At 36.9% G+C, this 71,413-nt stretch overlaps 5 protein-coding genes across 6 annotated transcripts in view; 4 read left to right on the top strand and 1 right to left on the bottom strand.

Annotated features, from left to right (window-relative positions):
* The window catches only part of pprc1 (PPARG related coactivator 1), a 14,270-nt gene extending 6,339 nt beyond the window's left edge, over positions 1-7,931 (top strand). The window contains exons 5-14 of the mRNA XM_073835095.1: positions 1-124; positions 199-252; positions 1,886-1,946; positions 2,232-2,296; positions 4,885-5,536; positions 5,643-5,846; positions 6,573-6,648; positions 6,732-6,853; positions 6,934-7,085; positions 7,443-7,931. The exon at positions 1-124 is cut by the window's left edge and continues 1,581 nt beyond it. Of these exons, the coding sequence (XP_073691196.1) occupies positions 1-124; positions 199-252; positions 1,886-1,946; positions 2,232-2,296; positions 4,885-5,536; positions 5,643-5,846; positions 6,573-6,648; positions 6,732-6,853; positions 6,934-7,085; positions 7,443-7,543 (1,611 nt within the window). The 3' untranslated portion in view covers positions 7,544-7,931. The remainder of the gene's footprint in view (positions 125-198; positions 253-1,885; positions 1,947-2,231; positions 2,297-4,884; positions 5,537-5,642; positions 5,847-6,572; positions 6,649-6,731; positions 6,854-6,933; positions 7,086-7,442) is intronic.
* Positions 7,932-18,092: 10,161 nt separating this feature from the next.
* On the top strand, positions 18,093-38,931 carry oga (O-GlcNAcase). Of its 2 annotated transcripts, none has more exons than XM_073834104.1 (16): positions 18,093-18,768; positions 18,958-19,009; positions 22,527-22,624; positions 22,745-22,875; positions 22,969-23,140; positions 23,660-23,758; positions 23,845-24,129; positions 26,613-26,768; positions 26,861-27,492; positions 28,998-29,172; positions 32,011-32,096; positions 33,096-33,200; positions 34,367-34,458; positions 34,545-34,737; positions 35,733-35,892; positions 37,176-38,931. In XM_073834104.1, exons 1-16 carry the CDS (start codon positions 18,609-18,611, stop codon positions 37,310-37,312), a joined length of 2,733 nt encoding a protein of 910 aa, XP_073690205.1. In that variant the 5' UTR covers positions 18,093-18,608; the 3' UTR covers positions 37,313-38,931. The 2 variants fall into 2 exon arrangements, with proteins under 2 accessions (XP_073690205.1, XP_073690204.1); XM_073834103.1 differs by having other exon boundaries at positions 26,610-26,768.
* Positions 38,932-39,210: 279 nt separating this feature from the next.
* Positions 39,211-44,135, top strand: npm3 (nucleophosmin/nucleoplasmin, 3). The gene is made up of 5 exons (XM_073834105.1): positions 39,211-39,399; positions 39,645-39,733; positions 42,976-43,095; positions 43,186-43,279; positions 43,394-44,135. Exons 1-5 carry the CDS (start codon positions 39,327-39,329, stop codon positions 43,498-43,500), a joined length of 483 nt encoding a protein of 160 aa, XP_073690206.1. The 5' UTR covers positions 39,211-39,326; the 3' UTR covers positions 43,501-44,135.
* A 1,880-nt stretch (positions 44,136-46,015) lies between these two features.
* arl3a (ADP ribosylation factor like GTPase 3a) lies at positions 46,016-50,647 on the top strand. Its single transcript, XM_073835094.1, has 6 exons — positions 46,016-46,051; positions 46,702-46,845; positions 47,008-47,124; positions 48,609-48,659; positions 49,637-49,822; positions 49,896-50,647. Exons 1-6 carry the CDS (start codon positions 46,049-46,051, stop codon positions 49,944-49,946), a joined length of 552 nt encoding a protein of 183 aa, XP_073691195.1. The 5' UTR covers positions 46,016-46,048; the 3' UTR covers positions 49,947-50,647.
* A 16,316-nt stretch (positions 50,648-66,963) lies between these two features.
* trim8a (tripartite motif containing 8a) overlaps positions 66,964-71,413 on the bottom strand; it is a 31,885-nt gene continuing 27,435 nt past the window's right edge. Inside the window, exons 3-6 of the mRNA XM_073835093.1 lie at positions 71,409-71,413; positions 70,745-70,776; positions 70,540-70,655; positions 66,964-68,869 (exon numbers count right to left, since the gene is read on the bottom strand). The exon at positions 71,409-71,413 is cut by the window's right edge and continues 229 nt beyond it. Of these exons, the coding sequence (XP_073691194.1) occupies positions 68,241-68,869; positions 70,540-70,655; positions 70,745-70,776; positions 71,409-71,413 (782 nt within the window). The 3' untranslated portion in view covers positions 66,964-68,240. The remainder of the gene's footprint in view (positions 68,870-70,539; positions 70,656-70,744; positions 70,777-71,408) is intronic.

The following is a 71,413-nucleotide window of genomic DNA, read 5'->3' as shown; positions in this document are numbered from 1 at the left end:
TTCTCGGCTCAAGTTCAGGCCAGAGTTGTTGAACTGGCAGAGCAGATGAGGATGGCTTCCTCTGAGATCCCCAAACCGAAGAACACCACCGTTGAGCTGATTGAGTCCTTCACAAGTGAAATTGGTGAGCAGTTGTTCATATGTTGTTAGGTAATACTTTCTCTGGGTTGGTTTATAACGAACTTGTTTTTTTAATAGGTATTGAAGCTGCTGATCTTACTAGCCTTCTGGAGCAGTTTGAGGAGTCTCAGTGTAAGTGATATTATCTCTGAGCTCTTACTCTGAAAGTATTTGTTTACCAATGTGAGTTGTTAAAATCACGCTACAAGTCAAGCTGACTATTTGAAGGATGTTAATGCTGAGCACAGCAGAGCTTTCTTTGGAAACCAGTGCCCTCTTAGTCAACACGTACACCCATACTGCCATCTTTAGAATGCAGACCATTCGTTTGTAAGCAACTAGGCCACGTTAACATTTTGAGCTTGGAAAAAGCTGCCATTCCTGGAATGAAAGAATTTGTATCCATGTTGCCAGGTCAAGCACAGATTGTAAGTACATAGTTCACAATTAGACATGACTCAGTAGTTAGATTACCTTATCATAAAATGTTCTTTTTATCTTGACATAACAAGTGTTTGGTTTAAATGAGGTGAAGGTTTGTTTCCTTTTCCTGCAGTTCTTGTTGAACCTGAATGGTTATTGTTTTATCGTTTTACAACAACTGCACAAGTCACATAGAACTATATTAGTAGAAAAGTTATGTAGATTGAATATATTTTAAGTCTTTCCAGTGGAAATCTGTGTGATCATTAGTGTCGCTTGAGAAATTTACCTCACAGAATTTGCTCATTTTCAAGTTGGTCATGTGAACGTATGTCTTTATGAGCTGTGATTTATTCACCTTATTTTTCAATGCGGAAGTAGTAAGCCTATAGGCGAGTCTTGGGTTCATTAGCCACTATAGGAAAATAATAACATGATGAATAACAATGTGCAGTAAATGGCAAAACTGTTTGCACTACAAACCAGTGTGCTCGTAATTAAGATAATACATTAAAATAACATGGTAAGACAGACCAATTTGCAATATCGAGCAGCTAATCTAGCTGTTTTGTACAGCTAAAAATAGCTGGATGCGGATGAGACCGGAAGCTAGACCTATAAAATTTTAAAATGGCCGCGTCCACTCTTGCATGATATTAACGTTTATTAATAGCGTAGTTGTGTATCCACCTTATTTTTCCTGTATCTAAAGAATTGGTTCTGTTCCTTTAAGAGAGGGTGTGGCTTCAATGAAAACAGCTGCTATGTGCTCATGCTCATTGAACTGCTGGAATTCTGCCCTGTTAACAAAATCATTTTAAAACCAGTTGGCTGTCTTTGTCTGTGGACATGCAGGGGCTAAAACGATGTGTACCCATTAAACAAGCATTTATCTTTAGTCTGCTGTTTCTCAGCTGTTGAGGGGGCAAATCCAGTGCATTTTATTCACTTTATTTCCTTCCTGTAAGAGTGGGCGTGGCAATTTGTACATTTTATGGGTGTGGCTTCTGGTCTCATTGGCATCCAGGTATTTTTAGCTGTACAAAACAGCTTGTTTAGCTGCTTGATATTGCAAATTGGTGTGTCTAACAATATTTTTTCAATGTATTATCTTAATTTTGAGCTCACTGGTTTGTAGAAAAGTTTTACCGTTTGCTGCACATTGTGATTTTTCTCGTTATTTCACTATAGAAGGAAAAATGTGGATGAAGTATCACAATACATTTTATCTGCTTGTGACTGGCTAGATGCTGGACAGTCTGATTGTTTCGGTTATTTTAAGGGTCTGCCCCATCTTTGCCTCTTGTATTTGGTCATTCACAACCTTACTTTTTCTTTCCAGCCAAAGAAGAGCAGAGTGTACCGGAGGTCTGTGGTAGAGCAGCTGCTGTAGGAAACTCCAGGTGAGTATCATGAGGCGAAGTTATGGAGTTACCCTACAGCCCTTGCGCTGCTCTCGCACCAAACTCCGTGTTTGTGTGCGCGTGGCCCTAGGCTACTTTTCACCAAGACCTACCGAAACAAATGAAGCCCCTTATCATGGCTTCAGAATGTGAAGGTGGATGGAGACAAACATAAGCATAGCTTGTGTTAGTCTGAACAGTGTTTTAACAGCATCAGTAATTCAGTGTTTTTGACATTGTTGTCACTGCTGATTTTATTTTTATATATTTTTGTTTTGAATTCAGTTATGAGCAGGTGGAGACTAAGGCCATGGAGAAAACACGCAACCATGACCTGGGAAGCACAGCAGGTAAGGTGTTTTTTTTTTTTTTTTTTTTTTTTTTTTTTAATAATTATTGGGTGTTTTGTGCAAAACTAGATGTTGTTGTAAGTACAACTAAGTAATATAACTAAACGCATACACTGCTACTCAAAAGTTTAGGATGAGTAAGATTTAAAAAAAAAAAATGTTTTTAAAGAAATCTATTCTGCTCATTAAGGCTGCGCTTATTTGATTAAAAATACAGAAAAAAACATTAATATTGTAAAATATTGTTGCAATTAAAAATAGTGGTATTCTATTTGAATGTACTTAAATAGAATTTGTTTCTGTGATGCAAACCTGAATTTTCAGCATAATTACTCCAGTATTCAGTGTCACATGATCCTTCAGAAATATGCTGATTTATCAATGTTGGAAACAGTTGTGGTGATTTTAATATTTTTTTTGGAACCTGTGATGCCTTTTTTTCAGGATTATTTGATCAATAAAATGTTTAAAAGAACAGCATTTATTTAAAATAGAAATCTTTTGTAACAATATAAACTACCATTTAAAGTTTGGGATCGGTAAAAAAAAAAAAAAAAACTTCTTTCCTTCTTTGAAAAATAAATACTTTTATTCATTAAGGATGTGTTAAATTGATAAAAAGTGATGGTAAAGACTTGTATTGTTAGAAAAGATTTCTATTTTGAATAGAAATGCTGTTCTTTTAGAATCCTGAAAGTATTACAGGTTCCAAAAATTAAGCAGCACAACTGTTTCCAACATTGAATATAAATCAGCATACTGAATAATTTCTGAAGTAATGGCTGATGAAAATTCAGCTTTGCATCACAGAAATGAATTACATTTGAAAGTATAATAAAACAGAAAACTTATTTTAAATTGCAATATTTCATAATATTCCTTTTTTCTGTATTCATTATCAAATAAATTGAACGTTGAGCACAAGAGACTTCTTTAACCCTCATACCGTAAGCTGGACAAATGTGGGCAAAATAATTTTAATTAATTTTTTAAAAATACTTCCCTTGATCTGAGTGGTACAAGACTTGGTGACTTTTCCTAAGTTTGCCACCTGAACACGCAAAAAAAAAAAAGACTCGATTCTACAATGTTAAGTGGGTGAAAAAAAAAAACTCCTTAATCCCGTATTCGTGGACAAAAATGGGCACCCATAGGAATGAATGGGAAAAACTGCAATTCAGAGAATTTTTTTTTATTTTTGTCAAATAAAAATCAGTAGATCCAATACAACGCATATATTACATACACAAAAATGAAGGGGTGATCCTGTACAACCTTCTCAACATGGCAACAACTCACACTCACACACACACACACACACACACACACACACACACACACACGCACACACACACACAAACACAAACAAACAATGCATTCAATGAGCCTATAACAGAGCTGGAATTTTTTTTTTTTTTTTTTTTTTTTTTTTATAAAAACTCACTCACTCATACAAACATAAAGACCCAGGAATTGGCACCAATTAGTTTGAGTTATTGAAATTTGATGTTCTTTGTTTCAAATAAATAAATAATGATTTACTACTTTGTCTTTTCCTTATAGCATGGTCATATATATCTAAGCATATTTTGGCATCTTTGTATAGTCTCACCTAACACAGATATATATTTATTAAAATTACAATTTTAAGTTGTGATAAAGTAAAAAAAAATTAAGAGGTCAAATTCATCATAACAGTGGTTCATAGAGTTCAACCTATATGCAGCAATTCAGTACTGCAGCCATCTAGTGGTTATTGATATTATTGTTTTTTTGTTAATTTTATACTAACATAAGACACCAGATGTCACCAAAGTCACTTCATCTTTAGGTTTTAACTCTCTGAACTTACTGGAATGATTTTTTAAATTAAGATAATTAAATATTAAATATAACATAAAAATAAGCATTATTTACATAAAAAATATGGTACTTTTAGAGGTAAATAAATTCAAAAATACCCCCAAAATAAAAAAAAACACCATAAATTGATAGATTTTATTTTATCGAAGATAGTGATATAACATTTATTGAACACAAATTTTTTGATCACACCTGAGACCTCTGTGCCCACATTTGTCCACAAACACGGGATTAAGGGCTGTAAAGTGAATACGGTATTAGGGTTAATAACATTAAAAGACTTACTGATCCCCAAACTATTGAATGGCAGTATATATTGTTAGCAAAATGTTACAATTTAAAATAACCTTTCTTTTCATATTTTATCAGATGTAATATTCCTGTGATGGCAAAGCTGGATTTTCAGTAGCCATTACTTTTAGTCTTTAGTGTCACATGTTCCTTCAGATATCGTTCTAATATTCTGATTTGGTGCTCCAGTAATTTTAAAAACAACTGCTTAATATTTTTGTGGAAGCTATGATACATTTTACTTTTGAGGATTACCTGATGAATAGAAAGCTTGTTTATTTAAAATAAATGGCACATTGTTTGTACTTCTTATATAATGTAAACAAATTAATTTAAATGCAAATCAGTTTTGGGGCCACTCTATATCAAAACTGGTGTTTCGAGCCTTTATCATTTCTTTAAATAAAAGTCCATTCACCTGACTCTTCCCATAGGTCTTACACCTCCTGCTACACCTCCACACCAGATGTGGAAGCCTATTGCACCAGTTTCACTACTGGGGAAAACCAAGAAGTCAGAGGTGCTTAAACCATCTCCTAACAAGGCCATTCAGATAGAGGCAAGACCACTACCTTCAAATAAGCTGCGCGGCAAACCTCAGACCCCTACTACCACTGGACAGGTTCAGCCTTTCTCCCTTGACCATGACTACTGCCTCCCTCCAAAAGATCCCAGTCAAAATGAAGTTGGCAGTCGGTGGAATGTCAAACAACAGCCTAGCATTGTTATCAAGACAGTTGAGCTGGTGCCCAACAAGCCAGTCCAGAACACCATCTCCAAAGCTTCATCAACTCCTTTAGTTACAGAAGAAACTCCTTCTGAACAACCTTCTGCAGATAGGAGGTGTGCATTAAATAGCTCTGCATTGGAAACTCCAGACGCCTCTCCAAACAGGCCTGACTCTGAAAGCTCTTTACTGAGTGAAGCAAAATGCAACCAGCAGAAATCTGTGAACTACTCTGAGCATTCCTTTAGACCGCACCAAGAGGACAGAGGCCGCTCGAAACGAAGATACAGAGCCCGATCCTCTAGCAGCTCAGAATCCAGCTCCTCCTCCTCCAGATCACGTTCACCACCTACAAAAAGGTCAGCTTTGATATGGTTGTACACGTTTATAATAATTAGAAAAGGAATTTTAAAAAGCACATTATTCTAGAGGATGTTGGCAAATATGTATTTTTACATTTTACAGATACAGGTCTCGTGACTCGAGCAGCAGATCCAGTTCATCATCTAGGTCTCGTTCCCGATCCAGCTCCAGGTCGTTTTCCCCACCCCGCAGGCGGCGGTACTCGTATTCAAGCTCACGCTCTGGATCCTGGAGCCGCAGCCGCTCACGATCCAGATCCCGCTCTTCTGATTCAAATGGACATCAGCGTTGGAAGAGTAATAGAAGGTGAGAATTTGTCACTTTTCAGTGTTACTTTAGTAGAAAATTATTATTATTATTTTTTTTTAGGATTTTTTTGAATAGAAAGATCCAAACATCAGCATTTATCTTAAATATGAAGCTGATTAAGAAGCTATACACTATACCATTCAAAACCTTGGAGTCAGTATATTTTTGGGAAAAAAAATTATAGATATTAATACTTTTATTTAGCAAAGATGCTTTAAATTGATCAAAAGTGATTAATAATGTTACAAAATATTTTCATTTCAGATAAATTCTGTTTTTCTGGACTTTTTATTTAAAGAAACCTGATAAAATTCTTCTCAGTTGTTCTCAACATAAAGAAGAAATTTTAGCAGCAAATCAGAATATTTAAAGGATCATGTGACACTGAAGACTGGAGTAATGATACAAAAAAATTTGCTTTAAAATCACAGGAATACATAGCATTTTAAAAATTTTCGAATAGAAAAGTTATTTTAAATAGTAAAAATTGTACTGTTTTTGCTGTACTTTGGATCAAATAAATGCAGGCTTGGTGAGCAAAAGATACTAATTTAAAAACAATCTTTGTTCAAAAACTTTTTACTGGTAGTGTACCTTGCCAACTAGCTGAAATAGTTTACTTTTTTATATTTTATTTCAGTTGTTGTATTTTATTTCAAGTAACATGTTTTTATAGTTGTTTTAGTTAACTGTAATGCTTATATGTTTTGACTTTATTGCCAGCCCTGATCAGAGATCTGCTTACCGATATTCACAAACTTCCAGTGAGGAGACAAAAAGACGCAAGGAGAAAGCAATTGTGAGTATTTTAATTAAACGTGAGTCTTTTTCTCAAAGGCACGTTGGTGATTTCTAACATAGTCATTGAAATGTGATATTCAGGAGGAGCGGAGAGTTGTTTATGTTGGACGAATTCGTGGAAGCATGACTCGTAAAGAGCTGAAGGAACGCTTCTCATTCTTCGGAGAGATTGAGGAGTGTACTGTGCACTTTAGAGAAAATGGGTATGGTTGCCTTAAATTGTATTTATTTGATATATTGTCTACACTGAAAAAGAATATTGCTAACATGCTTGTTATTTCAGGGACAACTATGGCTTTGTTACATACTACAGTAAGAAAGATGCGTTTGATGCTATTGAGAATGGAAGCAAGCTGAGAGAGCAGAATGAGCTTCCATTTGACCTGTGCTTTGGAGGCAGGAGGCAGTTCTGCAAGACCGGTTATGCTGATCTTGGTGAGCTTAGCTTCATGTTTTCAATCCATTTAAAGCACCACTAAACATTTTTTACAGAAACACACTCATATTAAAGTTCAACAGTTGGATCATTACATTTATGTAACTGAACTCTTCATGCTGTTCAGGGTGTCATGTTCACTGTTGATAAATTAAAACAGTCAATGTATAGACTCTCCATTTCAAATTAAACTTGCATATGGCTATTCTTGCATTATTTTTGGTCACGAGTGAAGTGCAACATGTTTCAGCTTTATATTTCTGGTTGGTGAAATTTCAGTGCATCACTTAATTAGTCTTTGAAAATGTTCCTGTTAAAGCCTCCAGATGCTACAGTCTCTTTTTATTTGCTTTCAGATTCAAACCGGGAGTATGAGCCTCAGCCTACAAAAGGCAAATTTGATGCACTAGACTTCGACACTTTACTCAAGCAGGCTCAGAGGAACCTGAGAAGGTAACGATAAGTCAAGCTGCAGGAGAGAAGACCGATTACCTCGGAGCAAAATGCTGCCCCACACTTCCAGTGTTGCCTCTCAATTACTGTTTTTGTTTGTTTTTGTTTGTTTTGTTTTTCTCTTTTTTTTTTTTGTTCGTTTCTGCAAGTTTACACCTTCTATTGAAGTGAAGATTTGTAAGAAAAATTTGAAAGTGCAAAAAAAAAATATCATGAAATATAATAACTGAGGAATGAAATAATAGAATTTTTTTAAAAGGATTTATTTAAATGTTTAATCTGCATTGCTGAATGTTGGATACATTTTAAAATGAATGGAAACATTATGTTGGGGAAAACAGGTTTATAATGCTGAATTTATTTCAACCTAAATAAACCTGACATGAAAATTGTATCTTGTGTCTCTTTAGATTCTCACAATATTTGTGCCGATACTGTTCAAATAAGCAACATATTGATTAGTGTAGAAATACATGTTTTAAAATATTTTAATTTAGATGAATTGCACGTCAGTTACAAATGAACGTGAATTTGCAGTGCTTTCAAGCTGGTGTTAAGCTACATCAGAAAATGTTTATGAATGTTTTTATAACATAAGTTAAGTTTTTCTTTAGAGATTTACCTCATTTTCAGACTAGTTGTTCACAAGAAGCAACACTACTGTTCCAGTATGTTATAATAATAGTAGATTTTCAGGTACAAATAAATGAACTGCAATGTGATAAACCTTTCTAAATACAAACAGAAATGGTAACTAGCAGTACATCAAAGTTGTTTTTTTAAATCACACCACAGGTAAAAAGAATTTGAATTATTTGTTTACCTGCTGTGGTGCGAGAAAATAAATCATTTTTTGTTTTCTATTTAACTAGTTATAAATGAACCCTTATGTTATGTTGGGGACGTTTTCAACCACTATGGGGTGCTGTTGAGTCTTAATTTGGCCACACCTTTCTCTTTTACAGCAAATGGAAAGATTTTTGGTGACAAATCTTATTTTGACACATATTTTGGGAAAATGCTTTGAAAATTTTCAAAAACTCAATACACTGTGGGCAAATTTACAACCCTTTCGTTATGTTCGGGATGAAAACATCCACTAAATTAAACTGCTGTAAAGATGTATCAACTGTTTTTGCATAAATCTGTTAAGCTCAGTCCTGATAAAAAAAAAACTTGATTTTGACTCTTTAAATTATGTTACTGATTAGGGGAAAAACAGACAAAATTACTTATTGTCAGTATAAAAGGTAATTGTGGACCGGATATTTTTTTAACTTTTTATCACAGTCTTGGACATGTGAAAGATTAGTAACAACATTGGCTTTGATGCATTGTTATTTTTTTTTTTATTATTCTCTTTCAAAAAACAATCAATGATACTTAACATCAGCACAGAACACAAAAACAGGGGATACATATAACAAGCATACATCATGGAGGGTAAAACATTACAATTTACAAATAACATTTTTCAATATTAGAGATGTTTTTTTTATACATTTCTTGTTTCTAGTAATTTTAATCAATGAGTCATAAAATATATTAAGGTCTTCTTTACAGAAAAAAATAACTTCCTCTGATCCAGTATTGCAATTTAAAAAAGGATCATAGATTCATCTATTTTTACTATTTTATAAAATATATGAAAAACCAAGATAGATACTTGTTTCCAAAAGTCTTCAGTGTTACAAGGATAGTACCTATGCAATATCTTAATGTATTTCCTTCACCTTATTTGGCAGTAAAAATGTATTAGATGCTGACCATATTTTCTCAATAGAAGGTATGAAGAAGAATTGTTTCCACTTTATGAGTGCTTTGGGGTAAAAGCTGACATCTTGAGTAAGACATTTTCTAATATGTGAGTTATTACACTTAAAATCCATAATATTAATACCTCCAATAACAAGATTTGGGATTTGTCGGACAGCTGAATTATAACCGAGATGTATTTTCACAAGGTAAAGCAATTTAGGGGAAATGCTTTTCACCACCAGATTCTCTACAGGAGGATTCAATCCCTGAGAAAGACAGAAATTGCTGATAAGTATAAATCTCACCATTCGTGTTCAATAAATCAGAAAGAAATATAATACCTTTATCAAACCATTCTTTTTTAAATATACTCTTGTTTTTAGACAACACAAATTGCTTATTCCATAGTATGCATGAATGTGGAGAGAAATTATGTTTGAAGACTATTTTCCATGCTTCTAGCGATAGTTTATGAAAGTTTGATAATTTTATGGGAAGTTTACTGTATTTGAAGTCACACGATAGTAGAAAGGATAAGTAGAGATTCGTTTGGAGTCAGAGTCTGCGCAGTAGAGTCGTAGGCGGAGCCGCGGTATCAAAATCCCGTACAAACTCCCGCAGACCCAATCGCACGATCACAATCATGACACCACACCCCGTTTTTATAGCATTAAATAACTACCTAAAAGCGAACTTTTAAGAAAAACGAACATCTGAACATGAATCAGCATTATAAGAACTATCTAACACGATGGAAACCATCTTTTGAAAAAAAATATTTGAAGTGTAATTCGATTATTTAGTTTGGCTCACGTCCCATTAGATTACATACAGACAACATTAACCCTTTAGATAGGCCTGTGCCAAAAAAAGCTTAGTGTGTGTGAAAGAGAGAGAGACCCTTGTGCACATTACCCACCACGCAAACCCAACCCCCCCCCCCCCCCCCCCCCCCCACCCCTAGCGTAAACACGCCCCTGCTTGTGCACTTACCTTGATACGTCTGAGAAAATAAAAATAAGCACCTCAGCTCTCAAGAACTACACGGAGTGGACTAAACAAAAACATAGTAAGTGTATTTATGCATCTGCAAGCCAACCTGCTGGTCATTTGATGGTGAGAAGAGCAGCAAGCAAGTTGCAACATGAGAAAGGGCTTGACTAGTACCAAAGTTTTAGAAATGAATATGCAGCCTGACCCCTCAAGCGAGCAGCAGGATGTATCGTCTTCTCCCTCTGACACCACAGACTCAGGAGAGTCGGAATCTGATTTTGTTGTGGCACCCTCATCATCCTCTCCAGCTTCCACTGAAGGCGAGGAGGATTCAGAGGATCCTGGATCTGGGTGGATTGGGAGAAACGGCGAAGTGTGGTTTTCCACCAACGTGGAAACAACTCACTTTCATCAGTCTGCCAGAGGCGTGACTCCAGGGCCAACACGTTATGCCCTCGCAAGGGTCCGGAACGTGGATTCTGTGTTCAATCTGTTTTTTACGGAGGAGATGATTGACCTCATTGTCAGCATGACCAACCTCCATGGGCGCCGCACAATGAGAAACTGGACCGGGGTGGACTCAACAGATCTTCGTGCCTACATAGGGCTACTGATTTTGGCCGGCGTCTACAGGTCCAGAGGGGAGTCCACACGTTGCCTGTGGGATGATCGCAGTGGTCGTGCGATTTTCAGAGCCACCATGTCCCTCTCAAGATTCCATGATATCAGCAGAGCTCTGCGTTTTGACGACAAGCGGCAGAGACCAGCTCGTCATAGAGAGGACAAGCTTGCCCCCATTAGATCCTTGTGGGAAATGTGGACGCATCGCCTTCCTCTCCTATTCAACCCTGGCAAAGATGTCACAGTGGATGAGCAGCTTGTGCCATTCAAAGGGCGATGCAGCTTTCGGCAGTGCATGCCAAAAAAAACAACCAAATATGGACTAAAAATTTGGGTGACTGCTGATGTTGCCACATCCTATGCCTGGAGGTGTGACATTTACCTGGGTAAGACAGGTGATGCTGCAGAGGTGGGTCAGAGAAAGCGTGTAGTCATGGAGATGACAGAAGGACTCCAGGGCGTCACTGTCACTTGTGACCACTTTTTTACCTCTTATTCACTTGCTCAGGAGCTTCTGCGGAAAAAAATAGCCTTGGTCGGGACGATCGGGAAAAATAAACCAGAGCTGCCACCCAACCTGGTGCAGGTTAAAGGACGACGTGCCCTCTCCGCCGTCTTCGCCTTCACGAAGAACACCACGGCTGTGAGTTACATTCCGAAACGGGGGAGGAATGTGATCCTTATCAGCACAAGGCACCGCGAAGCAGTGGTGACAAAGGGACCAAAAAAGAAGCCGGAGATAATTACAGATTACAACCGCTGCAAGGGAGGTGTCGACAATCTAGACAAGGTACAGTTGTGTTCAAAACAATAGCAGTCCACCATCACTAATCAGATCAATCACTGTGTTTGGTAGAAATTATATTTCTACATGGCAAAAACTTTACTAGTAGGTGTACTAGAGTAATAGAAAACTAACAGACCCAACAGTCATGATATGCATGCTGCTGATTCCATGTAATTGAATCATTAATTGTAAAGGGCATGTTCAAAATAATAGCAGTGTGGGGTTCAGTTAGAGAGGTAAATCATTCTGTGAAAAAACTGGTGTCAAACAAGTTGCCCTTATTTAAGGATTAAGGCAGCAAATGGTGTACTGTGCATTTCTCTATGAAAATATTTGTAAAATTGATTAAAAAGTTGATAAGAGAGGACAAAACATATAAGGAAGTGCAGAAAATGATAGGCTGCTCAGCTAAAATGATAACAAATGCTTTAAAATGGCAACCAAAACCAGACACGCATAGAAGAAAACTAAAAGCTACCATTCGATTGAATCGAAAAATAGCCAAAATGGCAAAGACTCAGCCAATGTTCAGCTCCAGGGTGATCATAGAAAGTCTTAATTTACTTGTGAGTACTGTAACAATTAGAAGACGCCTATGTGAAGCCAAGCTATCGGCAAGAAGCCTCTGCAAAGTCCCATTGTTGAAATAACGACAAGTGCTGATGAGGTTACAATTTGCCAAAGAACACATTGACTGACCTAAAGAGAAATGGCACAATATTTTGTGGACTGATGAAAGCAAGATTGTTCTTTTTGGGTTTAGGGGCCACAGACAGTTTGTCAGGTGACCCCCAAACACTGAATTCAAGCCACAGTACACTGTGAAGACAGTGAAGCATAGTGGCGCAAGCATCATGAATTCTCATACTATGGTGCTGGGTCTAATTATCACATTCCAGGGACCATGCATCAGTTTGAGTACCTCAAAATACTCAAAAAGGTCATGTTGCCTTATGCTGAAGAGGAAATGCCCTTGAAATGGGTGTTTCAACAATACAATGACCCCAAACACACCAGTAATGAGCAGCATCTTGGTTCCAGACCAACAAGATTAACGTTATGGAGTGGCTAGCCCAATCCCCGGACCTTAGTTCTGTATACAACTAAATATAAATTCAGTGATTCACAAGAAAGCTAATTCTACAATATTTTTCTGTTTATACAGTAAATGTTTTACTTTGTAAAGAAAAATGCAAACACTGCTATTTTTTTGAAAAGCCTAAATTTATTTTTCTTCACTTCACTAAAGTAATAACAAATTGGATCAATTTTTTTTCATGTTTTAATTTAGAGTGGAATTTGCAGTGTTCCCAATGCATTTGTGTGTATTGAAATAAAAGTTATTTTTTGAGCTTTACTCACTTTTTTAGACACACTGCTATTATTTTTTTTCTTTTTTGTAGGTTGTCAGCACCTACAGCTGTAGAAGGAGGACCAATCGGTGGCCACAGACGTTGTTTTTTAATATGGTGGACATCTCTGCATATAATGCATGTGTCATCTTTTCAGCTGTGGATCCCTCTTGGCACCAGGCAAAGCTGTTTAGAAGAAGGCTTTTCCTAGAAGAGATGGGAAATTCTCTGGTCTCTGCAGCAATTTTGAGGAGAGAGCACCTCCCTCACGCACCAGTTGCTGCTGCACTGGTGAGAGAGATTCAGTCTCCTGCAGCTGGCACCAGCAGCTCAGGAATGAAGAGGGGAACATGCAAGTGGTGCACAAGAGGGAAAAAAAGAACAGTCAGCACTTGCATCTGTTGTGGTGGACACACTTGCAAAGATCACCAAGTGATATGCTGCAAGTCCTGCTGGAAAGACTGAACACACCCACCCATGCACACATACACACTAAATAGTTAGTTTAATTGTTTAGTTCTCCATCCTCAACTCTTGCACCATTGTTCAGTTTATTTGAAGTTATTGTTGCATTTTTGGTTCATAATAAATAAATGATGTTCATAAATCTGATGCAGAGTAAGTTTTTTACAGAAAAAATGGAAAAGTGTATCACTGAAGGATTTTAAGGTTTTAAACTGGCTTTACCATCGAGAAAAGACAAACAGTTCACACATAGGCCATCCGTACTGCTCACCATCAAAAGGCAACAGGTGCGTAAACACACTTACTTTGTTTTTGTTTACTCCATGTAGTAGTTCTGAGAGCTGAGATGCTTATTTTGATTTTCTTAGACGCATCAAGGTAAGTGCACAAAGGTCTCACACACACACACACACACACACACACACACACACTATAATATGCTGTTATACTCCATATAACCCAATATAAAAGCCAGAAATTAAGCTTTTTTTTGCACAGGACTCTAAAGGGTTAATGGGGCCAACTGATGATCAATGGTAAAAATTACAAATTTAACCTCTTCGCAACAGGGAAAACCACCAACATTCAAGAATGCATGATTATATGGTGTCATGGCTTTGCAATCAAAAAATGTCACTATAATGGAAGTCAATGGGGCAAAAACAGCCACCAACAGTAAATGAGGGAGAAAAAATTTTAATCTGATGCTGCACAAAAACTAACAATGCATCAAAGCCAATGTTGTTACTAATCTTTCACATGTTCTAGACTGTGATAAAAGGTAAAAAAAAAAAAAAATCCAGTCCACAATTACCTTTTATATTGAAAATAAGTCATTTTGTGTTTTTTCCCCAAATCAGTGACATCATTTATGAAGGCAATTAAAGAGTCAAAATCCTGGATTTTTCAAAAACATTTAATAGTTTCGATTAGCAAGTTGATTAATAGATTTATGCAAAAAAAATATTTATCTGATGCATTTTTACAGCAGTTTAATTTAGTGGATGTTTCCGATGTCATCCCGAACATAATGAAAGGGTAGTGAATTTGTACAATACACTAGGGTTAATCAAATGATGTCTGTATTTTACAAATAAATATATGGGCAGATTACAGGTATGTGCCAAAAAAAAAGAATATCGAGGGAAGTCCATTTATTTTAATAAAACATTTCAAATAGTGAAACTTGTATGTTATTAGTTCACTACACACAAAGTGAAATATTTCAAGCCTTTATTTGTTTTTATTTGTTTTGATGATTATGGATTAAAGACAAAAAAAAACAAATCCAGTTTTTCACAAAATTAGAATATTTCATGTGACCAATAAAAAAAGGATCTTAAACACATGTTGGCCTTCTGAAAAGTCTGTTAATGTACTGTATTATGTCCTCAGTACTTTGTTTGGCCCCATTTTGCACTAATTACAGCATCAGCCTTTGACACAGTTGAGGTGTTATTGTAGCCCAAGTTGCTTTGATATTGGCCTTCAGCTCATCTGCATTTCGGGGTCTCTGTTGCCTCATCTTCCTTTTGACAATACCTCATAGATTTTCAATGGGGATTAAGTCAGGCGAGTTTGCCGGCCAATCGAGTACAGTTATTCCATGGCTATTAAACCAGATACTGGTAGTTTTGGCTTTGTGGGCAGGTGCCAAATCCTGCTGGAAAATAAAATCATCATCTCTAAAAAGCTTGTTGGCAGCAGGAAGCATGAAGTGCTCTAAAATGTCCTGGTAGACAGCTGCTTTGTCTTTTATCAAGCCCACAGTCAATGAACCCACACCAGCAGATGACATGGCTCCCCAAACCATCCCTGACTGTGGAAACTTCACACTGGACTTTACGCAGCTTGACTTTTGTGCCTCTCCGGTCTTCCTCCAGACTCTGGGACCTTGATTTCCAATTAAAATGCAAAATTTCCTTTCATCTGAAAACAGGACTTGGGACCACTAGGTAACAGTCCAGTACTTTTTCTCCTTAGCATGGAATTCTCCAGCTGTAGCCCATTTCATGCAGACATCTGTATGTGGTGGTTCTTGATGCACTGACACCAGCCTCAGTCCACACCTTAGGAAGCTTCCCCAGATTTCTAAACCGCCCTTGCTTGACAATCCTCTCAAGGCTACGATCATCCCTGTCACTTGTGCACCTTTCCCAACCACATTTTTCCCTTCCTCTTAGCACTCTGTTAATATACTTCAATACTGCGCTCTGTGAGCATCCAGCTTCTTTTGCAATTGCCTTTTGAGACTTTTCCTCCATATGGAGGGTGTAAATGATGGTCTTCTGCATAAACGTCAAGTCAGCAGTCTTCCCCATGTTTCTGAAGCCTACTAAGCCAGACTGAGACAATTTAAAGGCTGAGGAAACCTTTGCATGTGTTTTGTGTTAATAAGCTGACTAGATTGGGACACAGGGCCCCCAAGGAGCCTACAATGTTGAACATGATATTCTAATTTTGTGAAATGTTGGATTTGTTTTTTTTTTAATCTTTAATCCATAATCATTAAAATTGGAACAAATAATTTAATTATAAATTATTATTAAATTATTAAACAAATTATTGAAATAAATGGACTTTCCCTCGATATTTTAATTTTTTGGCACATGCCTGTATTCATGACAACGTGCATTGAATATATGTCTATGGTTGAAACCAGAGCCGTTTAGAAACAGAGTTACGACACTCCCATAGGCTTCCATAGTAACTGAGGAATGCGGAAGTAAAGCGTGTCATGGAGCGGCCAATAGTTCCAAACAACCAGTAGTTCCTCCATAGAAGCCCATTCATTTCAGCGCTTCTCAAGCACAGTCGCCGGTAAATTGAAGAAATTACTGCATTTTTTTTTTACATTTTAACGCATCAGTTGACCTCTCGGAAAACTGGCCAGTAGTGGTATTTTATGAAGCGTGTCATAGTTAATGTTTATCTTTAAAAAATAAACAGTTATACTGTAAATGCAGTTAGATAACGTGAGAAACACCGTAATAGCGACCATAACCAGATCCTAGTTGTCATATTTTTACGCTTTTAGTCTTTCTGCAATCTTTCTCTCACTAGGAGGTTGAATGAATTTCAGTAAAGACTGCATTCAAGAAATACGATAAAAATGTATGCTGAATGCAGTTGGTTGCCTTGTGTTTTTTAAACACTATTTTCATCTTTTCTATTATGTTAAATGCCATTTTTGCTTGCCTTTTATAATATTCAGTTATGTTGTATATTTGAATATCATAAAATAACACGAGTAAATTACTTTATTTATTTAACATTAAATTGTTAAATCGAAACATAAAAAAGATAGTGTTTGATCAAAGATACACATTCAAATGTATTTAACCTTAAATATTACACTAACTGTAATATGAATACTATATCAGAAAATGTTATCTATTAAATGGTCAGGATCATTATTGCACATATTATTTAGTACAAAAAAAAAACTCCTCAAAATATTAACTAAATAGAACTGAACTATATATTACAATTATTTAATTGAATAAAAGTTACACTTAAGGTGTTTGGTCACATTTGACTGCCAAAAAGTATGAGAACAAATTAATTATGTCTCTTTATCACTCCCCAGAATAAAATGTGATTGTAAAGCGTATTCAGAGAAGTTATCAATACACAATAAATGCACATTATGTGTTAATAATTACTCGAAATTGCTGCAAATATAATGAATGATGCATTTATAAATATAGTAAAACTGCTGTCTATCCTGCTTAAACCCATTCAAACACATTGACAGCGCGGAGTTGTTTGGAACTATTGAGAGCTCCATGAACCACGTGACCGCGCCGCGGCGAGATCAAAGCGTGTCGCAACTCTGTTTTTCTATGGCTCTGGTTGAAACTACCGCTGAAGCAATAGAACGAACCATTCACGATACATAGAGGGGTGACATTTCCTACTCAAGAGGACAGTGGCCCCTGAATGTGATAGTTAGACATACCTTATCTGAACTATTCATCCTAAAAAATAGCATTGTAATTCCTAAATTGTAATGTCTTGGCCATTTTACTATTAATAAACATTATTCATAACCATCCTTTAAGTATGCGCACGTCCGCACAGAGGCTGTAGACTCAGGAGATGTTGAACTCAATTCTCTTCCGGTTTCACAGAAATAATCTACGTTTATTAATATAGCTGTTTTTCTACTCTCTTTCTTTATTCAGAGAATACAAACCTTATGCAATACAATGATTAATAAACAACGAAAAGAACATTGGGTTAAAGATATAAAAAAACTTTATACAACTAAAAAATATTTTGATATGGTCTTTAGAGTCTTAAATTATGTCTCTGTCTCTGATTGTGTTCGGGAACACAACAAACTTCCTTTTTAATAACACATGTACATTTGTACAGTGTATATTTATATAAAACACATCCAAAATGATTAAAGGGTGAATTAAATTAACTGTTTGCCATCCGCCATTCTCATTCTGCTGTACAAGAGCTGATATTCGCGCTGTCTCTTTAAGAGATTCGCTAGAGATTTGTTTTTCAGACTCACACAAACCGTCCTTTACTGGTTCAAACCAGTTTTCTGAGTCTGCGCAGTAAGTGTAAACAGGAAGAAGAGTGCAAAATTAAACAGCGTCGATAAACGTCGCGTTACATTGACATACTTGAATTTGCGATGCAAGTGTAACGTTACAGTCATCTTAAACGTCATTCATTTATATCTAGCACATGATGTAAGGCGACTCGACAAAAGCTATAAGAGAAAACATCGTGTTATGCAAATTGGCGGTTCTGACATCGTTGAAAGACGAGCCCAGTTCGCTTGCTAGAGAGCGTGCAAGACGGTCCAGATATAGTCCAGAAAGCTTTCACCACTGTATGTGAATGACTGTCGTGTTTGTTAAAAAAAGAAATCTGCAAGTAAGTTAGTTCGCGCAGATAATCTGCATCCTTTAACGTTAGAATTCCGCTCCCTACCGGTGACTCAATGGCCTACTAACCCAGTTACGTTAGAGAAACGAGTGACGGGTTTGTGTTTCTGCGGAAGAAAAGCTTTGACTCACGACTAAACGGATACTTCTGCCAGAAATTGTTAAGTAACGTTACAATTCAAAATGGTTCAGAAAGACAAAATAATCGAGTCGACACAGCCAGAAAGTGAAGCAAATCCATTACCAGCCGAAGCTGTTGTGGATACGCAATGTCCAGTGGACGAGCCCAGTATCGGGGTTGAGCGAACAGGCCGCAGGAAATTCATCACTGGTGTTGTAGAGGGTGAGTAAACTCAGTCAAATCCAACGTTCAGTGTTGTCAAACATAAAGTTAAAGTAGCTCGTATTATTTACATACATTGCTAGAAAAAAAAAAATCATGTTTATATATTGGTTAGGTGTTGATTGCATGTGCTTGTGGAATGTGTTGCCTTTGGTAAAACCATGAGTTTTTTTATTTTGTTCACCACAGGCTTCTATGGACGGCCTTGGACTATGGAACAAAGAAAAGAGCTGTTTAGGAGGTATTGTGCAAACGTGCAAATATCCTGCCCCTTTCTGATTTATATTACCTTGCTTAATTTTTTGTGGTTGTGTTTATATAAAGGCTATTCTACAGAATTAATCCAAAGTTAGAGTTGGAAATGTCTTGGAAAAAATGTCTTTTTCAAAAGATTTGTATGTATGCAAATTGTATAATATCCAAGGCACACATTTTTAGTAATTGTGCAGTTAATTCTCATATTGTTTTTTCAGAAAGTTTTGGAATATTTCTCCTGTTCCCAAATCTGTCACTACAGTAATATATAATTTAATATAAAGGGTTATATTAACATTAAGATTTTGCTTGCATCTACATTGTAAATATATATTTTTTGCTATTTTATAAAAAAAAAAAAATCAGAGGTAAATCAATAACAATTGCATTTTTAACAATATTTCAAAATTTATGAGATTTGTTGTATTTTGAATCAAATTTTTCTTTGTAAAAAGCAAAAAGTTGATTATACTGATTTCAAAGTTATGGATTCATTAGTTTGAATGTACACTAAACCAAAAACTATCCTAACATCTTAGTTGATAATTCAGTATACTTTTTTTTTTGACAAAACATCATGTTTTGGAAGCGACACTAATGTTTTTGTAGCGACCACAACACAGTATCACAGAATTTCATCTGGCAAACTAAAACACTAATTGCATAGCTATTAAAATTTTGTTTGTATATGAGCCATTCTACAGAATTAATCCAAAGTTAGAGTTGGAAAAAGTCTTGAAAAATGTATTTTTTCAAAAGATTTGTATATATGCAAATTGTATAATATCCAAGGCACACATTTTTAGCAATTGTGCAGTTAATTATCATATTGTTTATTCAGAAAGTTTTGGAATATTTCTCCTGTTCCCAAATTTGTCACTACAGTAATATATAATTTAATATAAAGGGTTATATTAACATTAAAGGAACCATATGTAGGATTGTGGCCAAAACTGGTACTGCAATCACTTTCAAAATACTGTAGAACAGTGTTTCCCCTCCCCCTCCCCCCTGACTCGAGGTTGCCAGCTAAGCTACAGGAGTAGGCTGCTACAAGGAGCTTCCAATGGCAAGTGACGAGTCCTACACAGTAATTTGTTTTTCTTCTGTTAATTATGTTTATGCTTCACAAGAGATGTTTTGCGAAGTAATTATGTATCGCAAAAATTTACAGTTGGCGATTAGCCAAATATTTCGTAAAGATGTACTGTAATACCACATTTCAGTCGGAACATAGATTGTTTTCATACCCTGCTAGTGGTGCGATATAAAGCTTTTTATGAACGCATTTAGCACGGCCGACCGTGGAAAATCCACTGTGTACGGAAGCAAAGTTAGCCAAACATAGATGAATCTTACCTGTCCAGGAAAATATTTTCAACGTTGGCGTCTATCTTGAAATTCTTCTCCGTTTTCAGCCGTCTCCATCTTTCAAAGGCATCTCCTATACAAATCCTTGTTTTTTTTCGGACTTTGTCACGACGTATTTCGGATTCATAACGAGGTCTTTTAGGTTTCGTAACGTTATACATGTTTTATCCGATACGTTCGTATAGCTGCAGCTGTAACAGAGCTGGCAACCTGGATCACGAAGCTCTACTGACTTTGTGATTAGTAGATAGCTGGAGGGTGGAGCCTCAGACCAAAACACAAAATGACAACAATAACATCAGTTGTGGGCTGCAACTCTCACTTTTAAATGACAATATCCTGGCCAGACCACTGTTGTCAGTGATATAAGTATTTGAAATGAACATGATTTCTTAATGTCTAGTGACATGTCAAGGCCATTTTATGATTAACTGACATAAATTTCTTACATACTGTTCCTTTAAGATTTTGCTTACATCTACATTGTAAATATATATTTTTTTGCTATTTTATAAAAAAAAAAAAATCAGAGGTAAATCAATAACAATTGCATTTTTAACAATATTTCAAAATTTATGAGATTTGTTGTATTTTGAATCAAATTTTTCTTTGTAAAAAGCAAAAAGTTGATTATACTGATTTCAAAGTTATGGATTCATTGGTTTGAATATACACTAAACCAAAAACTATCCTAACATCTTAGTTGATAATTTAGTTTATTTTTGACAAAACATCATGTTTTGGTAGTGACAGTAATGTTTTTGTAGCGACCACAACACAGAATTACAGAATTTCATCTGGCAAACTAAAACACTACTAAAACATACTAAAATACAAAAACGATTGCATAGCTACTAAAATTGTGTTTGTATATGGGCCATTCTACAGAATTAATACAAAGTTAGAATTGAAAAAGTCTTGAAAAATGTATTTTTCAAAAGATTTGTATGTATGCAAATTGTATAATATTCAAGGCACACATTTTTAGTAATTGTGCAGTTAATTCTCATATTGTTTTTTCAGAAAGTTTTGAAATATTTCTCTTGTCCCCAAATCTAGCAAAAAAATATATAATTTACAATGTAGATGCAAGCAAAATCTTAATATGTTAATAAGATTTTGCTTGCATCTACATTGTAAATTATATATTTTTTTGCTATTTTATTAAATCAAATTCAGAGGTAAATCAATTACAATTGCGTTTTTAACAAATGTAAGTTTAATTTATGAGATTTGTTATATTTTGAATCCAATTTTTCTGATTTCAAAGTTATGGATTCATTAGTTTGAATATACACTGAACCAAAAACTATCATAACATCTTAGTTGATAATTCGGTTTACTTTATTTTTGACAAAACATCATGTTTCGGTTGTGACAGTAATGTTTGGGTAGCGACCACAACAACAACAGAATTTTATCTTGCAAACTAAAACACTACTAAAACATACTAAAATATTTTTAAAAATTGCATAACTGCTAAAATTTAGTTTGTTTTCCTCAAATATGTGGATTGTGTGTTCCCTTTTGTCACTACTGAAACAATGACGACATGTTTTGGTCGTGACTGTTCTGTTAGCGACAAAACCCCCAAAAAACGTTTGGACAATTTTTAGATGCATTTGAACCTAGCTCAAAGATGCTAATCAGTCCATGGTTAGCAACCACAGTTCTGAACAGTTGTACACAAAAATGTAAACTAAATGTTATAGAATAACTCCTAAAAAGTGTGCTTAGTTACAGAAAAAATGGTGTTCAGTAGTAAAGTTACACACAGATTTTTCTTTTGACTTTTGAACACATTTACCTCAAAATGATTAGATCTACTCACCATGTAGCTATGAGAGAGACACATGAATATTTCATGATCATAAATGTAGGGGTGTAGTTCATATCAGTCTGAGCCAATGGTCTAAAACATACACTGTTTTGGTAGTGACATGAAAATGTGGGACACATACGTGGATCTTTTTCTGTGTTTCTGGAAGCTTTATTAAGACAAATTACACAGTTTAAGGTGTGGAAGCGTCCTTGGCAATAAATCTGTTTTGGTATTGACACTTTTAGGCAAGTTTATACATGCTTTTTTTGAGTGTTTAACCTAAAAAAAAAATCTTATTTTTGTGTTTCAGGCAGCAGAAATGGGGTTTGAACACCTATCTGTATGCCCCTAAAGATGACTACAAACACAGAATGTTTTGGAGAGAGATGTATTCTGTTGAGGAAGCAGGTAATATATTGATTTTTGTTCATGCTCTTTAAAAAGGTACCGGTTGTTATGCTTTATTTGGTTCTAATTTATGAATCTCATGTCTTCTCTTCTCTCTTTTTTTATTTTTTATTTTTAAAGAGCAACTCACAACTTTAATAAGTGCTGCTAAAGAGCATGGGGTTGAGTTCATTTATGCCATTTCCCCTGGCCTGGACATTACATTCTCAAATCAGAAGGAAGTGTCAACGCTTAAAAGGAAGTTAGACCAGGTGAGAAGGAACTACCTATTCAGAAGCTTATACTGCACTGGTGTCAGTGTTTTTACGACCTACTTTTAAAATCTCTGAATGTCTCTTGTGCAGGTCACTCATTTTGGGTGCAAGTCCTTTGCCTTACTGTTTGATGACATTGATCATAACATGTGTCCAGCTGATAAGGAGGTGTTCAGCTCCTTTGCACATGCTCAAGTGTCTATCACCAATGAGATCTTCCAATATTTGGGAGAGCCTGAAATATTTTTATTTTGCCCCACAGGTAAGAATTTTATTGTTTTTAAATGATTAGTTCACCCAAAAATGAAAATTCTATCATTATTACTTAACCTCATGTCGTTTCAAACCCGTAAGACCTTTGTTCATCTTCAGAACACAAATGAAGGTATTTTTGATTAAATCCAAGAGCTTTCTGACCACGATCAAGGCACAGAAACGTAGTAAGGACATTGTTAAAATATTCCATGTGGCATCAGTGGCTCAACCATGCATTCCTCTTTCTTTTTTGGGCACAAAAAGTATTCTTGTAGTATTCTCTGTAAAATAACGGTTGAACCAATAGTCACATGGACTATTTTAATGATGTGCTTACTACTTCTCTAAGCCTTGAACGTGTCAGTTTCGTTGCTGTCTATGCAGGGTCAGAAAGCTCTCGGATTTCATCAAAAATATCTTTATTTGTGTTCTGAAGATGAACAAAGGTCTTACAAGAACATTGTCTTGGGGTAATTAATAACAGAATTTACCCTCTCATAATTATTTAATCTTTCTTTGTCCTCAGAGTATTGTGGAACATTTTGTTACCCAAATGTGTCACAATCGCCTTACCTACGCACAGTAGGTGAAAAGCTGCTTCCTGGTATTGAGGTGCTGTGGACAGGTGAGTTGTTTTTTTCGTTGAGGGTGCTGGAGTAATAATTTGCTTTCTTGTGTATTTTAAAAATGCTTTTATGTGTCCCCTAACAGGTCCCAAGGTCGTATCTAAAGACATAACTGTTGAATCTATTGAGGAAGTCACAAAGTTACTGAGGAGAGCTCCTGTCATCTGGGACAATATTCATGCTAATGACTACGATCAAAAGAGACTTTTCTTGGGGCCTTATAAAGGCAGGTCCACAGAACTCATCCCTCGGCTGAAAGGAGTCCTCACCAACCCCAACTGTGAATTTGAGTCTAATTTTGTGGCCATTCACACATTAGCCACGTGGTATAAGTCTAACATGAATGGAGTGAGAAAAGATGTTGTCATGAGTAAGTATGTCTTTGGATGTTTTTCTCCAAAAATGAAAAAGCATTTTTTTTCTCTCTAATTTGAGAAGCTGTCTCAATCGGATATACTGTGCCATTCATTTTTTTGTTGCAGCCTTTTGTTAAACTGCTTTTATTTCTCACATCAATTTACACTCCATACAGCAATAAAACAAACACATTTGTGACAACTTTGCAAAATTATTACAAATAAAACACTCAAATAAGTACATTGCATAAGTATTCATAAGTATTCCCTTAACTCGTATATGATCATGGAGCTCAACTAGAGTGACCGTCAGCTTCTTGGTCACCAGAATAACCAAGCCCCTTCTCCACCATTTGCTCAGTTTGGCCAGGAGGCCAGCTCTAGGAAGAGTCCTAGTTGTTCCAAGCGTCTTCCATTATGGATAATGAATGCTACTGGTCCTTCTAAAAAAATTAGCATATTGTGATAAAGTTCATTACTTTCTGTAATGTACTGATAAACAATAGACTTTCATATATTTTAGATTCATTACAACATAACTGAAGTAGTTCAAGCCTTTTATTGTTTTAATATTGATTTTGGCATTCAGCTCATGAAAACCCAAAATTCCTATCTCAAAAAATTAGCATATCATGACAAGGTTCTCTAAACGAGCCATTAACCTAATCATCTGAATCAACTAATTAACTCTAAACACCTGCAAAAGATTCCTGAGGCTTTTGAAAACTCCCAGCCTGGTTCATTACTCAAAACCGCGATCATGGGTAAGACTGCTGACCAGAAGGCCATCATTGACACCCTCAAGCAAGAGGGTAAGACACAGAAAGAAATTTCTGAACGAATAGGCTGTTCTCAGAGTGCTGTATCAAGGCACCTCAGTGGGAAGTCTGTGGGAAGGAAAAAGTGTGGCAGAAAACGCTGCACAACGAGAAGAGGTGACCGGACCCTGAGGAAGATTGTGGAGAAGGACCGATATATGAAAGTGTAATGTTTATCAGTACATTACAGAAAATAATGAACTTTATCACAATATGCTAATTTTTTGAGAAGGACCAGTACATGCTTCTGTGAACCTTCAATGCGGTGGAATTTTTTTCTGAACTCTGCCTCAGATCTGTGCCTTGACGCAAGACTGTTTCTGAGCTTTACAGGCAGTTATTTTGACCTCAGGGCTTGGTATTTGCTCTGATATGCATTTTTAGATGTTAGACCTTTTCTGAGAGGTGTGTGCCTTTCCAAATCACGCTCCTTTAAATGAATTTTCCACAGTTTAACTCTACTCGAAGTGTAGTATCATCTACAAGTGATGTGAGTGCTCCTGAGCTACATTTCAAGTGTCCCAATAAAGGGTAAGCATACTTATGCAATGGAATCATTTAACTTTTTGTTAAGAGTTGTTACAAACCTGGTTTGTGCTTTGTCATTATGGATTGGAGATTGTGGAAAAAAAGTATTTTAAAGCAGTTTAAAGGAACCGTATGTAGGATTGTGGCCAAAACTGGTACTGCAATCACATTCAAAATACTGTAGAATGGTGTTTCCCCTCCCGCTCCCCCCTGACTCGAGGTTGCCAGCTAAGCTGCAGGAGTAGGCTGCAATAAGGAGCTTCCAACGGCAAGTGACACACAGTAATTTGTTTTTCTTCTGTTAATTATGTTTATGCTTCACAAGAGATGTTTTGCGAAGTAATTATGTATCGCAAAAATTTACAGATGGCGATTAGCCAAATATTTCGCAAAGATGTACTGTAATACCACATTTCAGTCGGAACATAGGTTGTTTTCCAACCCTGCTAGTGGTGCGATATAAAGCTTTTTATGAACGCATTTAGCTCGGCCGACCGCGGAAAATCCACTGAGTACTGAAGCAAAGTTAGCCAAACATAGATGAATCTTACCTGTTCAGGAAAAAATTACCAACGAAAGCATCTGTCTTCAAATTCTTCTCCGTTTTCAGCCGTCTCCATCTTTCAAAGGCATATCCTATACCAATCCTTGTTTTATTTCGGACTTTGTCACGCGTATTTCGGTTTCAAAACGAGGTCTTTTTCGTTTCGTAACGTTATACATGTTTAATCCGACACGTTAGTATAGCCGCAGCTGTAACAGAGCTGGCAACCTGTCTCACGAAACTCTACTGACTTCGTGATTGGTGGATAGCTGGAGGGTGGAGCCTCAGACCAAAACACAAAACGACAACAATAACATCAGTTGTGGGCTGCAACTCTCACTTTTAAATGACAATATCCTGGCCAGACCACTGTTGTCAGTGATATAAGTATTTGAAATGAACATGATTTCTTAATGTCTAGTGACATTTCAGGGCCATTTTATGATTAGCTGACATAAATTTCTTACATATGGTTCCTTTAACATAAGGCTGCAACATAACAAAACATGGGGGAAAACACACATGACTTCATCAAAATTATATCATATTTGTGTACTTAATCTTGTTTGATTGTAGCTTCATAGCTTCTTGTTTCTGTTTTTAGCAGACAGTGAAGACAGCACAGTGTCCATCCAGATAAAGCTGGAAAACGAGGGCAGTGATGAGGAGCTAGAAACAGACATTCTCTACAGCCCGCAGATCGCGCTCAAGCTTGCTCTCACTGAATGGCTGAGCGAGTTTGTAGTGCCTCACCAGTACAACAGTAACTATTTCTTTGTGTCATATTATGTTACATGATCTTAGTTGTTCTGAATTTGCTATCATCTATCTTAACCTATCTTTTCTTCATTGCAGGTCGGCAGGTTCCTCACAGTGGAACTAAAAGCACTTCTATAGATGTTCCTGCTCTCACTTCGCCCAGTCTGGACACTTCCACAACAGTGACTACAGTCTTCCAACAGCCCATCATGAGTCCAGTTGTGCCCCTTAGCGATGAACCGCATGTGCTCGGCAAAGAAGAGGAGGTAGAGGTGGAGGTGGAGAAGAAAGAATCTGATGAAGAACCCATGGAGATGGTTGTGGAGAAACACGAGGAGGTGGAAGACACTAAAAATGTCAACCAGATTCTCACAGAGATTGTCAAGGCCAAAATGACAGAAGATCTCAAACCCATGGACACAGACAAAGAGAGCCTGGCAGAGTCCAAGTCCCCGGAGATGTCCATTCAGGAGGATTCAGCCAGTGACATTGCACCGATGCAGACTGATGATCAGCTTAATAAGGAAATGTTTGTTCCAGGCCCCAATGAGAAGCCACTGTTTACCACTGAGCCACTTACTCTGGAGGATCTCACCCTGCTAGCTGAAATGTTCTACCTGCCGTATGAACACGGTCCTAAAGCAGTACAGATGCTGAAAGAGTTTAACTGGTTGAGAGCCAATAGCAATTATGTCAGTGTTAACTCTAAAGCAAAGGATCCAGAGAAGGTGAGAAATGTCATGTTCAGAGTGAACGCCGGGTGTTAAGACTTGCATGGCTTAATATAACACAAAAAATATCTCTTACTGAAGGATGTAGTAGAAAACTCAATGTAAAAAACTCTACATCGTTTTATGTTATATATTTTGGACTAAGGGGGCACCATTATTTCGATGACGTTAAATGGTTGCACTCTGTGAGCTACTGGCGCTACCTTTTGCTATTTTTAACTCGAAAAATAAAATATACAATGGCCACAGCAACTGAAAGTGCTTACAAATGGCAATGGATATAAGCATAGGCTTCTATCAAATGCCGTACCATTGTTTTTTCCCCCACAAGGAGCCTAAACGCACCCCAGATATCGAGTGAAATCCATGCTGATAAAATCCTTAAGTGGCCGGTTTCATCATGACAAGGATAGCGTCTAGCATTTCTTGTCTCTGCCATCTGTAGGCTCTTTCAGTAGCTGTGGTCTACTAAAAGCCTTAAAGGCATCAGGGCTGAAGTGGAGAGAACAAAGACACTGGTCTTTAAAAAGTTGTTCATCCACAGGCATCTTCCTGTTGTTTTCTCCTATACTTATCACTGGGAAAAGCAGTTAAGACTTGCATCGCTTCTCTTGTTGCCCTTCGACTGAAAATTACAACCAAAAACCACCTAATGTGGCATCTTATCAGTGTATCATTTTCTGAATTGCGTTCCAGTAAAAGTAGCGCAAGAAGCATATTGAGTGTTACCTTTTCATGTCCAAAATATGTATAAAACGATATGGGTGACAAATCTTTCATGGGTTTTCTACTACATATTTCAGTATTAAACATCGTTTACATTATATTAACTCATACAAATCGTAACACCAGGGTTTACTTTAAAAACAAATCTTTTATAAACCTGATCAATATGTAGTACATTTTTACAGTTAGTTGTCAATCTTTTTACATCAAACTGAATAAAATCTCTCTACTTCAATGGTCATGGGAAACTTTAAAAAATTGTGTTTATCTACGCCTGGAAAGTCATGGAGATTAATGTAATTTTAAGATTCATCAAATTGGAAATTCCTATAATTTATGTACTTTTATTTTATTGGCTGCTTTCGACTAAAATATTGAATAAGCTAAGTATTGCTCTTGTGTAGGTTAAGACATCCTTGTCTTGATTTGAGTCAAATCCACAAATTAACTGGTTCACATCTGAATAATTCATTTGCCAATCTTAGTAGGTTTGAATGATTATTAATGGTACAATGAATGTCAAATTCATCTGTCATTGGCTTGTTTTTGTCCTTGTTAAATTAATTATGAACAAAAACTGTTCAATATACTTCGGTTACAAAATGGTGGAAATGCAGTAATTGTTTTCACCACATGGTGGTGCCTCTATGATAAGAACAGAATACTCACTTTGTATGTAATTACACATTTTTAGCAATTGTTGCTGAGCTATTTTGAAGCAGGAGACATTTATTAGTGTGGTTATGATAAAGCTGGTTTTCATATGTTTTGCACAGGTAGCTGAATGGCAATCCAGAGCAGAAAAATTCGAGGAGATGTGCTGCTCTGTCATCCAGATGTTCACCAGACTCTCCAACTCAGCCAACAGGACCATTCTTTATGACCTGTATCCCTATATCTGGGATATAAAGAGTATCATCTCAATGGTGAAATCATTTGTTCAGTGGTTAGGTAGGTATATCGACCTATCTTTGCTGCTCCTTAAGGCTTTCTAACCACACTGAGCCCATGAAATACTTGAACGTTATTCTAGAATCCAAAAACCATTCAATAGTCTTCAGTTTATAAAACATTCACATCTGCACTTCATGCATTGCACTTTTTTACTGACATCGTTAAGATTTCAGGTGCTCAAAATGCATTTTTTACCAGATGGCAGAGCATATTTTTAGACTTGAGAGTACATCAACACTTTTCTACTTGATTACAAGACCTTAGTTATCACCCACATGCGCTACACATGAAATTTCTTGGGCAAAGTCTGCCATGTATGGAAATTCAGTCTTTTGGACACTCTTACTTCAAGTATAGTGTAAATGCTGTTTTCCTTTACTGACTGGATGCTGTCCTCATTGCTAGCCAGTGCCACTCTTAATCATGTAGAATGAATTGGACGGCTGTGGTCACAGTTGCCGGGGTGGGTCCTGCTGCTTGCTGTGCATTCAGTATCATTGTGCGTTAACTTGGCAACATCTGTTGCAATCTCTTTCGATCCAAGGGTGTGATCGTGAAGGAAAATAAACCCCTTACACTGTAGCGCGCCGCGCATGCGAACTTTGAAAAGCAAAGCGGCTGTGTAAGGCTATTCTGGTGCGTCATGACTGAATATTTTGTATGCTGATGATGAGCAATATAGAAAGATACTCCACAAAAAACCTCAGCGTATGCTTTACTCTAACTGTACTGGTCTGGGCCGGTCAGAAAATGTTTGACAGTACATTCCACAGTTCTCATGATCCTAAATATATTTGTGCAGTGAGCGAATTGAAGGGTCTCTTATCTGAGAAGCGCCTGGGTCATTAGCCAGCCCTTTTACTTATGATGATTTTATCGAGAGACCTGTCACTAACTGAGAATGCCCATGTTTGTTATCCATACAGCTTCTGGGCATCGCTACAGTACAGTTAGAGTAATGGATTCTGCTCTTTTTGTCGGAAGTTGGTTGAGTAATTATAGCACCAGCATGGCCTGGGTTACCTTGGTAACCACATTTCATTCACAGGTTTCTGTCCAGCTTTATAACAAAGCAACACAGCAGGCAGCAACCAAAACTGGCATGCCACATCTAAGTTGTTGTTAGCTGACGGAGGGGAAAATCAAGTGTATAATCTGCCGCACTAATGAGAGTGTTCTATAGAATCAGATTTGAACTTTGACTTTTCTTAGAACACTGATGCAAATGTGATGTTGATTTAACTCTTCCTTTAATGTAGATTTTTGTGCGGACTGTCCCCTCACAATATGCTTTCAGCCTCTGTTTGCATGGACAGTCCAGTCCATTTTCAGCCAGGCCAGCCAGCATTTCTACACTGTCCAAAGCAGTGCAGATGGCATTCAGTCAGTGGCTCACTGCTGTTGTGCTGAGATCAGTTACTAATGAGCTCTTTTATTGTTTTTTCCCTTCATTATGTACAGATGGAAGAATCCTCAGCACAAGTTTCTACTGCTATTGGATGGACAGTGCCCGATGTATGCACAGTGCTGCGATTTTTCGTTTTTCTTTTGGGGGTTTTACGAATATAGTCTCTTTTTCGCTTTGTGCCCAAATTCAGTCTCTCAGGAAAGGAAAGTTTTTGGATGAAGTCACATTTGCGTTGCGATAGCTCAAGTGTTAGATGTTAACCCCCCAATTTTTTTCTCTGGCAGCTCTAACATGGTTTTTGTTTCTATCAGTAGGCCCAATTGAAATGGCTCAGACCAGCTTTACCGCACCAACTTGGGGGAAAACTAATACCCTTGCCTCTAAACACACCTCCATAGTAACAATTCAGTTAACAAGACACAAAGAGAAACATTTCTGGATAAATAAATCAAATAAAGAAAAGGAAGTGGTAAAATTCCCCTCAGATGGTGTGAGTCTTGTGTGTCCTGCCATTTCACCACAGGAAATGTGTTTTAAGTATGAACAAATTGATTGAAAACAGGAGAACTTTCTCTCCTGGATCTGCGCTGCATTTGTCTTGTTACATGACGCCGAGTCCTCATCCCCTCACATTGGTACTCTTGTTTAGAAACAAATAGATTTCCAATTGCAGTTTGTGAGCTTGTGTCTGCTTAACAGCAATGAAAAGCACCCAATTTTAGCTTAGTTATTTGCTGCAGGAGCAAGTAGGCTTAGTGACTGGGACTGGTTGTTGAAGGTTTTTATTTTGTGACTTTATGACTTGCCCAGATCTGCTCCATCTATTATGTACGATTAATTGAATTGATTAATTGTCCACAGTGGTGGCTGATGAAAATGCTTGATAGTCATGTGACAAGGCGGATAGGTCTAAATGTGTTCAGATGAAGGTTAGAATTTAGAGGGCTTGAACAGCTGAAGCTTTAGTACCAGTGAGTGAACTAATGACGTTTAACCGACAAAATCACTGAACAGGCCGTCTAAAATGAAGGAAAAGCAATACATCCAGTAATCCTAAACTCTTCGAAAACAGACTTTAGTTGAAGAGCTAGTGTTTGTTATCTTATCCTAGTTTGCTTCGCAAACCACACTTAATTCTAAATGCTTAAACGTGAAAAAATAATGGTTTCATTAATGTGCCCAAATCTGGCATTGCAGTCAGTGTAAGCCCTCTGTCATTGTAAGCTTAAGCTGCTCGAGCCCTAGGCAGACGATATCTGCAGTTTTCACTGTTGTTAATCTTGAGGTGTGTTCCATGATTGTAGTATCTACGTTTATTTGCAATGAAGTTATTTGGAAATAAGACACCTCTATCCTATACCCCTTCCCCCTCATTATGCCAGAAAGCCCCTCACATAATGTTCTCCGCTTGGATCTGATCTCAACAGGGTGTCGTAGTCAGTCGTCAGCACAGTTCTTAAGTGGCGAGCAAGAGCCCTGGGCCTTTAGGGGCGGTCTAGCAGGAGAGTTCCAGGTATCCAATATTGAATTACCAGCAAAATGTTACTCGAAGATATATTTTCGTTTGTTTTAGTTGTTGGTATGGTTGCAAACGCTACGGGTTGGTCTGTTTAAGGTGAGCTGTCAGCAGCTGCATAGAAAAACGAAGGGGTGTTGAGAGCCACTTGAGCTTTTTTCTGAAGTGTAAACTGAAATGGGTGAAAGAGCTAGCAAATAGTGTTTGGGGTGATGGTGTTTTCTAACCCAGCCTAAATTTGGATTTCTTTCAGCAGCTGCCCAAATGAGATGCTGCTTTTCCCCCTTGCGCTTGCGACAGCGCAGCATGGCTAGGTTTTATTTTATGACATCTTGTTTCTTTGCAGGAAACAGCGCAAAAATTATTGCCACATTTTGTCTGCGCCTGCGTCCACAACCCTGCGCTTGCGCGTGCGACTGCGAGCCTGCTCAAAGCTCCATGAACAAATCAATAATAGTTCATACCCTCTGCATACTTAAAATCTCATAATGATTCGGCTATCTTAACATATTCTTTATACTCATATATACTCATAACCATTTATGTTTTAAGGTGGAAATATTTGGTCATGGAGTTTTGCTCTGCGCGCCAGCTTCATCCTTTTCTCAACAGGAAGTTCTCGCGCAGCGAAAAAAAGAGCGGGAAAGGAGCATCTCCTTTAGCCAGTTAAACCTTTCTCAGACCAAGCCTGCGTAAATTTTTTTTCTCTCAGAAAAAAAAAACGGTGGAAAGGATTTTCAATGGCGCGTGTTTTATGTATAATGTTTACATGCTCTTGCTGTACACTGACCAGCCACAGAACTTGTGAGCCAGTTTACTTAAGCTATTTATTTTCAAGCCAATATTAGGCACGTTCTTGTTCAGCTTTGTTGTGTGAGGTCAGTTCAGATGGAGCAGGTAAACTCGTGATGAAGTTTCAGTAGCAGTGCAGTCACATGGTCAAATCTAATTCGAGAAGTACTTAACTGTACAATACTTTTGCTTTGGTCTCCACAGAGACTGTTGCCAATTGATGGGGCAAATGATCTTTTCTTCCAGCCGCCACCACCAATGCCAACTTCCAAAATCTATACCATAAGGCCTTACTATCCCAGAGATAAGGTAGGTTTTGGCTGTGCATCAAACCACTGATATCAGCTGTTTTAGTTTATATTTGTAAGAATTTTGTGTATGCAATTTTATGAAATACAAGTCACCAGGGTAGGATTGCACTAGCCGTGTGAAAGTTCTTACTTAAAACATAAAGTCCACATTAGGGAAAAGTAACTATCTAGTTTGTAACTACCTCCTGTTCTTAGTCAAACCATACACTATTCAGACACCATATAAAATTTTTGACATTTTTAACTAGAGGTTTTCAGGACACTATAGTTCATTTATGTAAGTGAGGATAGCAAATAAAAGAAAGTGACATTATACAAAAAAATTCTTCATACAGTGGACTACCAGTAAAATTTATCAATTTGACCTTTTTACACCACGGACTGAACAAAATTAAGCACTGCTAGGTAATTGTTCAACAAAGTATTGACAGTTGTGTAAATATTCTCATACTAACAGTTAATGTAATCCATTACATACCTTTCTATCAAAGTTATCTGACATTATCAAGATTAATTAGTTCTGACAGTTTAACTCTGAGTTCTTGTCGTATTTTCTTACCATTTTCTAAACTATAGTGGAAAAACTGTGATAATATGAGAAATGTTGAAGGTGTCTGAATAAATTTTGGTTTGACTGCTTGCACTATTTGCTCTTAAAGGGTTAGTTCACCCAAAAATGAAGATTCTGCCATTTATTACTTGTCTTCATGTCGTTCCAAACCTATAAGAACTTCATTCATCTTCAGAACACAAATTAAGATTAAATCTGAGAGCTTTCTGACCCTGCATAGACAGTGAAGCAACTGTCATGTTTAAGGCCCAGAAAGGTAGTAAGGACATCAATAAAATAGTCCATGTGACATCAGTGGCTCAATTTTCTGCTTTATGTTGAGGACATGACTTGTCTCTGGCAAGCTGTCTGTAGTATGAAAACTCTGTAGATGCTCTGACTAAATAAAACGTTGTTGCTGGCAGCTTGTATTCCCAGCTGAGGTGTCCCAGTTTAAGCTGTGCTTTTAGGTTTATTTGCAGCACATCTGAAGCATTCTGCTGAAACAGCAGTCTGGTCCACCTGTTAGTCCTTAGAGGCCTCGCACTTTGTGGAATGAAAGCTGTCGGATGCCTTTACACACTGCATCTCTCTCTCCCTCTCTCTGTCCTCAGTCTGCCATCTATAAGATCTGCAAGGAGATGTTCACTGAGGGCTGTGATGAAATCACTTTCCCAGATGAGTCACCGGACCTTATTGGAGACAGGTGTGGATTGAGCTTCCACTTTGTTTAGTCACATTAATGGATTATATTATATTGATTGATTTATAACATCATCTTCCTCAATGCAGGTTAGTGGGAGGTTTCTTGACGCTTAGCCCAGACTATGGCTTTGTGCTTGAGGATGATGAAGGTGTCTGCGGATACGCTCTGGGCACTGTGGATGTCAAACCTTTTGTGAAGAACTGCAAGATGAGTTGGATTCCGTTCATGCAGGAGAAATACAACAAGCCGGACAAAGAGGAGGACCTGTCAGAGGCTGAGGTTAGCATGTCATTCTTAAACTATTAGATTACTTGAGAATTACAATTTCCTGATCATTTACTCACCCCATGTCATCCAAGATGTTCATGTCTTTCTTTCTTCAGTCGCAAAGACATTAAGGTTTTTGAGAAAAACGATCTAGGATTTTTTTCCATGTAGTGGACTTCAATAGGGATCAACTGGTTAAAGGTCCAAACTGCAGTTTCAGTGCATCTTCAAAGGGCTTCACACAATCCTGGCTGAGGAATAAGGATCTTTTCTAGTGAAACAATCAGTCATTTTCTAAAATAAAAATAAAATGTATATACTTTTAACCACAAATGCTCGACTTGCACTAGCTTGACCTCATACATTACATAATCACGTTAAAAAGGGTGGTCGGAAGTACCGACCAAGTGTTTTCAAATTGAACAAATTTAAACAACGATGTCGGGCGATTTTGGAGTTGGAGGAGAAAATTCGTTTTTCACCCCACCTTTGAGCCCTAAGTCGAGCATTTGTGGTTTTAATGAAAATTGCAGATTGTTTCTGTATGTAAGACCTTTATTCCTCAGCTGGGATTGTGTGGAGCCCTTTAAAGCTGCGTTGAAACTGCACTTTGGACCTGCAAGCTGTTGGCTCCAACTGAAGTCCACTATATGGAGAAAATCCTGGAATGTTTTTCTCAAAAACCTTAATTTCATTGCGACTGAAGAAAAACACATGAACATCTTTGATAACTTGGGAGTAAATCATCATGAAATTTTAAATTTAGAAGTGAAATAATCCTTTAAAACCCTGACATTAAATTATATTTTGGAAAAAAAAATGTTTTATTAAAATTTATTAGACCTTCAGACAAAATAAAAAAATAAAAAAAAATCTAAAAGTTAATGTTTTTAATTTAGAGGCCTTATAAATGATTTGTATCAAATATTTTACAATAGGCTTTATGTAGTAAAAGATTTAAGATATAACAGATTTACAACATGCTTACGGCAATTTTCCCCCTATAGAAAATTATGCTAAGTTTCCATGAGGAGGAGGAGGGATTACCAGAATCGTTCCTCAGTAACTTCCCATCACTCATTAAAGTGGACATTCATGCAAAGGTTACTGACCCCAGTGTTGCCAAAAGCATGATGGGATGTCTCCTCTCATCGCTGAAAGCTAATGGTAAGTAAAGTTAGGTTTTGTGGCATGTGTGCTTTATTTTTAACAAGTATCCCTGTTAAAATGTATAGTACTATTAATTCCTATTGGAACAACACAGTAATTACGTAAGGAATAATTGACGACGGGCCGTAGAATTCTTAGAAAATAATGCACACCCGAGGTGGTGATGCGGTCACGACGCGAAGCGGAGTGGCCGTTACACCTCGGGTGTGCATTATTTTCTAAGAATTCTACGGCCCGAAGTCAATTATTCCGCTTATACTACAGTTACCACACCTCAAGACATCGATCAAATGATATATTTCAAGACATTCGTCCCGTTTTCATCCTTAAAACGCTATTGTGAGTAGGATTAATTTCTTACGCAGCTTATTCAACAGCTTCGTTGCCAGTTCCAAAACGTCATTTTAGAACTAGTAACGACGCTTGAGCTGTTAATAGCAAAATAATGCCGTTAATAATGAAGTTTAGACAGACCGAAAGACAAGCAGACAGACGGAAAGAGTGAGGGAGAGAAACTAAGTGTATGACTTTACCTCTCTCACGTCTGTCTCTCTCAAGGGTGACTGGCAGCATCGTCTCTACTAACAGTTAAACTTTAAGTTCATTTTCTTCCAGACCACGCCGTTGTCTCCTCGCGTTTGGGAGCTGTCATGTCGTTGTTAAGTTGTTAATCGTCAGAGCAGCGCTAACAACATTAGCGCGAATGCTAACGCGAGTGCAAACTGTAACGTTATGTGTGTGCGTCTGTGAGGTGAGTGAGAGAGGGCGAGAAAAAAAGAGTTTGTGCTTTCCGTACATGATAAAACGTAATATAATGTGGAAAAAAACATGGAAATAATGTGTCGTTTTTATCCTGATGTTTACTGTATTTATTAGCTTGGCCAGTGTTATTGTGGGTTTTAGTTATTTTGCTGTTTTGGGCTGTAAGGACCTTTGAAATAACTGAAATCGTATGGCGAAGTGATATAGACATGCACTGCGGTCTAAAGCTGCCTGGAACTACGTTCGCCGTGCGTATCCCTGAATATAATGCACACCTCTAGAACGTTCATCAGCCAGTCAGATTCAAGCATTCAACGGCCCTGTAGTATAAATAAATACATTGAACATTAACGCTGCATTTAATCTATGTGTGGTCTTCTCCCTTCACCACAGTTTAGTTTAACTGTAGTAAGCACGAAAATGTTTAGAGTTCATAAATGTTAGAGGACATAAAAAGTTCCAGTGATTTGTTTGAATACTGTGTTTCATAAACACATCTTTTCCTCCTCGGTTGTCAGGTTCGCATGGTGCTTTCTGTGAGGTCCGGCAGATAGACAAAAGGATGTTGGACTTTTATAGCAAGCTGGGCTGCTTTGAAGTGGCCAAAATGGAGGGATTCCCAAAAGAGGTTATTATGATGGGGAGGAGCTTGTGAATCTGAGCCGCCAAGAAGAAAAAGAATACAAAAGGAGCCTCCCAGAAAGTGCACAAAGCTTTGGTCTCAACATGCTACCTGTTCATGTAACTATCACATGTTTTGTAATAGCAGCGGTAGCTTCATTCACATCATATGTTGAATGCACTTGTAGATTTTTAGGTGCTGTTCTTTCACCTTTCCAGTGTGTGGTTGAGTGTGTTCAGGGGGAGTGAGAAGTTGAAAAACAATTGAAGTGAGTCTGCGAGAGTAATTCAGGATGCATGAGTTACTTGAACTTTTTTTCTGGAGGACCGATTGCTTGAGTTGGCCAAGTGCCATTGAACCCACTAAATCTCTTAGATGTGGCCTAGTTGCAGTTTGTGTTCAGCATACGTGCATGTTTAAGTTAACATCGAGATTCTCCAGACGAAAAACTTGCCATTACTTGATAACAGACATCTTTATTTTACTGTTTTTAGTAGTTCATTTCAGCATTACAGTGTTCAAAGCAATAATATAGAAGGACTTCATAACAGTCTGGGTTTGTGTTATTGCTTTCCAGGACATTGTAATAAATTCTGCCGTTTTCCAGGTTCAAACCATGTCTGTGAACTCATATGGAGAACACAGCAGGCTGAAGCTATTCTTTGAGGTTCGGGATGCCGCTCTGGTATTCTTTAGAAAAGAAGTAAATACAGTTAAACCATAAAGTCTGTTGTCTTTAAGACCGCATGGGATACTTTTGTGTAAGCCTTTAGCATGTGTCTTTTAAGGATACAATTTTTCATTTTGTACAAAAATGACCTCCTCTGGAGTATATTTGAGGGTAGAAAAGTGCTTTCCTACTTTTTTTTTTTTTTTTGTTTAAAGTGGTAAATTATACATTTCCGAGACACAACAGGGTTACATTACAATTCTGAGATGCTGATGTGTTTACAAAAAAAATAAAAATAAAGTACAATTTGTAATGTACAGTAATCTTTAAGACCAATGCCCTGTCTCTAATTAGAGTGAAAACTGAAAATAAATGAAGGTCCATTAGTGGATAATCTTTAAAATACCTGACATTCTTTTTTGCTGTTGACTGAGGAGAATAACAGCTGAGAAAGACTTTATCTGAAGTTTGTGTCAATGCCAGGATTCTTTCAGTGAATGTAGGTACAAAAACTGTTTATTCTGTATTTACTCCCTTTTTAACCAAAAATACTGACTTTTTTGAATTGTTATTGTTAGTTTTCTGTATTGTGCTTTATTCTGGAAAAAAATAAATGAGCACAACTAGCTCCTACAGATTCCCACATGTAATGTTTAAAATACCTGAGTTAGAGAAAAATGTAAATAGTTTTGTGCATGTGATGGGCCAACAGTTTTGACGGTTTTTCCACCCCATTTAAGGGAAATTTGTACGCAAAAAATGCCTATTGTTGATCTCTATATGGCTTGTTGCTTTATTTTATTTTGGTTGATCACATCCAATGTAAAGGGCTTTTTTGTTTTTGTTTTAAGGTCACATCCAATGCATATACTTAAAAAAAAAAATTAGGACCTTTCTGTACTTTGTAATTATGATTATGTATTTGTAATATAGTTGTTGTATGTAATTAAGATGGCTATTAAAATGTTAAATATAAAAAAAATCTGTGTTTGCTGTGTTTAATTAAAACTTTGCAGATAGAAGTTAAACGGGATCTTACACAAAAAAAGCTAAATAAATGATACGTGAAAAAAAGGGTAGCTAAAAAAAATAAATTATAATCTTCAAAACAAAAACAGACATTTCAGCCTTGACAAAAGTATTGTAATAATTCATACCTATCATCTTTTTTTAATTCTTAATCTCCCGACAGGAATTTCATTTATTGTAACAAGCTAGTAAACAAAAAAAAGACTAGCCCACTTCCGTGTCCAGGTTGATGACGTCTTGATTCCTGCGACGTTTTTCGTGTACTCGTCACATGTGTTTTGAAAACGCGTCCTGCACTGTGAATATCATAGCCTCTATTTAAGTGATATTGGTAACGTTTGAACAATTATGTCTTTTGTGGAGGACGACGTATCAGACAGCGGAGTGGAGTCGCGCTCGAGATTGGAAAGCTATGTTTTCAGTAAGATCAACAGCGACGCGCTGCACGCATTGCACATTTGCTAACACACGTGGGACAATAGCAATTGTCAGAATTTTCTTTAATAATTGTAGCCAATGGTGCTTAACGTTCATTATAAGAACCTTGGATTACTGTGAATCAAGATATAGTTCGAATGCGGTGGTTTTCTGTAATTACATTTGTTCATGTATGTAAATTGGCTCTGTATCTATTTAATATTGTGATTTTTTTTTAAATTCCTTTAGGTTGTGAGTTGTCTTCTGAAGTTCCATTTTACACATTTCAAGCAGATGAGGATGAGGAGGATGTGGAACATTTTCTCGAGCTTAGAACGGTTTGTGTACTGTGTACTAAAAACAGCTGAATGGCTCTGTATGTGTCACCATTCACGTTCAATGCACTTTTTCTATGCAGTGCTAGTGAATGGTAACTCGCGTGTTCTACAAAGGAAAAAAACTAATTTGGGTTTAATATGAAGGTGAATAAATGATTATATAATTTAACTTCTTGCTGATTCATACATTTAAAGGAACACACCACTTTTTTTTGGAAATAGGCTCATTCTCCAACTCCCCCCGAGTTAATAAGCTGATTTTTACCGTTTTGAAATCCATTCAGCCGTTCTCCTGTTCTGGCGATATCACTTTTAGCATAGCTTAGCATAGATCATTGAATCCTATTAGACCAGTAGCATTGCGTTCAAAAATGACCAACGAGTTTCGATATTTGTTGTATTTAAAACTTGACTCTTCTGCAGTTATATTGTGTACTAAGACCAGTGGAAATACAAAGCTGCGAGTTTCTAGGCTGATAAGATTAGGAACTACACTCCCATTCCGGCGTAATAGTCAAGGACGTTTGCTGCCGTAATATGGCCGAAGCAGGCGGAATATTATCAGAAAAGAATTCCCAGCTAGTTTAGCATTTGCACATGTGCTGCGTGGTATTACTGCTCCTGCTTCAGCCATATTACGGCAGCAAAATTTCCTTGACTATTACGCCGAAATGGGAGTGTAGTTCCTAATCTTATCAGCCTAGAAACTCGCAGCTTTGCATTTGCACTGGTCTTAGTACACAATATAACTACAGAAGAGTCAAGTTTTAAATAGGACAAATATCGAAACTCGTTGGTCATTTTTGAACGCGATGCTACTGGTCTAATAGGATTCAATGATCTAAGCTATGCTAAAAGTGATATCGCCAGAACAGGAGAACGGCTGAATGATTTCAAAACGGTAAAAATCAGCTTATTAACTCGGGGGGGAGTTGGAGAATGAGCCTATTTCCAAAAATAAAAGTGGTGTGTTCCTTTAAATGTATGAATCAGCAAGAAGTTAAATTATATAATCATTTATTCACCTTCATATTAAACCCAAATTAGTTTTTTTCCTTTTCAAAATGGTAAAAATCAGCTTATTAACTCGGGGGGAGTTGGAGAATGAGCCTATTTCCAAAAAAAGTGGAGTGTTCCTTTAAAGCAGAAATTAGACTGTTTTCTAAATTCCTGTTATATGGGCCATTCCAAAGAATTGGTGCAAACTGCTGTCCCACAGCCAAAAAACACATTTAACTGTTCAAATAGTAGATGATTTACTAAGATCTTAATATTATCTACTGAAATGAACAATAATATTTTAAATATCAGTCAAATATATAGTCATTTATTTGGTACTTTCAGGTGGAGGGTGGCTGTCCTGAACACTAACCCCCTACATTTCAACTTATGAAATATTGAAATAATTTTGCCATTTTATTCCATTTTTTTTAAATGGTGACATTCAAAAAATATATATTTATTTTATGTCTTCTTTGTAAATTATGTAACTTGATGTAAAAAAAAAAAAAAAAAAAGTGTCCCACAATTTCATGTCACCACCGAAACAGTGTATGTTTTAGTTCATTGGCTAAGACTAATTTTAACTACACCCCTACATTTATGATCAGGAAATATACCTGTGTTTCTCTCTCATAACTACATGGTGAGTAGGTCCCATCATTTTGAGGTAAACGTGTTTAAAAGTCTGAAAATCTGTGTGTAATTTTAAGGAACGGCACTACCGAACATCATTTTTTCTGCAAATTCTTTTTTGGGAGTTATTCCATAACATTTAGTGTGATAGCTACCCATGTGCTGATTAGCATCTTTGAGGTAGGCTCAAAAGTATCTAAAATGATCATTACTGAAATATTTGGTGTTTCAGTAGTGACATCTATGTTTGTTTGTTTTTGGGGGGTATTATTCCATAAATCTGTCACTACCGAAACAGTCACGACTAAAACATGTCATAATTGTTTCAGTAGCAACACACGGGAACACATAATCTTCATATTTTGAGGGAATAAACAGAATATTAGTACAGTTATTACAATTCTGTAATGGGATGCTACCAAAGCATTACTGTCACTTCAAAAAATGTGCTGTCACAAACAAACGTATACTGAATTATCAACTAAGATTTTATGTTTTTGGTTCAATGTATAGTGAACTAATAAATCCTTAACTTAGAAATCAGTATGATGTACTGTATTCCTTTTACAAATAAATATTTGATTAAAAATACGACAAATCTCATAAATTACACTTAAATTTTGTTAAAAGTGTAATTGTTATTGATTTTCACTGCCCTCCAAAAGTTTGTAAACGCTCTAGAAAAGTGGGGTTTTGGACAGTATTGGCGTAAATCCTTTTTAATTTGTGATAATTTTGCACTGATAAAGGACAACACAAACTACGAAAACATATTTTATTACATAAACAGTTTATACATAGACAAAACATAAATTTTCGATTAATCAAAATGGCTATTAGCAGCTATTACAGCTCTGCATGATCTGGGCATCCAGGCTGTCAGTTTATTCAAACATTGACTTGATATGTTACTCCAAGCCTCCTGAAGGACTGCCCAAAGATGATTCACACTATGCTGATATCGTCCAAAACCACACTTTCCAGGGGTGTTTCCAAACTTTTGGAGGGCAGTGTACCTCTGAAAATGTTTTAATAAAATAGCAAAAAATCTATTTACAAGATAGAGTTAAGCAGAATCTTAATCGGTCAATATAACCCTTCTTATTAAATTATATATTACTGTGTTTCGGTAGTGACATTTGGGGAGAGGACAAATATTCCAAAACCTTTTGAAAATATAAGAATAGATAATGAGAATGAACTGCACCATTTCTCTACACTTCTTTTCTCTTCCTAGTAATTAAGCACAGCTCTCAGCGGGTGACAAATTCATGCAACCAACTTGAATTTGTTGCTAAATTTGCGTGGGGAAATCTTCAGCCTTAGTGTGAAATTCCAGATTACGTGTATTTCTATTGAAATGACTTGATTTCACATGCAAATATTTGCTAAATCATCTGCACCTTAAACTCACATTCATCTGCCTCCACTTTTGAGTGCAGCACCCACATCTCAATCTTGTGAACAACTTTTTTCTTTTCCGATGTACGTCATATATTGAAGAAAATATCTGTCGCTGTTTCCATTTGATTGTGATTTTGAGATTTCAGAACTTGACCTGTGGTTTTAAACACAACTATATTTATCCCTCTCTGTCAAACCAATAGATTTGTCTGGGTGACGGTGCCAAAGAAGAGAACAACGTGGTGGAAGTGACTGCTATGAATCACCAAGGAAAGAAAATAGCAGTGCCTGTAGCTAATCTCAACATTTCCTGCCTGCCTATGGTAATGCTATTTATTTCTGAGTTACTTTTTTTAATTATAATAATGTTCGAAAATTTTTAAATTGGGTTTTTCAAATCTTTTTTTACTCAGGTAAGCCTTGGGGAGTTTGAGTTGATGGCTCCTGTCACACTTCGCCTCAAATCTGGATCTGGACCAGTGACCGTCAGTGGGTTACATTTAGTTGGTAAGGAACAAAACACTGTCATGAGCACACACTAGCTCTATATCACAAAATTGCTTTTAAAGCTATTTTATGTTTTGTTTTGAAAATGAATGATGGTAATATGTTCTCCTTTAGCCACAGAGAATGAAGAGTCTGAAATATCAGATGAAGATGATGACGAGGATGTCAGTGAGGAGGAAATGCCCTCAATCAAACCAGCCAAGAAAAAGCAGAAAGCTTAATTTGAAATGTTTTCACCAGACCTTTATACGTTTTATACAGTATTAGACCTAATGTTCTTCTACAAAACGGGACGGAGACTGGTGTAGAATTTAAGGAAATTTTGTACTTTCAAATGTGATTGCAAATGTTAAATAGAAAGGTTAAAGCTTCCATACAACCAGCTCCATGAACGATTACATGTTGAAAATGTTTTATTAGTACTGTTACAAATGTGTACATAAATAACTGCCAACACCAAACTTCAGGGTCACTGTTACCACTGAGTCCTGAAGTGAGGCACTTCACGCCTGGTTGATTCCAGATGTACGATCCCTGTAACATACTGTAAGATGATATTGACAGTGGAAAGCCTGTAAATCTTCTGCCTTTAGGGAAAGCACCAGCATTGTTCTCTACAGATATTCCACTCACACACGGTTTTGTTGTTTGAAGTTTTGTTGCATTTTTGTGTTTTTTTTGGCAATCAGGGTTTTTAAATCCTAGTCCCTTTTTGAAGGACTGACAGAGTAAGCTTTGCATGGTGCATTTTATGTCAAAATCAGTTGAGAAGGACTTGCCACGGTTGCCGTTTTTGTATTTTTACAGATTTATTTACAGGTTCTGTAAATAAAATTAGTTGTTTTAGTAAAATCAATGCAATTGTTGCTTTTTTAAAATCTCACTTTATAACTCTTTTGGCTTTGTAATTTATCGTTTGGTTTTGTAGCACTGAGGATCAGCGCTGTGATGGAGTGTTTTCATGACATGTCATCAGCTGGCTATATTGTCAGCACAAACCATAAACAATGCTACTCAATCAGAACGAAACACAAATTCTTTGCTGAAAATGGTCAGTTATTGTCATGGTTTGGGCTACACTACATGGTCGGACTGGGAAAAACATTTAAGGTACTATAGACTTCCAAAAGTTATAACTGCATCAACTCTCTGAAAAAGGAGAATTATCACTTTATCATGATATTACAAAGTATTAGTATTCTCAGTTATTTGAGTATAATTATATCCACCTTTTATTCCCTAAGAACGGCCGCGGCCGTGTGTAAATTTTATGGGTCTGGTTTCCTGTCTCATACGCGTCCAGATATTTTTAACTGTACAAAACAGGTTGTTTTGCTGCTTGATATTGCAAATTGCTTGTCTTACCATTTTATTTTAATGTTTTATCTTAATTATAAACACAGGTTTATAGTGATATTTCACTGTAGCGGATTATGAACTAGTAGTCTCACCATAGGCTTACTTTCACATAGAAGAAAAGGTGGATAGAACTCAATCAAACATTGTAACATATTTTAATTTTCAAATTAAACATCTATTCGTTTATACTTTTCATCCATTACCTTTTTGCTGTTCCCTGCTGAAAAAACAGCATATACTGGTTAGGTATGTTTTGGTGCTGGGATTCTGGTTTTAGCTGGTTAATGCTGGTCCTTTGCTGGTTAACGCTGGTCCTTAGCTGGTTAATACTGGTCATGTTACTGGTCAAGGACCAACATAAACCAGCAAAGGACCAGCATAAACCAGCAAAGGGCCAGCATAAACCAGCAAAGGGCCAGCATAAACCAGCAAAGGACCAGCATAAACCAGCAAAGGGCCAGCATAAACCAGCAAAGGACCAGCATAAACCAGCAAAGGACCAGCATAAACCAGCAAAGGACCAGCATAAACCAGCAAAGGGCCAGCATAAACCAGCAAAGGGCCAGCATAAACCAGCAAAGGACCAGCATAAACCAGCAAAGGGCCAGCATAAACCAGCAAAGGGCCAGCATAAACCAGCAAAGGACCAGCAGAAACCAGCAAAGGGCCAGCATAAACCAGCAAAGGGCCAGCATAAACCAGCAAAGGGCCAGCATAAACCAGCAAAGGACCAGCATAAACCAGCAAAGGACCAGCATAAACCAGCAAAGGGCCAGCATAAACCAGCAAAGGGCCAGCATAAACCAGCAAAGGGCCAGCATAAACCAGCAAAGGACCAGCATAAACCAGCAAAGGGCCAGCATAAACCAGCAAAGGACCAGCAAAGGGCCAGCATAAACCAGCAAAGGACCAGCATAAACCAGCAAAGGGCCAGCATAAACCAGCAAAGGGCCAGCATAAACCAGCAAAGGGCCAGCATAAACCAGCAAAGGACCAGCATAAACCAGCAAAGGGCCAGCATAAACCAGCAAAGGACCAGCATAAACCAGCATCCCAGCACCAAAACATACCTAACCAGCATATGCTGTTTTTTCAGCAGGGTATTCTGAATTGTTTAGTGTTTTGCAATTCTATTTTTTCCCAAAATAATTTTTAGGGTAGATTCTATCGTGACAACTTGCCCCATATAGAGTGAAAGAATGTGTTGAGTGTGTATTTCTTGTGCATTAACGATGTGAATGTCCACTAGACATAACGTAATCATACCTGATATGGACGTTGAAACCTGACCAGAGAAATGTTAAATGTTTTCAAAAAAGACGGTTCCTTTAAAACGACGCCAACAGCCGGTGACGTCACTTAACTCCCCCTAGTAACCCTCGTCGGCGTCTCGGAAGATACCGGAGAAAGATGGTGAGAAGTTATCTGCCTCTAGTCATGTCTTTGTGTAATTTACATTGAATTGGGATTTAAGAAACTTAAAAATTACGCGTCATTTATCGGAACTAGTAGCGTGTTGTCTTGATTATTAGCGGTAGTAGCGGGTTTTCTGTAGGAGTGAAACCTGAGGCTCAGCGGCGCCAAGGCTCATTTATATGCTGTCCCGCTAAATTTACTACTTGTTTTCCGAATAATTATGCAGGAATGATTTCAACCAGTCGAGAAATGTATGTAGACATTACAATAAACTAAACACAAGTCCGAAATCCAGAGCTGCTTCTTTTTCAACTGACTTCTATAAAGTTACGTAAAATACGCATTTAATATGATAAAACAAGTACTGATAAACAATTATAATATTGTAGCCACCAGTGTTAAAGCGATAGTTCACCAAATGTTGTCATCATACAATTTTTTATACATACAATGACAGTGAATAGTGCCTGAGGCTGTCATTCTGTCTAACACTTGTTTTTGTACTCCATTTTAACATTATCATGTTATATATTTGCTTTTTAATACTTTCCTACTACAAGGTTGACTGACAGAAAACGTTTCTGATATGTCATCATGTCACATCATTGTTCAAAATCTGGTTACTGAGCATATTATGTTTATTCCAGGGTTTGTTGTCAATTCTTCGAAAACTAAAGAGTGCCCCGGACCAGGAGGTACGCATTCTGCTCCTCGGATTAGACAATGGTGGGAAGACGACGCTTCTGAAACAGCTTGCCTCTGAGGATATTTCTCACATCACACCAACACAGGTACCACACAAAAGATATCTCCCTTTCGCAGAAATGACAGAAATTTCCTAGTAAAAAGTTGGGAAGTTTATTATCATTGTTTTACAGAGTAATTTCTTACGTGCTGCCGCACTGTAATTTACAGCCTTGCCCTGTTAATTCTGATTCTTCTGTCCTTGCCAGGGCTTTAACATTAAGAGCGTGCAGTCTCAGGGCTTCAAACTGAATGTCTGGGACATTGGAGGCCAGAGGAAGATAAGGCCGTACTGGAGAAACTACTTTGAAAATACTGACATGCTTGTAAGTGTTTCTTTAGAGATATGTGTTATACATAGATCACTGAACAAATTGTCAGTTTATGGTTCGTTTATTCTTACATACGCTACCGTTTAATAGTTCAGGGTAAGGTTTTTAAGAAAGAAGTCTCTTATGCTCACCCAGCCTGCATTTGATCCAAAGTACTGCAAAAAAATATATATTATGAAATATTATTACAATTAAAAAAAAAAATGTTTTCTACTTTAATACATATTAAAAATGTAAACTACCAGTCAAAAGTTTTTGAACAGAAAGATTTTTTGTTTTTTTTAAAGAAGTCTCTTCTGCTCACCAAGCCTGCATATATTTAATTCAAAGTACTGCACATTTTGAAATAGTTTTACTGTTTAAAGTAGCTGTTTTTCTATTTGAATATATTTCAAAATTTTATTTATTGCTGTGATTTCAATTAATTGAATTTTTAGCATGACTACTCCAATCACATGACCCTTCATAAATCATTCTAATATTCTGATTTGCTGCTTAAAAACATTTATTATTATGTTAAAAACTGAGGAAAAAATTGTCAGGTTTCTTTGATGAATAGAAAGTTCAGAAGAACAGCATTTATCTAAAATATAGAAATCATTTGTAACATTATAAATGTCTTTTGATCAATTTAAAGTGTCCTTGCTAAATAAAAGTATTACTTAAAATATACTGACTCCAAGCATTTGAATGGTATAGTGTATAATGTTACAAAAGCTTTTTATTTCAGATAAATGCTGATCTTTGGATCTTTCTATTCATCAAAGATTTCTAAAAAAAAAATTACTCAGCTGTTTTAAATACTACTAATAATAATAATAAATAATGTAAAGTGTTTCTTGCATAGCAAATCAGCATATCAGAATGATTTCTGAAAGATCATGTGACACTGAAGACTGGAGTAATGATGCTGAAAATTTAGGTTTGATCACAGGAATGAATTATATTTCAAAATATATTCAAATAGAAAGCTGTTTAAATATAGAAAATAGTTTTAAAATAGTTTAAAAAATTAAAATAGTAAAAATATTTCAAAATATTATTGTTTTTGCTGTACTTTGGAACAAATAAATGCAGGCTTGGTGAGCAGAAGAGACTTCTTAAAAATTGTTAAAACTTACATCTTAAAAACTTTTGACTGATAGTGTAATTTATTTTAGCAATACTCCAAGTCCCATATCATTAGAATATCCTGAATCGATGCTCAAGAAACATTACTTTTTATTAGCAATGTTGAAAACAGTCATGCTGCATAATATTGTTGTGAAAACCATAATAGATCTTTTTCTTTACTGATTTTAAAACAGCATGTATTTGAAAAGGAAATCTTTTGTAACATAACTGTTCACTGTCACTTTTGATTTGTTTAATGCAAGCATTACTGAAAATTTGTGTATTTATATTTCTTGAGTAAGTGATATTTCCCATATTGTTAGCTCTGTGTTAACATTTTTTAACCTTATGTTTCTGTTTTTCAGATTTATGTCATAGACAGTGCAGACAGGAAGCGATTTGAGGAAACGGGGCAGGTATATATAGCAAATCTGTTTATTATTGCTTGTCTTTGTTTGTGTGTGTGTGTGTGTGTGTGTGTGTGTACCTGGTATTCATCACATTGTGGGGACCAAATGTCCCCACAAGGATAGGAATACCAGTAGATTTTGACCTTGTGGGTACATTTCTCAGGTCCCCATGAGGAAACAGGCTTATAAATCATGCACAATTAGTTTTTTTGAGGAAGTAAAAGTGTGCACAATCTCCTGTGAGGGCTAGGTTTAGGTGTAGGGTATGTGTAGGGCGATAGAAAGTACGGTATGTACAGTATAAAAACCATTATGCCTATGGAATGTCCCCATAAAACATGTAAACCCAACATATGTGTGTGTGTGTGTGTGTGTGTGTGTGTGTGTGTGTGTGTGTGTGTGTGTGTGTGTGTGTGTGTGTGTGTGTGTGTGTGTGTGTACCTGGTATTCATCACGTTGTGGGGACCAAATGTCCCCACAAGGATAGGAATACCAGTAGATTTTGACCTTGTGGGGACATTTCTCAGGTCCCCATGAGGAAACAGGCTTATAAATCATGCACAATGAGTTTTTTTGAGGAAGTAAAAGTGTGCACAATCTCCTGTGAGGGCTAGGTTTAGGTGTAGGGTAGGTGTAGGGCGATAGAAAGTACGGTTTGTACAGTATAAAAACCATTACGCCTATGGAATGTCCCCATAAAACATGTAAACCCAACATGTGTGTGTGTGTGTGTGTGTGTGTGTGTGTGTGTGTGTGTGTGTGTGTGTGTGTGCATTCAAGGTGTGTGTGCATATTTCTCAGACTATGTGGCTCAGGCTTAATCTTAACTTAATACAGTTCACTATAGAATTGCATTTCACACTGATTTGAAGTTAAACTAAATTGCTCCAAAAATATATACCTGATCTTGATATGCATTTGTTCAAGCAAATGCATGCTGAAAGTATTTAAATGAGCTATTTTAAATTGTATTTAATGTGTAGGAGTTGGCCGAGCTGCTGGATGAGGAGAAACTTAGTGGTGTACCTGTTTTGATCTTTGCCAATAAGCAAGACCTGCTGACTGCTGCTCCAGCCTCTGAGATTGCAGAGGGACTCAACCTGCACATCATCCGGGACCGCATGTGGCAAATTCAGTCCTGCTCTGCACTTACAGGAGAAGGAGTTCAGGTGAGTCATTAACCTTGCATTTGTTTAGACCCATCAGAAGCTTGATTTCACATAAAGTGCTTCCTTCTTTCAGGATGGCATGAACTGGGTCTGCAAGAACATTACACCAAAGAAGAAGCAGTGAGTCTAGTGTATTTTTCTACAGCCATTCAGGGAATGTGAAAAGCAAACTTTATGGACTGTGTGGATTCCCTATCAGCTCGTTCAGGTTAAAGGGATATGAGGAGATTCAGGGAGGTTTTTTTTTTCTCATCTGAACCTCCTCCGCCATCAACTCAGTCTGATTAACAATCTCTCCATAAACACTGTGCAATAGTATGAATCTCTTAATGAATTTGATTTATAATGTACAACCAACCACTGAAGTAAGTGTAATAAGTGTGATTTTGGAATCTATTACAATATCTTGGATTTCTATGATTTATTCCTTTTAGATGTTTTATACTACGCTAGATTTTTTTTAAAGACCCTTGAATAAAAACACTTGCATAGTCTGTGTTTGACTGGCTGGAACCAAGTGTTATGAAAGCCAGGCTCTTAAATAGATACTTTACTGTGGGATGAGTGCTTGTAACATGTTTAGCAAGCTTAAGCATCTGGCTGTGGCAGTGGAGAGGTTCTTTCTTTATGAGGACATGAGATTGAGAGCATTATATTCACATGATGCCTTCTGTAGAAGTCAGAAGACTGAAGCACCAGATCAGCAGTGCAGACTCTCCTGTCACAAACAGGAAATCAGAAGTAGATGCTGTTTATGACCTCTGAATATTTTGGGTTTTTGTTTTCTGTGATTTTGTCACAAGATTAAAACAGGCCATTTTAAGAGGTGTGTCTTTTTTGTGCATTTTTTTACTCAATGTCTGCTGGATGTTATGATGAATTGATCTAATGAAATTGACTTAAGAAATATTTAAAGGGTCAATTCACCCAAAAATGAAAATTCTGGCATTAATTACTCACCCTCATGTTGTTTCAAATCTAAGACCTTCATTCATCTTCAGAACACAAATTAAGATATTTTTGATTAAATCTGAGAGCTTTCTGACCCTGCATAGACAGCAATGCAACTAACACGTTCAAGGCCCAGAAAGTAGTAAGGACATAGTTACAATAGCCCATGTTGCATCAGTGGTTTAACCGTCATTTTTTGTGCGTTCTACAGTTCTACATCAGATTGCCAGCTCCTACGTTAGCAGCTCCACATGCATGCGCTGTGGTACTCTTGTAAACATGCAGCAGAAACTGACATGGAAGAGAAGAAATTGTTGAACAAAGTAACTTTTGTTTTCTTTGCACACTTAAAGTATTCTTGTAGCTTCATTATATTACGACTGGCCCACTGATGCCACATGTACTATTTTAACGATGTCCTTACTACCTTTCTGGGCCTTGAAAATGTTAGTTGCATTGCTGTCTATGCAGCGTCAGAAAGCTCTCGGATTTTATCAAAAATGTCTTAATTTGTGTTCTGAAGATAAACGAAAGGGTTTGGAATGACACAAGGGTGAGTAATTAATGACAGAATTTTCATTTTTGGGTGAACTATCCCTTTAAGAAATGTGTACAATGAAATATTTAATTGTTTTCAACACTTAAGCTTTAATACAGCGTTTTCACAGCACGTCATCAATCGGCCATATTGGCGGCACTGAAATGAACAAAACTTGCATATTTAGCTTATTATTCCTGCTAAAAATAGCCAATTATTGTCATGTTTTGGGCTGTACTAATCAGTCAGACCAGGACAAAAAAATTGCAAAAAAAGAGTGCAAAAATCTGTCTGAGGAACAAAAAGGCACTTGTGTTTGGCCAAACTGAACCAGGATTTCGAGGGCAAGAATTTTGACAACATTCGTGTTTGTTCTGATCATTTTCAGTCAGGTAGGTGAAATGTTATGCTAATGTCTTAATTAATACAGCTTGTACATATTTTTACCACAAAATATTGTGCCCTTTCCTGCTTACTAAGTCCTTCTCTATATGATTTAACAGCTTCCACACGTTTTTCAATGGTTTAGACAGCATAAATGAGCAAAACAACATATTCAGTAGTACATTTACCGTGCAATCCATGCTATTGTTTACATCCGAGTATTGCCAGTATGGTCGCGCATCTGGGTAACTGTAAGTGCAAACCCTCCATTATATCCATAAATATTTTTGTATGTCTGTGAATGAGCAAACTGAATGGAGAAAGTCAAATGAGTAATTTGAAGTCTTACAGGCAGAGATTAATCTGCACATTAACTAAAATGATTACTTCCAGGTGTGTGTCAGAGGCTGTACATTAACATTTAACATACTAATCAGAAATACAGCTCAGGCCCGTCATGTTACTAGCACACTTAAATCAATCCGCCTTATAGCAATATAAATTTAGTCCACATTATAAGGTCCTGCTAATAGACCTGCATTTAGCAGATGTGAGCAACGTCCACTATGCGCGACTGAATTTACATATGAAACATCTATCTGTATAGTTCTGTCATTATATCTATTGTTATATTGTGTTGAGAGAGGCAGATGTGTGCAGGTGATATCGCAGTGACCTTGTGTTCACTGAGGTTCTCTTCTTCCCCGGCCCCTTCTGAGGGCAGGGCTAATGTCACACCTCCATCAAACCCTATGTTGCCATGGCAACTGCTCCAGCTGCTTTATGGTCATGTCAGAACTGTTAAATGTGTAGAGACCTGCTGTTTCATAAATGCGTAAAGGCGCTGCCCACTTTTCTCTGGAATAACTCATAGATATTGATCGCTTATTCTTGGTACCTGAAATGCATAAGCTCACTTGGAAATCCAATGCCTGATTGACAGACAAAGCACTTTGAGATGGTGTGGGCTCACAAAAGAACTCATTCCTCAGAGTATGCATTCACTCAACTCCTTGCCTTGGCCCAGTCTTCAGTCCAAGCACTCAGCAAACACTGTGCTCTTAAAACAAAGACACACAGGCCGGGTTTCAATGCACCAGGACTGTCAGCACCTTTATTTGCAAATCAGTGAGTAATAGACATTGGTTGATTTTGAGTTTGTCCTCTGAATTACACCGAACTGGAATTCTCCACAGAGGCCACCTGGACTGTGAAGGACATAGTGGTGAAGTGTGTCAGCTGCCACTGAGGGTGACCCACAGGTTCTGATTTGACTTTCTAGGTTAAAACATAATATTTAAAGGGATAGTTCACCCAAAAATAAAAAGTACTCACCCTCATGTTATTCCGAAACTGTAAGGCCTTTTATTCAATGTCCTATTTTATCAATGTCCTTACTACCTTTCTGGGCCTTAAATGTGGTAGTACCATTGCTGTCTACGCAGGGTCAGAAAGCTCTTGGATTTCATCAAAAATATCTTAATTTTTGTTCTGAACATAATGACGGTCTTACGGGTTTGAAACGACATGAGGGTGAGTAATATTAATGACAGAACTTTGTAATCTTCAAAACTCTATGATTTTCTGCATGTTTCAACTGTTTTTGTCCATATAGTTTAATTCAGTGGTCCAAAACAACACTGGACCCTATTAACATACAGATAATTAATACACAGTAAAAAAAAAAAATATCTGAATTAAACTGAACTGAACTGAAATAATGACACTAACTTTGCAATACTGACAGTGTTATTGAATTTAATTTAATCAGCACTGAAGTTAAATATTTTGAGAATAAAGTCAAAATTACGAGAAAAAGTCGAAATATTTTGGGAATAAAGTCAAAATGACAAAACTAAAGTCAAAATATTTTGAGAAAAAAGTCAAAACTAAGAGAATAGTCTAAATATTTTAAGAATAAAGTCAAAATTACAAAAATATAGTTGAAATATTTAGCAAATTAAGTCAAAATTTTAAGAATAAAGTCTAAATGTTTTGAGGAAAAAAGTCAAAACTACGAGAATAAAGTCAAAATTGCAAGAAAAAGTCGAAATATTTTGGGAACAAAGTCAAAATGACAAAAAAAGGTCAAAATATTTTGAGGAAAAAAGTCAAAACTAAGAGAAAAGTCTAAATGTTTTGAGGGAAAAAAGTCAAAACTACTTTATTCTCGTATTGCTACGACTTTATTCTCGTATTTGTGATTTTATTCTCAAAATATTTAAACTTTATTTTTGTAATTTTTACTTATTTCTCAAAATAGACTAGTTTTGTAATTTTTCCCTTTTTTCAAAATACTGTAACTTTTTTTTCTTGTATTACTATGACTTTATTCTCGTAGTTTTGACTTTTTTCTCAAAATATTTAATTTTATTCTCGTATTGCTATGACTTTATTCTCGTAATTGTGACTTTATTCTCAAAATATTTGAACTTTTTTCATAATTTTTCACTTTTAATTTTAGCTTCATTTTTGTATTACTACGACTTTATTCTCGTAGTTTTGACGTTTTTCTCAGAATATTCTGATTTTATTCTCGTAATTTTGACTTTATTCTTCAAATATTTTGACTTTATTCTCATATTGCTACAACTTTATTCTCGTAACTGTGACTTTATTCTCAAAATATTTTAACTTTTTTTGTAATTTTCACTTTATTCTCAAAATATTGTAACTTTTTCTTGTATTACTATGACTTTATTCTCGTAGTTTTGACTTATTTCTCAAAATATTCAGACTTTATTCTCATAATTTTTACTTTATTGTCAAAATATTTTGACTATTTTCGTAGTTTTTACTTTTTCTCAAAATATTTTGACTTTATTTTAGTTTTTCTATGACTTTATTCTCATAATTGTGACTTTATTCTTAAATATTTTCACTTTATTTTTGTAAATTTTACTTTATTCTCAAAAAAGTTAGACGATTTTAGTAATATTTCACTTTTTTCTAACTTTTTCTTGTGTTACTACGACTTTATTCTTGTAGTTTTGACTTTTCTCAAAATATTTTTACTTTATTTTCAAAATATTTAGAATTTATTCTTGTAAATTTTTTACTTTATTTCTCAAAATATTATGACTTTATTGTCATATTACTTTGACTTTATTCTCCACATTTTGACTTTATTCTCAAAATATTTTCACTTGATTCTCTGAATCTTTTTTTCCTCAAAACATTATGACTTTAATCTTGTAATCTTATATATATATTTTTTTTCACGTGGCACTAAACTTTTTTTTAAAGTCACCGTGAAATCTAAACTGACAACTCATATGGAACACTCCATAAGAGTGTTTTTATAACTTATTTTCTTTTCAAAATTAAACTTTTATTCTTTCAAGAAGAAGCTGGAAGAAGCCATTTGACTTGGATATACATCAAAATAGGAATAAAACGGTGACCACTTTTTTCATTTCATGCTGACTTGTCTGTAAAAAAATGTCCAGTATTCAGGCGGGAAGTATCATCATTTTGTGTTCAGCGCTGAATAATCAGCAATAATGAATCCAACAGAAAGCATCTGATGACAATACAACATTTTTGGGAGTTACTAACTTGACATTTCCCATTTCCATTTCAGCCTCTGCTGTCTTTTTTAGTAATCCTGCTGCCTTGATGATTCATAACCAAGTGTAGAAATCAAAGAGGTTTAGAGTAAAAGTTAGTCAATCAAAATGAACATTGCAACACAGGTAGCCGCAACAGTAAAGAAAGCGGAAAAAGAGAGCTGTGCCACAATCCTCAGTGTAACCACGTCTAATGAGATGATGACATCTTTCATTTACACAACATGATCACATTAAGTGTTTCTGTTTGAACGGCCTAATACTTCCCCTGTGTCATCATTTTTCCATATGGAGCTGGAGGGCAAGTTTGCTCGTGTCTGTTTGTGTAAGAGAGAGTGAGAAGAGCAGATATAGTGTGTGTTGCGAGTGTCAACTCATCAGTAGATCACCTCATTGGTGTGTATTTGCCTGTTCACTGGGGTGTGGTCTGATGCACTTGACAGCTGTGTGTTACCATGGCAACCGTGTGTGTGTGCCTCAGTGTAGGGGCCTCGCTGAAGGTGTTTTTTACTGCTGTTGTTCCGCCGGGAGCCTGTCAGCTGTTGTGCAGCTGCCGCTTGCATTAGCAGGCCCGAAGCCCTGCGCATTTATCCATCTCTTCTCTGACACATCCCACTTCTAATTCCAAAGCCTAATCAAAGACATCCACACACAGCGCAGGGCTTGTCAGGCCAGCAAATGCTACAGAGATCCGCTGGTTTCATATTCCTGTAATGAGTAACTGGAGACGAGGGGGAAATCTGCTGCTCTGGCTGCCCTCTTTGTTACCTGAGTATCTCCAAATTATTAACACTGGAGCCTGGGAATTCAGCCTCCAAACAGACACACAGTGTTCGCACTGCTGTACGCCTAGCTTAGTGTTATATTTAACCAGGATTTTTAAATCCTTGGTTTTAACAAAAGACACAGATAGGAATGTCCATTGCTTAAAGGAACAGTGTGAGCTTAAAATGTAATGAAATGACAATTCTGTCTTTTACTCACCCTTGTGTCGTTCCAAACCTGTATGGTGTTTTTTTTTTTTTTTTTTTTTGTGGAGCACAAAAAGGACAAATTTTGGTTTGCTCCTTTTCATTCAAGGACATTTCATTGTGACCAGGGGCTGTCAAGCTCCAAATAGGACAAAAATCCCCATAAAACTGGACTCATGCACTTAATTCCATGTCTTTTGAAGCTGTATGATAGCTTTATATGAAGAACAGACCTACATATTAGTTCTCATTTGTGTTCACATTTAGATTTAAAGGGATAGTTCACTCAAAAATGAAAATACCCCATGATTTATTACCTACCCGATCTCATGACGAAAACATACCTGTACTGGAGACTGGTTAGGCCACTCCAGGACCTTAATGCGCTTCTTCTTGAGCCACTCCTTTGTTGCCTTAGCTGTGTGTTTTGGGTCATTTTCATGCTGGAATACCTATCCACGACCCATTTTCAATGAGGGAAGGAGGTTCTCACCCAAGATTTGACGGTACATGGCCCTGTCTGTCGCCCTTTCATGCGATGCAGTTGTTCTGTCCCCTTAGAAGAAAAACACCCCCAAAGCATAATGTTTCCACCTCCATGTTTGACAGTGGGGATGGTGTACTTGGGGTCATAGACAGCATTCCTCCTCCTCCAAACACGGCGAGTTGAGTTGATGCCAAAGAGCTTGGTTTTGGTCTCATCTGACCACCACACTTTCACCCAAGTTCTCCTCTGAATCATTCAGATGTTCACTGGCAAACTTCAGACGGGCCTTACATGTGCTTTCTTGGACAGGGGGACCTTGTGAGTGCTGCAGGATTTCAGTCCTTCACGGTGTAGTGTGTTACCAATTGTTTTCTTGGTGACTATGGTCCCAGCTGCCTTGAGATCATTGACAAGATCCTCCCGTGTAGTTCTGGGCTGATTCCTCACCGTTCTCATAATCATTGAAACTCCACGAGGTGAGATCTTGCAGCCCAGGGTGAGGTCTTGTAGCCCATTCCAGCCTTGTGTAGGGCTACAATCTTGTCCCTGACATCCTTGGACAGCTCTTTGGTCTTGGCTATGGTGGAGAGTTTGGAGTCTGATTGATTGATTGCTTCTGTGAACAGGTGTCTTTTATACAGGTAACAAGATGAGATTTAAGAGATTTCTCCTAATCTCAGCTCTTTAACTGTATAAAAGACACCTGGAGGAGAGAAACCTTGCTGACTGATGGGGGATCAAATACTTATTTCACTCATTAAAATGCAAATCAATTTATTACTTTATTTAAAAGCCCTTTTCTGGATATTTTTGTTGTTATTCTGTCTCTCACTGTTCAAATAAACCTACCATTAAAATGTTGATTTACTCACCCTCAAGCTATCCTAGGTGTATATAACTTTCTATATCTAGTTATATTAAAAAATGTCCTGGCTCTTCCAAGCTTTATATTTGGATGGGTGTTGATATTTTGAAGCCCAAAAAACTGCATCCAACTATCACATAAAGTGCTCTGCACAGCTCCAGAGGGTTAAAAAAAGCCTTCTGAAGTGAATTAATGCGTTTGTGTAAAAAATATTCTTATTTAAAACTTTATAAACCGTAATCTCGAGCTTCTGATAACTGTCATATGTGCATTATGAGAGAGTGGCGTTCCAACAGATGTAGGCATAGCATAAGCTCTGGTGAGAATATGCTAGTCTAGCGAGAACCAAGTTTTGTTTACAAGGGAAACCAGTCTTGGCTTATATCGAAATCCTCCAACATTTCTCTTTGCAAGTCCTAGTTGTGTACTACTAATTTGTGATCATGTTTTGTTTTGCTCTCTCCACTGTGCTTCCACATTCATCGCCGTGTTTGCCTACAACTTTCGCTGGAACGCCACTCTTTTGTGAACACGCATGCGACAGTTAGCGGAAGCCAGAGATTATGATTTGTAGAGTTTTAAATATGGATATTTTTCATACTAAAATGCATCGATTCACTTACGAAGACCTTTATTAACCCCCTGGAGCCAGTGTAGAACTTTTTATGATGAATGGATGCACTTTATTGGACTTCAAAATGTCAAAACACCCATTCACTGGCATTATAATGCTTGGAAGAGCCAAGACATTTTTTAATATAACTCTGATTGTTTTCGTCTGAAAGAAGAAAGTCATATACATCTAGAATGGCTTGAGGGTGAGTAAATCATGGGGTTATTTTCATTTTTTAAATATGAAATGTTCATTATCCATTAAAAATGACATGGCAACAACTAGATTTTATGTCTTTGATGGGAAATGGTTCTAATGTGTTGATATGCCAGTTTGAATATACTAGCTTTTAAAAGTTCAGTAAAGGTCAGTACGTTTTTATTTACTATATATATCCTTAATTTATATTTTTTTCAAAAAGGATGCATTTAACATGATTAAATTTAACTGTACAGTCAGTAAAAACCTTCCACTGAAAAAGTATCTTTCCAAAAAAATATTAAGTAGCACAATTGTTTTCAACATGGATAATACTAAACATTACGACAGCTAAATGTTTCTTAATCAGCAAATCAACTTATTAGAATGATTTCTGAAGGATCATGTTAAAAACAAAGAAGAAGATGATGAAGGACCACGTGACATTGAAGACTGAATCTTCATGCAGAAAATTTAATTTTGCCATGACAGCAAATAAATGAAATTTAAAAATATATTAAAATAGAAAAGTTATTTTAAATTCTACAACTATTTAACAATATAACTGTTCTTTCTGTATATTTTTTATAAGAGACCCGAATGTTTCAAACAGTAGTGTATGAATGAGATTTGAGAGCTGCTACAAAGGGAATTATGGTTCTTCTTTTATGCCATTTTTTGATCCTTTGTGGGGTTTGACAGCCTCTGGTCACTATGAACTCTAAGTGTATGGAAAAAAGCATCATTCAAAATGTTTCCACGGTAACATCAGCAGCATGTGGTTTGGAACGGCATGAGGATGAGTACACGATGCCAGCGTTTTCATGTATCCCTTTCAAGTTAATTCAGAAATGTTTTTATTGTGACACATTGGTGACACTGGTTTACTCATTTCAACTCCTCGCCTTTTTCATGCTCTTCCAATCCAAGCACAGCAAACTGAAAACATCTCTCAGTAATTTCCCCCAAACTCTGTCCTGCTCCATTTTTCACAGTGACTGGTGTCCATTTATCATTTTCAGCATGTGTGAACAATAAAATGTGTGAATGGCTTCAGAATTCAGTAGATGACAAAAACTGAGTCAAGTTCACACATTTTAAACGTACTGAAATGGAAGTGCAGAAGATCTCCGAAGCACCCAGAGGCCCCTGCAGCTCTCCCGACTCTGTTGCTCCAGGGCTAGCCTCACAGGACCTAAGAGGGATTTTGGATTATCCGTCCTGGCTTTAGGGATTGGAGCTGCAATGTGCTGGATAGCAGAAATCTTAATTCTGCATGGTAAATAGATTATTGAGCATGTGAGGCACCGACAGACATTCCAATTTAGATGCTGCCTTCCCTCTTTCGTCTCATCTTTCAGTGTTTCCTTTTTCTGTAAATCTCTTGAAAACTTTATCCCTTCCCCCTCTTTGACTTTACTTCTCACTCTAGAACTGTTTTGCCGTAAATGTGAGAATGAAAAGCAGGAAAATAAAAAGGCCCTGCATACATCTGGTATTAACATCTGTCTCAGATTTACAGCTGAAGTGGTCAGCACTAAATACAGGTGTAAACGAGATCTGACCACTCAAACTGCATTTAAAGGTACGCATGTGACCGCATTAAATTTGTATCGTAAACTCTAATCCGCCTTGATGCATCCAGCACGGCAGCAAAGAACTGTCTACTCACTTTTTTATGATCAAAAAAGTCAGTTTCAGTTTGGCAGCACTCAGAGGTCAGAAACTTCGGCTTGCTCTGTTCAGGCAGATCCCCCCTAAGATTTCTGGGGATTTGTTTTCTTTTTGAGAAAGTGCTATGCATCATTTATGTTTTTCTTCTCCCAGTACTCTCAAGGCCTGTTCACACCAAGATGAATGTTTGGTGTGTAAATGCGGTGCAATAAACAATTTAAATTTGAACGGACTGGACTGCTTTTCCCAAAGGACGTTAGAGAAATTTGTACTTTGATGTACTTTGCAATTTTAATCCTATCCAAATCTGCCAAGTCTGTTTTTCCCACAAAACCTCTGTAGAAATTCCAGAGAAAATTACCTAATGTTTTTCAGCAAACTCATCTAATCCTGTCCGAGCTATCCCAACACTTCTGTTTGTGTGTTTTTTGACTTAGCTGAGCTACTGTTTACGCACCAGTCTTGCACCTTTCAAAATAGATGGTCTCCAACAAAAATATAAAGTAATAAAATCAATAAGGAGAAAGCTGCAAATACTGGCCATTTTAACATTAGTGTCTGGTAAACTGCAAGTCTATATTTTTCTGCTGTTTTATTGTTAGCAGCCACTTCTATAAACACATTTACTTATTTCCCGCAATTGGGAGTTATAAACTTGTGAGAAATAGTCAGAATTGCAAATTAAAACTCGCAATTGCGAGTTATAAAGTCCAATTTTGAGGGGGTATGTTCTCAGAATTGCAAGTTTATATCTTAATTTTGACTTAACATGCAATACAAACTCACAATTCTGAAGAAAAAAGTAAACTGCGGGATATAAGCAATTCTGAGAAGAAAAAGTCAATTGTGAGATATAAATTTACAGTTCTAAGAAGAAAACACCAATTTCGAGATATAAACTCGCAATTCTGAGAAAAAAATTCAACTGTGAGATATAAACTCGCAATTCTGAGAAAATAGTGTCAATTGCGAGATATAAACTTGCAATTTTGAGGAAAAAGGCACAGTTGCGAGATATGAACTTGCAATTCTGAGGAAAAAAGTCAATTGCTAGATACAAACTTGCAATTTTGAGAAAATAGTGTCAATTGCGAGATATAAAGTCGCAATTCTGAGGAAAAAAGTCACAATTGCGAGATATGAACTTGCAATTCTGAGGAAAAAAGGCAGTTGCTAGATACAAACTTGCAATTTTGAGAAAATAGTGTCAATTGCGAGATATAAACTTGCAATTTTGAGGAAAAAGGCACAGTTGCGAGATACAAACTTGCAATTCTGAGGAAAAAAGTCACAATTGCGAGATATGAACTTGCAATTCTGAGGAAAAAAGTCAATTGCGAGATACAAACTTGCAATTTTGAGAAAATAGTGTCAATTGCGAGATATAAAGTCGCAATTGTGAGAAGAAAAAGTCAATTGTGAGATACAAATTTACAGTTCTGAGAAGAAAACGACAATTGTGAGATATAAATTTACAGTTCTAAGAAGAAAACATCAATTTCGAGATATAAACTCGCAATTCTGAGAAAAAAATTCAACTGTGAGATATAAACTCACAATTCTGAGAAAATAGTGTCAATTGCGAGATATAAACTTGCAATTTTGAGGAAAAAGGCACAGTTGCGAGATATAAACTCGCAATTCTGAGGAAAAAAGTCACAATTGCGAGATATGAACTTGCAATTCTGAGGAAAAAAGTCAATTGCGAGATACAAACTTGCAATTTTGAGAAAATAGTGTCAATTGCGAGATATAAAGTCGCAATTCTGAGGAAAGAAGTCAATTCTGAGGAAAAAAAGTCACAGTTGTGAGATACAAATTTACAGTTCTGAGAAGAAAACGACAATTGCGAAATATAAACTCGCAATTCTGTGAAAAAAAAGTCAATTGCGAGATTTAAACTCGCAATTCTGAGGAAAGAAGTCAATTCTGAGGAAAAAAAGTCACAATTGCGAGATATGAACTTGCAATTCTGAGGAAAAAAGTCAATTGCGAGATATAAACTTGCAATTTTGAGGAAAAAGGCACAATTGCGAAATATAAACTCGCAATTCTGAGGGAAAAAGTCACAATTGCGAGATATGAACTTGCAATTCTGAGGAAAAAGGCACAATTGCGACATATAAACTCGCAATTCTTAGGAAAAAAGTCACAATTGCAGGATATAAACTCGCAATTTTGAGAAGAAAAAGTCAATTGTGAGATTTAAACTCGCAATTCTGAAAAAAAGTGTCAATTGCGAGATATAAAGTCGCAATTCTGAGAAAAAAATTCAACTGTGAGATATAAACTCGCAATTCTGTGAAAAAAAGTCGTTTGCGAGATTTAACTTGCATTTCTAAGAAAAAGGCAATTGCGAGATATAAACTCGCATTTCTGAGAAAAAAAAACTGAATTGACATGTAAATTCGCATTTGCGAGAAAAAGTTGTGAGATAAAAAGTCACAATTACTTTTTAAAAAATTTTATCAGTGGCGGAAACAGGATTCCATAGATTTCTCTTCCAATGCACAAAAAAAAAAAAAAAAAAAAAATAGGCCAACCAATAAAATAATCATTTTGGACGCATGACCAAAAGCGTTGCTGTTATGGCTTCCGAATAAGCCCACTATCCTTCTGTATAGTTTGTCCAAATCCACAGCATTAAAAAAACAGTAGGTAAAAATTACCCAGAAAACCAACTACTGCTGGCGAGATTCTGAGGTGCACATCAGATGGACACTTTACTATCCCATGAGGCCACGAGAGAGGAGCAGTGAATGGAAATCAGTTCAATGACATAGATCGACTAACTGTAATAATGTATTAGATTTCTAAAGGACCTGAATGCATAAATCTGCCAGTTTCAGAGTAAAACACAAAACACACAAGCACCCTTGGATAGGTAGCATGTGTGATTTTCATTCATACTACCCATATTCATACTATATAGAACATCATTTTTTTTAACGGTTGTAAATTAGATTAAAACCAGATGTAGGACCCTTATAGACGGCATGTGATTTTTGGATACAGCTTTGGTGGTGCTGCTTTTTCTCAAATGGAAAATAGATTAGAACACCAAGGGATGCAAATGTTTGACTGAACATTAACAGAGAGCGTTCATTTAATTTAGAATATCAGAATCTGGAACAGACAAATCGCATACAGTAATTGGACCGAATGTTCATTGAACATTTGTGTTTGTGTTAACAGGCCGTCAAGTCTCAAAAGCAGAAAACGCCATAATCGTAGGACATCATTCCCTAAATAACTGGGCAGGATTTAATAATTGATGGCAAAGGAAGAGTAAGCAAATGTGACTGTTGCAGAAAAATGAGAGGCTTTTGACTACAGCTGGTCTGTTTGTTATGGCCTCAGAGGGAACAGCAGCACAGAAGACCCCAAAGCCTTTGTGCAAACACGTCCACACCCTCAAATTCTCACACTCCAACTCTCTTACATAAAAAAAAGATGACAAATCCCTATGTTTGGGGTGCTTTTTATATTCCTTTTCACTTCAGGCCTCAAATACATCCCTATGCGATCACATGTATAGAGGAGTGGAACCGAGCAGCCTCTGTTGTGTTTTGCAATCGATCCTTCCGGCAGGCTACAGTCCTCCCACGGGCTGCAATGAGCCAGCATGAGCAGCCAGCGTGATTAGCATCATGGGACGGCAGAGCTCAGAAAAACAAACCCATTGTGGAGCTCTCAGAGCATATGGCGTGTCCACCCACAGCAAGCTGGGGGAAAAAAGAGGGTAGAAATCCAGTCAGATTTCTAATTGGTCACAAAACGTTGAGTGCGCTGGTGCGAGAGCACAGTAAAGGTGAACGTATGGGGTCTGTGGGAGGAGAGGGGCTGGAACGTTACACTTTATAAATAAATGATGAGCTGTTCTTCAAGCCTGATTACTTCCCCCATCCTCTTTCTACCCCAGCCCGCCCTGCGCCCCCATCCCACCACGCTTTAATGGAAAAATGTGACTGATGCCCCCGTTGACCCATGAGGAAGAGCTAGGAAGTCGCATAAATCATTAGACTGCTATATTTAAATGATTTAAAACAGTCTGGCCTTCTTTCTTTTTTGGAAGCTACATATTTTGTTTCGGACTTGCCGGTAATGTAAACAAATGATTAACTGCCTTACGAATGATTAACTTCACTTCAAACATAACCTCCAAACCTGTTTTGATAATCAACAGCAAGGTCTAGGCAAATAATCCAAGCCAAAGACGAACACGGTCATGCTTGATTTATAGGATTTCTTTGGATCTACAACAGCAGAGATCTAACAATATATAATCCCCATAATCACACACAAGTACTTGATGCTCCTTTTTAACAAAGTGGCAATTATTTATGCTGAATAATGGTACTTAGTTATATGACAGTTATGCAGTTTGCCATGGAGATGTAGATGTTTTATGTGCACACAGAGAATTTACCCAGTCATGCATAAAAAATGTATGAAGCACATGCTTAAGTCTCAGGAATTTTGCTGCAAATGTCACTTTAGAAAAGTGACCCTCAATCTTTTTTACTCCATTACAATATTTAAAGGTTCAATGACTTTTCCAGTTTAATTTACCTGATAAGGACTAGGTTCTTATAAATATATTTGGGCTGGAGGAATTTAATTCCTTGATTTGTGTACACAATTATAAAAAATGCTCAAATGCATTGTTGCCCACGTTGAGTAACCGTCAAAATACTGACAAAAATCCAAGAAATGCATTATTAGACTTTTTTTCCTAATGCTGTAGGTTTAATATATGCACTTTAAAGGGATGGTTCGGAGTAGAATTGACTTCATTGCTATGCACTCCGAAGCCCATCTAAATACCCCATCCAAAGTTTTTTTTTTACCTTAGTCAAACATTTATGGAGATATTAGAGTTTTTCGAATTGCTTGTTACAGGAGTGAATGGTACATGTGATGTATCTCGTAAATTGCACCACTAAACGTGCACGTAATCTTACCAAACTTGTACAGTAGTGTAAATAGGTTATGTACTCACAAAACGCTGCATCAGAACATTTGTAAGTCCACCATGAGTGTTTTAAAAACACGTTTTAGCCGATCCCTACTAGTCTCAGAAACTACAAGTCGACGTCACTTCCCTGGTTTGAAAAAAGCACGTAAAAGTCATCCTACTACATCTGTGTGCATGTCAACTTGTAGGAGGACTTTTACGTGCTTTTTTCAAACCAGGGAAGTGACGTCGACTTGTAGTTTCTGAGACTAGTAGTTCTCGGGTAAAACGTGTTTTTAAAACACTCATGGTGGACTTACAAATGTTCTGTTGCAGCGTTTTGTGAGTACATAACCTATTTACACTACTGTACAAGTTTGGTAAGATTACTTGCACGTTTAGTGGTGCAATTTACGAGATACATCACATGTACCATTCACTCCTGTAACAAGCAATTCGAAAAACTCTAATATCTCCATAAATGTTTGACTAAGGTAAAAAAAACTTTGGATGGGGTATTTAGATGGGCTTCGGAGTGCATAGCAATGAAGTCAATTCTACTCCGAACCATCCCTTTAAATAGAGGGTTTGCACTTGCATCATAATTTGGTCAGTTGCCATATGGCGATTCTTAGATGTGAACAACAGCATGGATTGCACGGTTAATGTACTACTGAATATGTTGTTCTGCTAATTTATGCTGTCTGAACCACGGAAAAACGTGCGGAAGCTGCTAAATCATATAGAGAAGGACTTAGTAAGCAGAAAAGGCCACAATATTTTGACAAACTAAGGTTAATAGGTGGTAAAGATACATACGAGCAGAATTAAATTAAGATATTAGCCTAATATTTCACCTACCCCACTGAATGTTGTCAAGATTATTCCTAACTATACTAACTGTTCATCGCGATTTCAAAATAAAAGCTCAAACAAAGCTTTTTAAGGCTGTTGTTTGCTTGGGCCTATTTTATTTTATTTTTTTACCTCAAAAAAATTTTTAATTATCTAATTACTCAATTATCAGAACAATCAACTGATCACTCCATTACAAAAATATTAGTTAGCGACAGCCCTAAAATTACAATTTCAGTCTGATAAAAATATTTTGGAGTTTGGAATAACTAGAAAAATGTAAAATGCCCATGGATTTTAAAACATTTTATTAATTTGCATGACCTTTCCAGGTAAAAAAAATAAATAAATAAATAAAACTCCATATATTCAGTTTTAATTTAAGACGGTGGTAACCCTGATTACTACATTACACAATTGGGCCTTCACAGGGAGCTTAATTGACAGGTGATCTGACCAATCATAACTCTAAATCTGCCATTTTGTCTGACAAACAAATCAGACATGTGATTAGATTAACTTGGACAGACTTAATCTAAATGAAATTGTGTATTGACATCTTTCCATGGTTGAACTGAGGGAGCTACAGTGAGCTTTCATAAAATTAAAGATCCACAAAACAGTATTTATTGTATGAATTTCTTAAAAAGAACAAAAGACTTAACCTGCTCTTGTCTTGTTTGTTGGCGCATTGTCAGTTTCCTCTGCTCCACAATGTATTTTCACTGTGTGAGAACATGATGTGTAGTGCAATAGTTACTTTTGCAATGTCTGACAAACAATACAGCTAAGGGGGGCAGGTCTTTGCAAAGCATCAATTTGTAAATTTTATGGGTGTGGCTTCCGGTCTCATCCGCATTTTTAGCTGTACATAACCGCTTGTTTTGCTGCTTGATATTGCATTGTGTCTCACCATATTATTTGAATGTATTACCTTAATTATGAGCACACCGTTTACTGAATGCTGTTATTTTTCTCATTATTTCCCTATAGTGGCTAATGAACAGGAAGTCTCACCCATAGGCTTACTTCCGTGTTAAAGAAAAAGGTGGATAAAAGACACTCTGTACACTTTTGTTTAAACCAGCATTTAATACTCTTTTGAAGCACATTTATTTTGATTTCCAAATGTATGCAGTCCATTCAGTTTTCTTGTATAAAATGTGAAAAAATGTCACCAACTGTCCTCTAGTCTCACTCAGTCGAGTCTCTTGGAGTTTCTGAGAGCACAGAAAGGCTTTCCTGCATGCCTACAATCACAAACAGGAAGTTTTTCAGCATGTTCATGACAATCAGTGTTTCACGATGAGCACAGTCACCCTCACCGACTAAAACAGGAAGTATATCTACACCGTTATAAGACTGTGTACGAGGTGTGTGTAGGCACCAATCATCCTGAACATGCTTCACATGTGCTTGAATGCAGGAAGTAACATTATCTGACAGGAAGCAGAATCCAAAAGCACTAGCTCATGACATGCTTGGTGGAAAATCTCTGAAGCCTGGATTGAGTTTGTGTACTGATCTTTTCCAACCTACCGAAAATTAATGAAAGTATTAAAACATAACTGTAAACATAACAGAAAAACAAGATCCTCTGGCCTCTAAGGAATGTGAGTAACACGTCAAACCCTAATCGGAGTTCCCAGTCACATGGTTACCTGTGGAGCGGTTCAGTAGGTGCGATAGAGGTGATAAATAATAAACACACTCTATCCCTTCTTTTTAAATAACAATATTCCCCATCTACTATTAATAAAACTGTAAAAGTTTAATAGCAATGTTAAAAGGAATCTTCACCACGTCATAAAAACCAACCAGATTCCAGATGCCCTAAAGGCAGGAAGAGGGGAGGTGAAAGGAGTTAAAACTAACTCCATTTATAAGCGATCATTATCACAACCCTCTGCAATTATCCAAAATCTGTTTGTGATTTTAAAAACTCAACTGGGTCCCGCCTCCACATTTCTCAAAGAAAGATTCCCTTATCATGTTTTACGCAGGAACAGAAGGGGTTTTAATGCTTAAGTTGGAAGAGATCGGTGTTTTGAAGCCGAGAGGCTTGCATTGCATGCTAAAAGTGCTGTCCTTTTTGACTGTGATGTTAACAAGCCTGATTTTGAAAGACAGGCGGGAAAAAGAACTGAAGGTTCGGTCACATTTGTAGTTGTTTGGCAAAATTTTGCAGGTGAAATCCAAAAGAACAGATTTCTGTGTGAGCTGTGCTTCCAACTTCTCTATGCTGTTGACAATGGATCTGTTTTTGCATGCAAAATTTCACTTAAATTTCGCAAATGTGACCAAACCTTAGAGAAATGGACAAGTTATTGGAGATAAACAAGAGCTGCAGTGGAAGTTAACTAGTGACGTATGGTTTAGTGGAAGATTGCCCGTACAATCCATAGAAATCAGGGTGCCTGTGGCTCTGTGAGGCGTCGATCCAGTCGTGCATGGAGAGCCCCTGTAGAGGCTGGGACATTGAGGGTGTGGAGGGCAGGGGGTGGGTGTAGTCCTGTGTCCAAGGGAAAGATCCCGAGCGCGGGTAGGGAGGATGGCCTCGGTGGTTCGATATGGAGGGGACGCTAGAGCAGTAGCAGTTGTCCATCGTGCACATGAGAATCTTCCGGCCGCCGTACTGCGGCAGCATGGCCTGCTGGGACGAGCTGGGGTTGGGGTAGTCGGCGGGAGTGAAAACGGAGCTGGAATGATGGACAGACTGGGCGCCGCTGCTACTGCTGAGGCCTACAATGTGCTGGGTGGAGCTACAGGGAGCCATGGGCGGCTGCGACGTCGGCCCGTCTGCGGAGTTGGAACCTTGACCCAGGAACTGCTGTTTGCTCATGGGGCCTGATGAGGACTCCAGCAGGCTAGTGCTGCTTTCAGGGAAGGCCGTGGAGTGTTTGCGTTTCTCACCCCCGGAGGTATTCACACTGGAGGGGTGGACAGAAACGCTCTGGAGGAAGTGCGCGGGAGTACTGAATGGTGCTGGAAACAAGGAGGACAAAGAGTTTGATTTGTGGAAAAAAACTGTTTGTTGAACAGAAATATTTTTGGGTCATTCCGTGTCAAATCAAGCAAATTTCAGAAACTTCCCTGGCTCAGTTTTTTTTGATTTTGCTAACATTTTTTCTGAAGAAAGATAAACCTGTATAATGATGAAAGCCGAAATATTAAATGTCAAGGATGAATATTTACTGAATGATTTTGTATGATAGGGGGTCAATATGGCAATTTTCACCTGAGATCCAGAGCCAAATTAAAAGGGGTTAAAAATGACCTCAGAAAGATGGCAGCATATAATGTCACTTATACAGAGATTGGTAGTTCTACTGGTAAAATCTGTTGACTTTAGCAACCTTTGTTACATTATGTGCCAATGGTGACATATAATCCATTTGGTTTTCAGCGACTGAAAATGGGTAAAATTCAACAATCTGGACATAGAGCCTCATTGAGATCCCCATATCTCTGAGACTGAACGATGTAGAGTCTTGAAAATGAAGATTCCAAATAAAAAGTTCATTAAGAACTAGAATCTAAAATCATATTGCAATATCGTTAATACTCTGAGTTTTAGGCATGCAAACCTTGGAAAAAGAATATGTATGGCACTCAGGTATGTTCAATTCAGTTGTCTTGACAGAAGGAAACAAGATTCATCTGTAGTTTCAACATTATTTGTTCTTCAGTCATTGCTCTTTAAAAGAAAATAAGTATCATATTTTTGCAAATTGACCCACATTTGGTATTTGACCACTGGAAATGTGTACAATTGAACTATTTGCTCCTGGAGCCATATTGAAATTTCAACATCTCTAGAACTGAACCATGTAGGTCCTTAAAAATAAAGAAGCAGAAAGGAAAATTTGTTAAGACCCAATATCTAAAAGGACATTAAGATGTCTTTAATACTTCTTAAAATACAGACATGCAAACTTTGGAGTAAAAACTTAAAGTGCTGTTTCTCCATATTTGAATGGTCACCACTGGCACATAATGCAAGAAAGATTCCTAAAGTCAACAGATTTTACTAACAGACCTACAATCTCTGTGTAAAAGCCATGTGCTCTGTGTTGCCATCTTTCTGAGGTCATTTTTTTCTTTTTCTTAAGAAAGAAAGACATGAACATCTTAGATGACAAGAGGGTTAGTAAATTATCTGTAAATTTTTGTTCTGGAAGTGAAATTCTTCTTTAAATGACAAAATTGCAAAAAAAACTATCCCTTTAAATGCATTAACTAATGTTAACTAATGGGACCTAAAAGTAAAGTTACCAAAGTAAGTTTTTTCAAATATCATGAATTATAATAAATATGTACAAGTTTCTAGGGAGTTGCACAGAATGACATTTTACAACCTAAACTACCCTTGCTTGTCATAAAATTTAATTAAGAAATTTAAAACATGCTCATCATAAAGGAGGTGTACATATGAATTACATTTTAATGTAAAAGGTGCTAAAAATCCTACATTGGTACCCGTCTAATTTGGCTTGCTTCTACCAAGTGATGTAAAAAAAAAAAAAATTGTGCCAAAAAAAAACGTACGATCATAACTGTGCATGATTATATGGCTAGTGGTATTTGTGATATTTTCATTTACCATCATTTTATCCTAGAATCTATAATCTAAAAACCATTCAAGTTTTTCTTACCTTCCAGTATTTTTCTCAAGTTCTTTTCCTTTTTTGAGACTTCAGACAGGAATATTTTGGAATTAAGATGACCCACTTTGTAAGGAGGCAGAACACTGCCTGTGCATGACTGCGATCTGTAAAAAGACCATTACACATGATTACTACATGTTCCAAATGTGATTTAGTATTCAATTTATATACATTTCTGCACTTTGTCTCATACCTGTCCATGAGTATTTTTACTGGTTTTGTGTTCTGCAAAGCAAAAGAAAACAGAACAAAATATTAATCTCTTCTGCAGCCTACAAGCTGCTGCTTGACTGCTTCTTTGTGTGTAAACACGGAAAAATCTGGAAATGCAGATCTGCTGATAAAAACCACACACAGACAGGGAAACATTTCTCACAGGTATGGGCACATTCACATTGTGTGTTTATGAGAGTATGTGGGTGAGTGCGAGGGGATTTATAGCATAAGTCAGACGAGAGTGCGTTCAGGGAAATATTCACAGTGTCCGAAAAACCAAGACAGCTGCCTTACTGCCCGGTCAGACAGACAGAGTTTTTATATGAAGGAAACGGGTTTCAGACACCATGACATCATGTTTAATAATCGAAAACAGGGAGTATTTAATCACTCCACAGCTTATTTATTTCTAGACATGAAATCATATGTGGAAAACAAAGGAATTCTGAATTAAAACTTGTTTACATTAATCAAAAGTGCAATTTATGAATTCATTTCTTTCTTTCAAACACTTCATCAAACAGCATTTTTTCCCCAGCAGCATCCAAACCTCACACACAGAGGATTGTGGGATATCATAGACGGTGAAGGACGAGCAGATGAAGGCATCTGTGAAGGGTGAAAGAGAGAATCGAACTCACCTTCA

The sequence above is a fragment of the Garra rufa genome, chromosome 2 (genome assembly GCF_049309525.1).
Source record: "Garra rufa chromosome 2, GarRuf1.0, whole genome shotgun sequence".
Taxonomy (NCBI): domain Eukaryota; kingdom Metazoa; phylum Chordata; class Actinopteri; order Cypriniformes; family Cyprinidae; genus Garra; species Garra rufa.
Note: the sequence above shows the minus strand (reverse complement) of the source record. Positions and strands in the feature narration are given on the sequence as shown.

Excerpts from the sequence above, each read along its gene's own strand:
- oga (XM_073834103.1), top strand. The coding sequence starts at position 18,609 with ATGGTTCAGAAAGACAAAATAATCGAGTCGACACAGCCAGAAAGTGAA. Across the intron at positions 26,769-26,860 it reads AGTGCCTCACCAGTACAACA|GTCGGCAGGTTCCTCACAGT; the intron begins GTAACTATTTCT and ends TCTTCATTGCAG. Across the intron at positions 29,173-32,010 it reads ATCATTTGTTCAGTGGTTAG|GGTGTCGTAGTCAGTCGTCA; the intron begins GTAGGTATATCG and ends TGATCTCAACAG.
- npm3 (XM_073834105.1), top strand. The coding sequence starts at position 39,327 with ATGTCTTTTGTGGAGGACGACGTATCAGACAGCGGAGTGGAGTCGCGC. Across the intron at positions 39,734-42,975 it reads ATTTTCTCGAGCTTAGAACG|ATTTGTCTGGGTGACGGTGC; the intron begins GTTTGTGTACTG and ends TCAAACCAATAG. Across the intron at positions 43,096-43,185 it reads ACATTTCCTGCCTGCCTATG|GTAAGCCTTGGGGAGTTTGA; the intron begins GTAATGCTATTT and ends TTTTTTACTCAG.
- arl3a (XM_073835094.1), top strand. Across the intron at positions 47,125-48,608 it reads TTGAAAATACTGACATGCTT|ATTTATGTCATAGACAGTGC; the intron begins GTAAGTGTTTCT and ends TCTGTTTTTCAG. Across the intron at positions 48,660-49,636 it reads GATTTGAGGAAACGGGGCAG|GAGTTGGCCGAGCTGCTGGA; the intron begins GTATATATAGCA and ends TTTAATGTGTAG.